Source organism: Pezoporus occidentalis, unplaced genomic scaffold, assembly GCF_034315485.1.
Source record: "Pezoporus occidentalis ecotype Australia unplaced genomic scaffold, CSIRO_AGI_Poc_V1 ctg624, whole genome shotgun sequence".
NCBI lineage: Eukaryota > Metazoa > Chordata > Aves > Psittaciformes > Psittacidae > Pezoporus > Pezoporus occidentalis.
The window spans coordinates 1-62,776 of record NW_026915971.1 but is presented as its reverse complement, the minus strand read 5'-3'; the positions used below and the strand labels follow the sequence as shown (position 1 = coordinate 62,776).

Here is a 62,776-nt window from a genome sequence, read left to right as displayed (position 1 = left end):
ATGACCCCCCATAGACCCCCCGACCCCCCCCCCCCATAACCCATAGACCCTCCATAGAGCCCCCATAGACACCCATAGACCCCCCATAGAGCCCCCATAGACACCCATACCCACCCCATAGAGCCCCATAGCCCCCATTACGCCCCATAACCGCCCCATAACCGCCCCATAACCCCCTGTTCCCCCCCCCCCAGCAACTCCTCGGTGCCTATGGGGCTGCTCAGGGACTGCCAGAGCCTGAACTGGAGCGAGAACCTGCGGTGAGGGGGGGCTATGGAGGGGCTATGGGGACCCATTGCCCCCATTGCCCCCCATTGCATCCATTGGCCCCCATTGCACCCCAATACCCCCATTGACCCCTATTGACACCCATTGCCCCCCATTGCACCCCATTGCCCCCATTACCCCACATTACCCCCATTGCCCCCATTACCCCCATTGCCCCCCATTACCCCCATTGACCCCATTACCCCATTACCCCCATTGCCCCCCATTACCCCCATAACCCCCATTACCCCCATTACCCCCATTGCCCCCCATTGCCCCCATTGCCCCCCATTGCCCCCATAACCCCCATTGCCCCCATTACCCTCATTACCCCATAGACCCCCATTGCCCCATTTATCCCCATTACCCCCATAGATCCCCATTACCCCCATTGTCCCCATTGCCCCCATTGTGCCCATGACCCCCATAGACCCCCATTACCACCATAGAGCGTCATTGCCCCCATTGTCCCCAATGCCCCCATGGCCCCCATTACGCCATAGACCCCCATTGCCCCCATTGGCCCCATAGAACCCCATTACCCCCATTGCCCCCATTAACCCATACAGCTTGATTTCTCCATCGCCCCATCACACCCATTACCTCATAGACCCCCATAGACCCTCATTACCCCCATTGCCCCATTGCCCCATTGCCCCATTGCCCCCATTGCCCTGATTACCCCATTGCCCCCATAGACCCCCATTGCCCCCCTTGCCCCATTACCCCCATTGCCCCCATTGCCCTGATTCCCCATTGTGGGGGGCAATGGGGGACAATGGGGTCATTGGGGGTCAATGGGGGGCAATGGGGTCAATGGGGGTAATGGGGGTAATGGGGGTCAATGGAGGGCAATGGGGGGCAATGGGGGGCAATGAGGGGCAATGGGGTCAATGGGGGTCAAGGGGGCAATGAGGCAATGGGGCCAATAGGGGTCAATGGGGGGTCAATGGGGGTCAATGGGGTCAATGTGGGGCAATGGGGGGTAATGGGGAGCAATGGGGTCAGTGGGGATAATGGGGGTAATGTGGGTCAATGGGGTGCAATGGGGGGTCAATGGGGGGTCAATGGGGGTAATGGGCGGTAATTGCTCTCCATGGGGTCCCAGTACCCATAGGGAGGGTCCCATTGCCATGGGGGGGGGGGGTTGGTTCACATTGGTTGGGGGTCCCCAATGCAGTCTGGGTATCACTATTGGGGTATCCCATTGCTGGGGGGGGTCCCCATTGCCATGGGGGGGGGTCTCCATCACCATTGGGTTATCCCATTGACAAAGGGGGGGGTCCCCATCACCGTTGGGGTATCCCATTGACAAAGGGGGGGGTCTCCATCATCACTGGGTTATCCCATTGAGAAAGGGGGGGTCCCCATTGCCATTGGGGGGGTCCCCATTGCCATTGGGTTATCCCATTGACAAAGGGGGGGGGTCCCCATCACCATTGGGTTATCCCATTGAGAAAGGGGGGGGTCCCCATTGCCATGGGGGGTGTCCCCATTGCCTTTGGGTTATCCCATTGACAAAGGGAGGGGTCAATGAATAGCGCCCCCTCCCGCGTGGGAACCACGTTCAAGCCCCGCCCCTTTTCGGTTATCAATGAATACCACCCCCCCCCCCGTGGGAACCGCGTTCAAGCCACGCCCCTTTCCCACCCGCAATAAATGGCGCCCCCCCCCGTTGGAACATCGTTCAAGCCCCGCCCCTTTTGGGTCATCAATGAATGGCGCCCCGCCGTGGGAACCGCGTTTAAGCCACGCCCCTTTTGGGTCATCAATGAATGGCGCCCCCCCCGTGGGAACCGCGTTCAAGCCACGCCCCTTTCCCACCCACAATGAATGGCGCCCCCCCGTGGGAACTGCGTTCAAGCCCCGCCCCTTCTGGGTCATCAATGAATGGCGCCCCCCCGTGGGAACCGCGTTCAAGCCCCGCCCCTTTTCGGTTATCAATGAATGGCGCCCCCCCGTGGGAACCGCGTTCAAGCCACGCCCCTTTCCCACCCACAATGAATGGCGCCCCCCCCGTGGGAACCGCTTTTAAGCCCCGCCCACTCGAGTTTAGCCACGCCCCTCTCCCATACAGACCAATTCTAACGGGCTGGGCCTAAGCCCCGCCCCTCCCTCCTAGGCCCCGCCCCCCCCCCCCCGACCAAGCCCTTCCCATTGGCCACATCGGGACCAAGCCCCTCCCACCGGCAGCACTTAGCCCCGCCCCCTCCTGCTCAGCCCCGCCCCCGGGGGCTCCGGTAACGGGGGGGGGGGGGGGGGGGTCCCGCCGCCATCTTCCGCCTCTGCCTCGCACCCTATTGGCTGAGAGCGGCCTCCCGGCGGCTCCCTATTGGTCATCTCCTCCATCAATCCATCCCCTCGGCTTCTGATTGGCCCTCCCCGGGCTCAAGGGGGCGGTTCCTCCGCGCCCAAAATGGCGGCCGGCGTTACCATGGCGACGCTCAGCGGGAGGGTGGTGGTTGTGGGGGGGGGAGGAAGCTTCCTATTGGCTGCCCGCCCGTCGCTATGGTAACGACGCACGGAGCGCTACGCCTGATTGGTTGCCGGGGGGGGGCGGGGCTGCGTCTGACGTCACTTCCGCCTGCGCGGCCGCAGCGCGGGGAAGGGGCCGCAGCCGCCGCCGCGGTACCGGAGGGAACGGGGGGGGAGGGGCGGGAACGGGGGGTGGGGGAGGGGAGGGGATGGAAGGGGGGGGGAGGGGAGCCCGTTTTGGGGTGATTTAAGCCGGATTTGGGTCTTCAAAGGCGTTTCTGGGGTGCTTTGGGGCGTTTCGGGGGGGGGCCGGGCCCGGTTCGGGTCGGTGGGAGCGGGGTTTGGGAGCGTTTAAACGGTTTGGGGCGTTTCTGGGGGGGGGGTTGGGGCGTTTTAACGCGTTTTTTTGGGGGGGGGAGGGCGGTTTGGGGGGGGAGGGTGGGTTGGGGCGTTTCAAGGCATTTTTTTGGGGTGATTTTAGCCCCGTTTGGGGACGTTTGAGGCCGTTTCTGAGGTGCCTGAACCCGGTTTTGGGGCGTTTAGGCCGTTTCTGGGGTGTCTGAACCCGGTTTGGGGGCGTTTAGGCCGTTTCTGGGGTGTCTGAACCCATTTTGGGGCATTTAGGCCGTTTCTGGGGTGTTTGAACCCATTTTGGGGCGGTTTACGCCGTTTCTGGTGTGTTTGAACCCGTTTTGGGCGTGTTTTGGGGCGTTTTAGCCCATTTCTGGGGTGTTTGAACTCGGTTTTGGGGTGTTTGGGGGCGTTTTAGCCCGTTTCTGAGGTGCCTGAACCCGTTTTCGGGGTGTTTTAGGCCGTTTCTGATGTATTTAGCCCGGTTTTGGGGTGTTTCAAAGCGTTTTTTGGGGTGATTTTAGCCCCTTTTGGGGACGTTTGAGGCCGTTTCTGAGGTGCCTGAACCCGTTTTGGGGCGTTTTAGGCCGTTTCTGATGTATTTAGCCCGGTTTTGGGGCGTTTCAAGGCATTTTTTGGGGTGATTTTAGCCCCGTTTGGGGACGTTTGAGGCCGTTTCTGAGGTGCCTCAACCCGTTTTGGGGCGTTTTAGGCCGTTTCTGATGTATTTAGCCCGGTTTTGGGGTGTTTTGGGGCGTTTTTTGGGGTGATTTTAGCCCCGTTTGGGGACGTTTGAGGCCGTTTCTGAGGTGCCTCAACCCGGTTTTGGGGCGTTTTAGGCCGTTTCTGGGGTGTTTGAACCCGTTTTAGGGGTGTTTTGGGGCGTTTTGGGTCGTTTCTGAGGTGCCTGAACCCGTTTTGGGGCGTTTTAGGCCGTTTCTGATGTATTTAGCCCGGTTTTGGGGTGTTTCAAAGCGTTTTTTGGGGTGATTTTAGCCCCTTTTGGGGACGTTTGAGGCCGTTTCTGAGGTGCCTGAACCCGATTTGGGGCTTTTTAGGCCGTTTCTGATGTATTTAGCCCGGTTTTGGGGCGTTTCAAGGCGTTTTTTGGGGTGATTTTAGCCCCGTTTGGGGACGTTTGAGGCCGTTTCTGAGGTGCCTCAACCCGGTTTTGGGGCGTTTAGGCCGTTTCTGGGGTGTCTGAACCCGTTTTGGGGCGTTTAGGCCGTTTCTAGGGTGTTTTGGGGGTGTTTTGGGGCGTTTTAGCCCGTTTCTGCGGTGATGAACCCGTTTTGGGGCATTTTAGGCCGTTTCTGATGTATTTTAGCCCCGTTTTTGGGCGTTTCAAGGCGTTTTTTGGGGTGATTTTAGCCCCGTTTGGGGACATTTGAGGCCGTTTCTGAGGTGCCTGAACCCGGTTTTGGGGCGTTTTAGGCCATTTCTGGGGTGTCTGAACCCGTTTCTGGGGTGTTTTGGGGGTGTTTTGGGGCGTTTTAGGTCGTTTCTGAGGTGCCTGAACCCGTTTTGGGGCGTTTCAGGCCGTTTCTGATGTAGTTTAGCCCGGTTTTGGGGCGTTTCAAGGCGTTTTTTGGGGTGATTTTAGCCCCGTTTGGGGACGTTTGAGGCCGTTTCTGAGGTGCCTGAACCCGGTTTGGGGGCGTTTTAGGCCGTTTCTGGGTTGCCTGAACCCGTTTTGGGGAGGTTTGAGCCCGTTTCTGGGGTGTTTGAACCCCTTTTTGAGGTGTTTTGGGGCGTTTTAGCCCGTTTCTGAGGTGCCTGAACCCGTTTTAGGGCGTTTTAGGCCGTTTCTGATGTACTTTAGCCCGGTTTTGGGGTGTTTCAAGGCGTTTTTGGGGGTGATTTTAGCCCCGTTTGGGGACGTTTGAGGCCGTTTCTGAGGTGCCTGAACCCGGTTTGGGGCGTTTTAGGCCGTTTCTGGGTTGCCTGAACCCGTTTTGGGGAAGTTTGAGCCCGTTTCTGGGGTGTTTGAACCCCTTTTTGAGGTGTTTTGGGGCGTTTTAGCCCGTTTCTGAGGTGCCTGAACCCGTTTTAGGGCGTTTTAGGCCGTTTCTGATGTACTTTAGCCCGGTTTTGGGGCGTTTCAAGGCGTTTTTTGGGGTGATTTTAGCCCCGTTTGGGGACGTTTGAGGCCGTTTCTGAGGTGTCTGAATCCGTTTTGGGGCATTTTAGGCCGTTTCTGGGGTGTTTGAACTCGTTTTTGGGGTGTTTTGGGGCGTTTTAGCCCATTTCTGAGGTGCCTGAATCCGTTTTGGGGGGTTTTAGGCCGTTTCTGATGTATTTTAGCCCGGTTTTGGGGTGTTTCAAGGCGTTTTTTGGGGTGATTTTAGCCCCGTTTGGGGACGTTTGAGGCCGTTTCTGAGGTGCCTGAACCCGTTTTGGGGCATTTTAGGCCGTTTCTGATGTAGTTTAGCCCGGTTTTGGGGCGTTTCAAGGCGTTTTTTGGGGTGATTTTAGCCCCGTTTGGGGACGTTTGAGGCCGTTTCTGAGGTGCCTGAACCCGGTTTTGGGGCGTTTTAGGCCGTTTCTGGGGTGTTTAAACCCGTTTTGGGGGTGTTTGGGGGCATTTTAGCCCCTTTCTGAGGTGCCTGAACCCGTTTTGGGGCGTTTTAGGCCGTTTCTGAGGTGCCTGAACCCGTTTTGGGGCATTTTAGGCCGTTTCTGATGTATTTTAGCCCGGTTTTGGGGCGTTTCAAGGCGGTTTTGGGGTGATTTTAGCCCCGTTTGGGGACGTTTGAGGCCGTTTCTGGGGTGCCTGAACCGGTTTTGGGGCGTTTTAGGCCGTTTCTGAGGTGTTTTGGGGGTGTTTTGGGGCGTTTGAGGCCGTTTCTGAGGTGCCTGAACCCGTTTTGGGGCGTTTTAGGCCGTTTCTGATGTATTTAGCCCGGTTTTGGGGCGTTTCAAGGCGTTTTTTGGGGTGATTTTAGCCCCGTTTGGGGACGTTTGAGGCCGTTTCTGGGGTGTTTGAACTCGGTTTTGGGGCGTTTTAGGCCGTTTCTGAGGTGCCTGAACCCGTTTTGGGGCGTTTGAGCCCGTTTCTGGGGCGTTTGAACTCGTTATGGAGGTGTTTTGGGGCGTTTTGGGTCATTTGTGAGGTGCCTGAACCCGTTTTGGGGCGTTTTAGGCCGTTTCTGATGTATTTAGCCCGGTTTTGGGGCGTTTCAAGGCGTTTTTTGGGGTGATTTTAGCCCCGTTTGGGGACGTTTGAGACCGTTTCTGAGGTGCCTGAACCCGTTTTGGGGCGTTTTAGGCCGTTTCTGGGGGGTTTGAACCCATTTTTGGGGTGTTTTTGGGCGTTTTAGCCCGTTTCTGAGGTGTCTGAACCCGTTTTGGGGCATTTTAGGCTGTTTCTGATGTATTTTAGCCCGGTTTTGGGGCGTTTCAAGGCGTTTTTGGGGTGATTTTAGCCCCGTTTGGGGACATTTGGGGCCGTTTCTGAGGTGCCTGAACCCGTTTTGGGGCGTTTTAGGCCGTTTCTGGGGTGTTTGAACCCGTTTTGGGGGTGTTTTGGGGCGTTTTAGCCCATTTCTGATGTGGTTTAGCCCGGTTTTGGGGTGTTTCAGCCCATTTCTGTCTTGTGTATGCTGGGTTTTGGGGTGTTTGAGCCCAGATTTGGGGGTATTTGGGAGCGTTTGAGCCATTTTGGGGGGTGTTTTAGCTCATTTTGGGGTGGTTTAGCCAGGTTTTGCTTCTGTTTTGGGGTGTTTCAGCTCGTTTTGGGGTGTTTCAGCCCGTTTTGGGGTGTCAGAGCCCGTTATTGGAGAGGTTTAGCCCATTTCTGGTGTGATTTAGCCCCGTTTTGGGGTATTTGAGTCCATTTTTTGGGTGTTTTGGGCCATCTGATCCCAGTTTTGGGCCGTTTCTGGGATGTTTGAGCCCGTTTCTGGGGTGTTTGATCCCGTTTTGGGGTGTCTGAGCGCGCTTTTGGTGTGTTTCGGGGTGTTTTAGCTCGTTTTGGGGGTGGTGTAGCCTGGTTTTGGGGTGTTTTGGGGTGTTTTCGGCGTTTTTCAGCCCATTTCTGGGGCGTTTGAGCCCGTTTCTGGGATGTTTGAGCCCGTTTCTGGGTGTTTCCTCCCGGTTTTGGTGTGTTTTAGCCCCTTTTTGGAGTGTTTCTGCTGCTTTTGCGCCTTTCTCTGGGCGTTTCAGCCCGTTTCTGAGGGGTTTCGGGGTGTTTCAGCCCGTTTCTGGCGTGTTCTTGTTGCGTTTGCCCCCGGTTTTGGGGTGTTTCTGGCCGTTTGAGCCAGTTTTTGGGGTGTTTCTGGGGTGTTTCAGCCCGTTTCTGGTGTGTTTGCGCCCGTTTCGGGGTGTTTCTGATGCGTTTCAGCCCGGTTTTGGTGTGTTTGAGCCCGTTTCTGGATGTTTCATCCCGTTTCTGGAGCGTTTGAGCCCGGTTTTGGAGGGTTTCTGCTGCGTTTGCGCCCGTTTCGGGGTGTCTGATCCCAAATTTGGTGGCTTTGAGCCCGTTTCTGGGGTGTTTCTGGGTGTCTGAGCCCGGTTTTGGTGGCTTTGAGCCCGTTTAGGAGTGGGTTTGGGGTGTTTCAGCCGGTTTCGGGTGCCTTTGAGCCCGGTTTTGGTGCGTTTCAACCCGTTTCGGGTGCATTTCAACCCGTTTCGGGTGCGTTTCGGCCCGTTTCTGGGGTGTTTCTAGGTGTCTGATCCCGTTTTTGGTGGGTTTGAGCCCGTTTTGGAGTGGTTTTGGGGTGTTACAGCCTGTTTCAGGTCCGTTCTCGTGCGTTTGAGCCCGTTTCTGGGGTGTTTCTGCCTGTTTCTGGGTGTCTGATCCCAGTTTTGGTGGGTTTGAGCCCGTTTTTGGAGTGGCTTTGGAGCGTTTGAGCCCGTTTCGGGTGCGTTTCGGCCCATTTCTGGAGTGTTTCTGGGTGTCTGATCCCGTTTCGGGTTCGTTGGGGGCCGTTTCTGTTGCGTTCTCGCCCGTTTCTGTTGCGTTCCCTCCCGTTTCGGGTCCGTTCGCGCCCGTTTTCGGTCCGTTCGCGCCCGTTTTGGGTCCGTTCGCGCCCGTTTTCTATGCGTTTCGGGTCCGTTGGCGGCCGTTTCGGGTCCGTTCGCTCCCATTTCTGTTGCGTTCTCGCCCGTTTCGGGTCCGTTGGCGCCCGTTTTTTATGCGTTTGAGCCCGTTTTTTGTGCGTTTCGGCCCGTTTCGGCTCCGTTCTCGCCCTTTTCGGCTCCGTTCTCGCCCGTTTCGAGTCCGTTGGCGGGCGTTTCGGGTCCATTTGCGCCCGTTTTTTATGCGTTTGAGCCCGTTTCGGGTCCGTTGGGGCCCGTTTCTGTTGCGTCCTCGCCCGTTTCGGGTCCGTTCTCTCCCGTTTCTGTTGCGTCCCCGCCCGTTGCGGGTCCGTTCTCTCCCGTTTCTGTTGCGTCCTCGCCCGTTTCTGTTGCGTCCTCGCCTGTTTCTGTTGTTTCCCCGTCCGTTTCGGGTCCGTTCTCTCCCGTTTCTGTTGCGTCCTCGCCCGTTTCTGTTGCTTTCTCGCCCGTTTCTGTTGCGTCCCCTCCCGTTTCGGGTCCGTTTTCGCCCATTTCTGTTGCTTTCTCGCCCGTTTTTGTTGCGTCCTCGCCCGTTTCTGTTGCGTCCCCTCCCGTTTCGGGTCCATTTTCGCCCGTTTCTGTTGCGTCCTCGCCCGTTTCTGTTGCGTCCCCTCCCGTTTTGGGTCCGTTTTCTACCATTTCTGTTGCGTCCTCGCCCGTTTCTGTTGCTTTCTCGCCCGTTTCTGTTGCTTTCTCGCCCATTTTGGACCCGTTCTCGCCCATTTTGGGCCCGTTTCGGGTCCGTCCTCGCCCGTTTCGGGTCCGTCCTCGCCCGTTTCGGGTCCGTCCTCGCCCGTTTCGGGCCCGTCCTCGCCCGTTTCTGTTGCGTCCTCGCCCGTTTCGGGCCCGTCCTCGCCCGTTTCTGTTGCGTCCTCGCCCGTTTCTATTGCGTCCCCGCCCGTTTCGGGTCCGTTCTCGCCCGTTTCGGGTCCGTTCTCGCCCATTTTGGGCCCGTTTCTGTTGCGTCCCCGCCCGTTTCTGTTGCGTTTTCGCCCGTTTCTGTTGCGTTTTCGCCCGTTTCTGTTGCGTTTTCGCCCGTTTCTGTTGCGTTTTCGCCCGTTTCTGTTGCGTTTTCGCCCGTTTCTGTTGCGTTTTCGTCCGTTTCTGTTGCGTTTTCGCCCGTTTCTGTTGCGTTTTCGCCCGTTTCTGTTGCGTTTTCGCCCGTTTCTGTTGCGTCCCCGCCCGTTTCTGTTGCGTTTTCGCCCATTTCTGTTGCGTTTTCGCCCGTTTCTGTTGCGTTTTCGTCCGTTTCTGTTGCTTTCTCGCCCGTTTCTGTTGCGTTTTCGTCCGTTTCTGTTGCGTTTTCGCCCGTTTCTGTTGCGTTTTCGCCCGTTTCTGTTGCGTTTTCGCCCGTTTCTGTTGCGTCCCCGCCCGTTTTCGCTCCGTCGCTGCCCGTTACCGGGTGCGAGCCCCCTCTCTCTCTCTTCCCCCCTCCCCAGGCCATGTCTCCGTGGCTGTGCGTGCTGCTGGCGCTGGGCGCGGTGCTGCTGCCGTTGCTGTACGGGCGCTGGGGCCGGTTCCGGTTCTGGTGTAAGATGGGTTTCTACAACGGTTGGATCCTCGTGCTGGCCCTCGCCGCCATCCCCCTCTGCGCCCCCCGCGGCCGCGACGTCGAGAACATGAAGTGAGGCCGTGGGGCGCTATGGGGCGGCCGTGGGGCTCTATGGGGGGGGGGGGGGGTATGGGGCTCTATGGGGGGGTTATGGGGGGCTATGGGGGTCTAAGTGGTGCTATGGGGGTCTAAGGGGTGCTATGGGGGTCTATGGGGGGGTTATGGGGGGCTTATGGGGGGTTATGGGGAGCTTATGGGGGGTTATGGGGGTCTATGGGGCTCTATGGAGGGGGCTATGGTGGGGGTTATGGGGGTCTATGGGGGGTTTATGGGGGTCTATGGGGCTCTATAGGGGGATTATGGGGGTCTATGGGGGGGTTATGGGGGGTTATGGGGGTCTATGGGGCTCTATGGAGGGGGCTATGGGGGGGGTTATGGGGGGGGCTATGGGGGTCTATGGAGGGGGCTATGGGGGGGGTTATGGGGGGGTTATGGGGGTCTATGGGGCTCTATGGAGGGGGCTATGGGGGGGTTATGGGGGGTTATGGGGGTCTATGGGGCTCTATGGGGAATGGGGGGGTTATGGGGGTCTATGGGGGGGTTATGGGGGTCTATGGGGGTCTATGGGGGTCTATGGGGGGCTATGGGGGTCTATGGGGGGGCTATGGGGGGGTTATGGGGGTCTATGGGGCTCTATGGAGGGGGCTATGGGGGGGTTATGGGGGGTTATGGGGGTCTATGGGGCTCTATGGAGGGGGCTATGGGGGGGTTATGGGGGGTTATGGGGGGCTATGGGGGGGTTATGGGGGGTTATGGGGGGTTTATGGTGGATATGGGGGGTTATGGGGGGGGCTATGGGGGTCTATGGAGGGGGCTATGGGGGGGTTATGGGGGTCTATGGGGGGGTTATGGGGGTCTATGGGGGGGTTATGGGGCTCTATGGAGGTGGCTATGGGGGGGGTTATGGGGGGTTATGGGGGTCTATGGGGCTCTATAGGGGGGGTTATGGGGGTCTATAGGGGGGGTTATGGGGGTCTATGGGGGTCCTGTAGGGGTCTATGGGGGTCTATGGGGAGGGCTATGGGGGTCTATGGGGGTCCTGTAGGGGTCTATGGGGAGGGCTATGGGGTCCTATAGGGGGCTATGGGGTGTCTATGGGGGTCCATGGGGGGGTTATGGGGGTCTATGTGGCTCTATAGGGGGGGTCTATGGGGGTCTATAGGGGGGATATGGGGGTCTATGGGGCTCTATGGGGGGGGCTATGGGGGTCTATGGGACTCTATAGGGGGGGCTGTGGGGTCCTATAGGAGTCTATGGGGGTCCATGGGGGGGTTATGGGGGTCTACGGGGATCTATGGGGGGGGGTCTATGGGACTCTATGGGGGGGTTATGGAGCTGTATAGGGGGGCTATGGGGTCCTATAGGGGTCTATGGGGTGTCTATGGGGGGGTTATGGGGGTCTATGGGGCTCTATGGGGGGGCTATGGGGTCCTATGGGGGTCTATGGGGTGTCTATGGGGGGGTTATGGGGGTCTATGGGGCTCTATAGGGGGGGTCTATGGGGGGCTATGGGGGGTCCATGGGGCTCTGTGGAGGGTTATGTGTATCTATGGGGCTCTATGGTAGGTTATGGGGTGTCTCTCAGGCTTTATGGGGGTCTGTGGGGGGTCTGTGGGACTCTATGGAGGTTATGGGGGGGTTATGGGGCTCTATGGGGTCTCTATGGGGGGGTTATGGGGGGCTATGGGGGGGTAATTGGGATCTATGGGGTATCTATGGGGCTCTATGGGGTATCTATGGGGCTCTATGGTGTATCTATGGGTATCTATGGGGCTCTATGGGGGGTTTATGGAGGGTCTATGGGGCTCTATGGGGGGGTTATGGGGCGTTATTGGGGGTCTATGGGGCTCTAAGGAGGGTTATGGGGGGGTTATGGGGCTCTATGGGGCTTTATGGGGGGCTATGGGGGGGATCTATGGGGCTCTATACAGGGGTTATGGGGCTCTGTGGGGGCTCTGTGGGGTATCTATGGGGGTGATATAGAGGGTCTATGGGGGTTATAGGGGCTCTATGGGGGGGTTATGGGGGTCTATGGGGCTCTATGGGGGGTCTGTGGGGGGGACTCCGGAGGTGTCCGAGGGGATGATTCTATAGGTTTCTATGGGTCTCTCTCTATGGGGTTTCTGTGGGTCTGTCTATGGGGTGTCTATGGGTCGCTGTGGGTCTCTATGGGTCTCTATAGATCTCTATAGGTCTCTATGGGTCTCTATGGGTCTCTGGGTCTCTATGGGTCTCTATGGGTCTCTATGGTCTCTATGGGTCTCTATGGGTCTCTATGGGTCTCTATGGGTCTCTAGGGGTCTCTAGGGGTCGCTATGGGTCTCTATGGGTCTCTATGTTCCTCTATTGGTCTCTATGGGTCTCTATGGTCTCTATGGTCTCTATGGGTCTCTATGGGTCTCTGTGGGTCTCTATGTGTCTCTATGGTCTCTATGGTCTCTATGGGTCTCTATGGGTCTCTATGGTCTCTATGGGTCTCTGTGGGTCTCTATGGGTCTCTATGGGTCTCTATGGGTCTCTATGGGTCTCTGTGGGTCTCTATGGGTCTCTGTGGGTCTCTATGGGGCAGGATCATCCGGGCGCTGCTGCAGCACGTCAAGCGCCTCTATGGGATCCGCATGGCCGTGAGGGGGGCCCAGCTCCTGCCCCCCCGCCAGCCCTATGTGGTGGTGAGCAACCACCAGAGCTCCCTGGACCTCATGGGTGCGTGCCCCACACCTGCCCCACACCTGCCCCGCACCTGCCCCACACCTGCCCCACACCTGCCCCACAGCGCCTCACCCACACCTCAACCACCTCAACCCCTGCTCCGTGTACAGCACCAAGTCCGCCCGCGAGCGCGCCGGTCAGCGCCCCACACCTGCCCCACACCTGCCCCACACCTGCCCCACACCTGCCCCACACCTGCCCCACATCCATCCCTGCCCCACAGCGCCTCACCCACACCTCAACCACCTCAACCCCTGCTCCGTGTACAGCACCACCGCCCGCGAGCGCGCCGGTCAGCGCCCCACACCTGCCCCACCTGCCCCACACCTGCCCCTCACCTGCCCCTCACCTGCCCCACACCTGCCCCACACCTGCCCCTCACCTGCCCCACACCTGCCCCACACCTGCCCCACACCTGCCCCACACCTGCCCCACAGCGCCTCACCCACACCTCAACCACCTCAACCCCTGCTCCGTGTACAGCACCAAGTCCGCCGCCGCGCCGGTCAGCGCCCCACACCTGCCCCACACCTGCCCCACACCTGCCCCACACCTGCCCCACACCTGCCCCACAGCGCCTCACCCACACCTCAACCACCTCAACCCCTGCTCCGTGTACAGCACCAAGTCCGCCCGCGAGCGCGCCGGTCAGCGCCCCACACCTGCCCCACACCTGCCCCACACCTGCCCCACACCTGCCCCACACCAGCCCCACACCAGCCCCACACGCCTCACCCACACCTCAACCACCTCAACCCCTGCTCCGTGTACAGCACCAAGTCCGCCCGCGAGCGCGCCGGTCAGCGCCCCACACCTGCCCCACACCTGCCCCACACCTGCCCCACACCTGCCCCACACCTGCCCCACAGCGCCTCACCCACACCTCAACCACCTCACCCCTGCTCCGTGTACAGCACCAAGTCCGCCCCACACCTGCCCCTCAGCGCCCCACACCTGCCCCACACCTGCCCCACACCTGCCCCACACCTGCCCCACATCCATCCCTGCCCCACAGCGCCTCACCCACACCTCAACCACCTCAACCCCTGCTCCGTGTACAGCACCAAGTCCGCCCGCGAGCGCGCCGGTCAGCGCCCCACACCTGCCCCACACCTGCCCCACACCTGCCCCACACCTGCCCCACACCTGCCCCACACCTGCCCCACACCTCAACCACCACCCCTGCCCCACAGCACCTCAACCCCTGCCCCACACCTGCCCCACGGCTGCCCCACACCTGCCCCACACCTGGACGTCACCTGCCCCACAGCATCCCGACAGCTGTCCCTCAGCTTGCCCTCACGTTCCCCACACCTGCCCCTCACCTGCCCCACACCTGCCCCACACCTGCCCCACACCTGCCCCACACCTCCCCACACCTGCCCCACACGCCTGCCCCACACCTGCAACCACACCTGCCCGTGTACACACCTGCCCCTCAGCGCCCCACACCTGCCCCATGGCTGCCCCACACCTGCCCCACATCCATCCCTGCCCCACAGCGCCTCACCCACACCTCAACCACCTCAACCCCTGCTCCGTGTACAGCACCAAGTCCGCCCGCGAGCGCGCCGGTCAGCGCCCCACACCTGCCCCACGGCTGCCCCACACCTGCCCCACACCTGCCCCACATCCATCCCTGCCCCACAGCGCCCCACCCACACCTCAACCACCTCAACCCCTGCTCCGTGTACAGCACCAAGTCCGCCCGCGAGCGCGCCGGTCAGCGCCCCACTCCTGCCCCACACCTGCCCCACACCTGCCCCACACCTGCCCCACATCCATCCCTGCCCCACAGCGCCTCACCCACACCTCAACCACCTCAACCCCTGCTCCGTGTACAGCACCAAGTCCGCCCGCGAGCGCGCCGGTCAGCGCCCCACACCTGCCCCACACCTGCCCCACACCTGCCCCACACCTGCCCCACATCCATCCCCATCCCTGCCCCACAGCGCCTCACCCACACCTCAACCACCTCAACCCCTGCTCCGTGTACAGCACCAAGTCCGCCCGCGAGCGCGCCGGTCAGCGCCCCACACCTGCCCCACGGCTGCCCCACCTGCCCCACACCTGCCCCACACACTGCCCCACATCCTGCCCCACACGCCTCACCCACACCTCAACCACCTGCCCCTGCACAGCACCAAGTGCCCCAGCGCGCCCGCCCCACACCTGCCCCACACCTGCCCCACACCTGCCCCACACCTGCCCCGCACCTGCCCCACACCTGCCCCTCACCTGCCCCTCACCTGCCCCACATCTGCCCCACACCTGCCCCTCACCTGCCCCACACCTGCCCCACACCTGCCCCACACCTGCCCCACACCTGCCCCACACCTGCCCCGCACCTGCCCCACACCTGCCCCACACCTGCCCCACACCTGCCCCACACCTGCCCCTCACCTGCCCCTCACCTTCCCCACACCTGCCCCACACCTGCCCCACACCTGCCCCGCACCTGCCCCACACCTGCCCCGCACCTGCCCCACACCTGCCCCGCACCTGCCCCACACCTGCCCTGGCCCACTCCTGCCCCACCGCTGCCCGACAGCTGCCCCTCACCTGCCCCACACCTGCCCCACACCTGCCCCACACCTGCCCCACACCTGCCTCAACCACCTCAACCCCTGCTCCGTGTACAGCACCAAGCCCCTCACCGCCGGTGCCCCCACACCTGCACCTGCCCCACACCTGCCCCACACCTGCCCCACACCTGCCCCATAGACACCCCATAGACACCCCATAGACACCCCATGGACACCCCATAGCCCACCCCATAGCCTGCCCCACACCTGCCCCACACCTGACACCCCACACCTGCCCCACACCTGCCCCATGGACACCCCATAGACACCCCATGGACACCCCATAGCCGCCCCATAGACACCCCATGGACACCCCATAGACACCTCATAGCTGCCCCATAGCCACCCCATAGCCACCCCACAGCTTGCACTATAACCACCCCATAGCCACCTCACACTCAGCACCATAGACACCCCGTAGCCTGCCCCATAGCCACTCCATAGCCTGCCCCATAGCCTACCCCATAGCCACCCCATAGCCTGCCCCATAGCCTACCCCATAGCCACCCCATAGCCACCCCATAGCCTGCCCCACAGCCACCCCACAGCCTGCCCCATAACCACCCCACAGCCACCCCACACTCAGCCCCACAGCCACCCCATAGCCACCCCATAGCCTGCCCCACAGCCACCCCACACTCAGCCCCATAACCACCCCACAGCCTGCCCCATAACCACCCCACAGCCTGCCCCATAACCACCCCATAACCACCCCATAACCACCCCATAGCCACCCCATAACCACCCCACAGCCTGCCCCATAACCACCCCATAACCACCCCATAACCACCCCATAGCCACCCCATAACCACCCCATAGCCGCCCCATAGCCACCCCATAACCCCATAACCACCCCATAACCACCCCATAACCACCCCACAGCCTGCCCCATAACCACCCCACAGCCTGCCCCATAACCACCCCATAACCACCCCATAACCACCCCATAGCCACCCCATAGCCACCCCATAACCACCCCATAACCACCCCATAACCACCCCATAACCACCCCACAGCCTGCCCCATAACCACCCCATAGCCTGCCCCATAACCACCCCACAGCCTGCCCCATAACCACCCCATAACCACCCCATAACCACCCCATAGCCACCCCATAACCACCCCACAGCCTGCCCCATAACCACCCCATAGCCACCCCATAACCACCCCATAGCCACCCCATAACCACCCCACAGCCTGCCCCATAACCACTCCATACCCACCCCATACCCACCCCATAACCACTCCATACCCACCCCATAACCACCCCATAGCCACCCCATAACCACCCCATAACCACCCCACACTCAGCACCATAGACACCCCATAGCCTGCCCCATAGCCTGGCCCACACTCAGCCCCACAGCCGCCCCACATCCACCCCACACTCAGCCCCAGAGCCACCCCATAACCACCCCATAGCCACCCCATAGCCTGCCCCACATCCACCCCACACTCAGCCCCACAGCTGCCCCACAGCCCCCCCCGCCTGCCCCACAGGGATGATGGAGGTGCTGCCCGACCGCTGCGTGCCCATCGCCAAGCGGGAGCTGCTCTTCATGGGCGCCGTGGGGCTCGTTTCCTGGTTGGGGGGCATCATCTTCATCGACCGGCGCCGGCCCCGCGACGCCATCAGCACCATGGCCCAGGCCGCGCACACCATGCTCAGCCAGGACGTGAGCTCGCTATGGGGCTGCCCCATAGCCGCTATGGGGCTGGGATCTATGGGGATCTATGGGGCAGCACCATGGCCCAGGCCGCGCACACCATGCTCAGCCAGGACGTGAGCGCGCTCTGGGGCTGCCCCATGGACGCTATGGGGCTGGGGGTCTATAGGGATCTATGGGGCAGAGGGGGTTCTGTGGGCAGCGCCATGGCCCAGGCCGCGCACACCATGCTCAGCCAGGACGTGAGCGCGCTGTGGGGCTGCCCCATGGATGCTATGGGGCTGGGATCTATGGGGATCTATGGGGCTGGGGGGTTCTATGGGGCTGAGGATCTATGGGGCAGCACCATGGCCCAGGCCGCGCACACCATGCTCAGCCAGGATGTGAGCGCGCTCTGGGGCTGCCCCATGGATGCTATGGGGCTGGGTGGTCTATAGGGATCTATGGGGCTCTATGGGGCAGAGGGGGTCTATGGGGCTGCTCAGCCAGGATCGCGCTATGGGGCCCCATGGACGGGGGCTGGGGGGGGATCTATGGGGCAGCACCATGGCCCAGGCCGCGCACACCATGCTCAGCCAGGACGTGAGCGCGCTATGGGGCTGCCCCATGGACGCTATGGGGCTGCCCCATGGATGCTATGGGGCAGCACCATGGCCCAGGCCGCGCACACCATGCTCAGCCAGGACGTGGCGGCTCTGGGGCTGCCCCATCTATGGGGCTGGGGGGGATCTATGGGGCTGGGGCCGCGCACACCATCTAGGATCTATGGGGCAGCACCATGGCCCAGGCCGCACACACCATGCTCAGCCAGGACGTGAGCGCGCTCTGGGGCTGCCCCATGGATGCTATGGGGCTGGGGGTTTCTATGGGGCTGGGGATCTATGGGGATCTATGGGGCAGAGGGGGTTCTATGGGGCAGCACCATGGCCCAGGCCGCGCACACCATGCTCAGCCAGGACGTGAGCGCGCTGTGGGGCTGCCCCATGGATGCTATGGGGCTGGGGGGGTTCTATGGGGCTGGGATCTATGGGGATCTATGGGGCAGAGGGGGGGTTCTATGGGGCAGCACCATGGCCCAGGCCGCGCACACCATGCTCAGCCAGGACGTGAGCGCGCTGTGGGGCTGCCCCATGGACGCTATGGGGCTGGGGGGGGTCTATGGGGCTGGGGATCTATGGGGATCTATGGGGCAGAGGGGGTTCTATGGGGCAGCACCATGGCCCAGGCCGCGCACACCATGCTTAGCCAGGACGTGAGCGTGCTGTGGGGCTGCCCCATGGATGCTATGGGGCTGGGGGGGGTCTATGGGGCTGGGGATCTATGGGGATCTATGGGGCAGAGGGGGTTCTATGGGGCAGCACCATGGCCCAGGCCGCGCACACCATGCTCAGCCAGGACGTGAGCGCGCTCTGGGGCTGCCCCATGGATGCTATGGGGCTGGGGGTCTATAGGGATCTATGGGGCTGGGGATCTATGGGGATCTATGGGGCAGCACCATGGCCCAGGCCGCGCACACCATGCTTAGCCAGGACGTGAGCGTGCTGTGGGGCTGCCCCATGGATGCTATGGGGCTGGGGGGGGTCTATGGGGCTGGGGATCTATGGGGATCTATGGGGCAGCACCATGGCCCAGGCCGCGCACACCATGCTCAGCCAGGACGTGAGCGCGCTATGGGGCTGCCCCATGGACGCTATGGGGCTGGGGGGGGTCTATGGGGCTGGGGGTCTATGGGGATCTATGGGGCAGAGGGGGTTCTATGGGGCAGCACCATGGCCCAGGCCGCGCACACCATGCTCAGCCAGGACGTGAGTGCGCTCTGGGGCTGCCCCATGGATGCTATGGGGCTGCCCCGTGGATGCTATGGGGCTGGGGGTCTATGGTGCTGGGGGTCTATGGGGATCTATGGGGCAGAGGTGGTTCTATGGGGCAGCACCATGGCCCAGGCCGCGCACACCATGCTCAGCCAGGACGTGAGCGCGCTGTGGGGCTGCCCCATGGATGCTATGGGGCTGGGGGGTCTATAGGGGTCTATGGGGCAGAGGGGGTTCTATGGGGCAGCCCCACACGTCTCTGCCCCCCAGGTGCGGGTCTGGGTCTTCCCGGAGGGGACGCGCAACCACAGCGGCTCCATGCTGCCCTTCAAGCGCGGGGCCTTCCACTTGGCCGTGCAGGCGCAGGTGGGGCGCTAGGGGGCAGCTATGGGGGGGGTTCTATGGGGCAGGGGTGGGGGTCTATGGGGCAGGGGTGGGGGTCTATGGGTCTCTATGGGGCAGGCTTGGGGTTGTATGGGGCTCTATGGGGCAGGGGTGCGGTTCTATGGGGCAGGGGTGGGGTTCTATGGGGCTCTATGGGGCAGGGGTGGGGGTCTGTGGGGCAGGGGTGGGGTTCTGTGGGGTCTCTATGGGCAGGGGTGGGATTCTCTGGGGTCTCTGTGGGGCAGTTGTGGAGTTCTATGGGGTCTGTGGGGCAGGGGTGGGGCTCTCTGGGGTCTCTATGGGGCAGGGTTGGGGCTCTATGGGGCAGGGGTGGGGTTCTATGGGTCTCTATGGGGCAGCTATGGGTCTCTGTGGGGCAGGGGTGGGGGTCTCTGGGTCTCTGTGGGGCAGCTATGGGGTGGGTGTGGGGCTCTATGGGTTTCTGTGGGTTTTCTATGGGGCCTCTGGAGCAGCTGTGAGGCTCCATGGGTGGGTGTCGGGCTCTATGGGGCAGCCGTGGGGCTCTATGGGGTGGCCATGGGGCTCTGTGGGCCTCTAGGGGGTCCCTATGGGGCAGGCGTGGGGCTCTATGGGGCAGCTGTGGGGCTCTATGGGGCAGGCGTGGGGCTCTATGGGGCAGGCGTGGGGCTCTATGGGGCAGCTGTGGGGCTCTATGGGGCAGGCGTGGGGCTCTATGGGGCAGGCGTGGGGCTCTATGGGGCAGCTGTGGGGCTCTATGGGGCAGGCGTGGGGCTCTATGGGGCAGGCGTGGGGCTCTATGGGGCTGCTGTGGGGCTCTATGGGGCAGGCGTGGGGCTCTATGGGGCTGCTGTGGGGCTCTATGGGGCAGGCATGGGGCTCTATGGGGCAGGCGTGGGGCTCTATGGGGCAGCTGTGGGGCTCTATGGGGCAGGCGTGGGGCTCTATGGGGCAGGCATGGGGCTCTATGGGGCAGGCGTGGGGCTCTATGGGGCAGCTGTGGGGCTCTATGGGGCAGCTGTGGGGCTCTATGGGGCAGGCGTGGGGCTCTATGGGGCAGGCGTGGGGCTCTATGGGGCAGCTGTGGGGCTCTATGGGGCAGGCGTGGGGCTCTATGGGGCAGGCGTGGGGCTCTATGGGGCAGCTGTGGGGCTCTATGGGGCAGGCTTGGGGCTCTATGGGGCAGGCGTGGGGTTCTATGGGGCAGCTGTGGGGCTCTATGGGGCAGGCGTGGGGCTCTATGGGGCAGCTGTGGGGCTCTCTGGGGCAGGCGTGGGGCTCTATGGGGCAGCTGTGGGGCTCTCTGGGGCAGGCGTGGGGCTCTATGGGGCAGCTGTGGGGCTCTATGGGGCAGCTGTGGGGCTCTATGGGGCAGGCGTGGGGCTCTATGGGGCAGCCCCACTGAGCCCTCCTGCCCCACAGGTCCCCGTGGTCCCCATTGTCATCTCCTCCTACCAGCACTTCTATAGCAAACGGGAGCGGAGATTCACCCCCGGTGAGGAGCTGTGGGGCAGGGGCTCTATGGGGCTCTATGGGGTCTATGGGGTCTATGGGGCTCTATGGGGCTCTATGGGGTTCTATGGGGTCTATGGGGTCTATGGGGCTCTGTGGGGTCTGTGGGGCTCTATGGGGTTCTATGGGGCTCTATGGGGCTCTATGGGGTCTATGGGGCTCTATGGGGCTCTATGGGGTTCTATGGGGTCTATGGGGCTCTGTGGGGTCTGTGGGGCTCTATGGGGTTCTATGGGGCTCTATGGGGCTCTATGGGATCTGTGGGGCTCTATGGGGCTCTATGGGGTCTGTGGGGCTCTATGGGATCTGTGGGGCTCTATGGGGTCTGTGGGGTCTATGGGGCTCTGTGGGGTCTGTGGGTTTCTGTGGGGCTCTATGGGGTCTGTGGGGCTCTGTGGGGCTCTATGGGGTCTGTGGGGCTCTATGGGGTCTGTGGGATCTGTGGGGCTCTATGGGGTCTATGGGGCTCTATGGGGTCTATGGGGCTCTATGGGGCTCTGTGGGGTCTGTGGTGCTCTATGGGTCTCTATGGGGTCTATGGGGTCTGTGGTGGTCTATGGGGTCTGTGGGGCTCTATGGGGCTCTGTGGGGCTCTATGCGGTCTGTGGGTCTCTATGGGTCTCTATGGGTCTCTATGGGTCTCTATGGTCTCTATGGGTCTCTATGGGCTCTATGGGTCTCTATGGGTCTCTATGGGTCTCTATGGTCTCTATGGGTCTCTATGGGTCTCTATGGGCTCTATGGGTCTCTATGGGTCTCTATGGGTCTCTATGGGTCTCTATGGTCTCTATGGGTCTCTATGGGCTCTATGGGTCTCTATGGGGGTCTCTATGGTCTCTATGGTATCTATGGGTCTCTATGGGTCTCTATGGTCTCTATGGGTCTCTATGGGTCTCTATGGGTCTCTATGGGTCTCTATGGGTCTCTATGGTCTCTATGGGTCCCTATGGGTCTCTATGGGTCTCTATGGGTCTCTATGGGTCTCTATGGGTCTCTATGGGTCTCTATGGGTCTCTATGTGTCCCTGTGTCCCTATGGGTCTCTATGGGTCTCTGTGGGTCTCTGTGGGTCTCTGTGGGTCTCTATGGGTCTCTATGGGTCTCTATGGGTCTCTATGGGCTCTATGGGTCTCTATGGGTCTCTATGGGTCTCTATGGGTCTCTATGGTCTCTATGGGTCTCTATGGTCTCTATGTGTCCCTATGTGTCTCTGTGTCTGTGCCCAGGCCGCTGTGTGATCCAGGTGCTTCCCCCTCTCCCCACTGCGGGTTTGGGCCCCGCCGACGTCCCCGCCCTCACCGAGCGCGTCCGGGCCGCGATGCTCGAGGCCTTCGAGGCCCTGGAGGCCGAGCTCTGCCCCACAGCGCCCCCCCCGTGCCCCACAGCGCCCCAGTGATCCCCACCCCCCCCCTCCCCATCCCCCACCGCCGCCACCCTGTGGGGCAGGGACTGAGCCGTGTGTGGGGCACGGAGAGGAGGTGGAGGCGATGTGGGGCGGGGGGGGGGGGGGTGATGGGACCCATAAGTGTGAGGTGGAGTGAGGGGTTTGGAAGAGGGGGACCCATGGCGGGGAGTGGAGCGACCCATAAGTGGGGTGTGGAGCGACCCATAAGTGAGGTGTGGAGTGACCCATAAGTCACGCGTGGACCCATGGCGGGGCGTGGAGCGACCCATAAGTGACGTGGAGCGACCCATAAGTAACGTGGAGCGACCCATAAGTAACACATGGACCCATGGTGGGGCGTGGAGCGACCCATAAGTGGGGTGTGGAGCGACCCATAAGTGAGGTGTGGAGTGACCCATAAGTCACACGTGGACCCATGGTGGGGCGTGGAGCGACCCATAAGTGGGGTGTGGAGTGACCCATAAGTCACGTGTGGAGTGACCCATAAGTGAGGTGTGGAGTGACCCATAAGTCACGCGTGGACCCATGGCGGGGCGTGGAGCGACCCATAAGTGACGTGGAGCGACCCATAAGTAACGTGGAGCGACCCATAAGTAACGCATGGACCCATGGCGGAGAGTGGAGCGACCCATAAGTGAGGTGTGGAGCGACCCATAAGTCACGCGTGGACCCACGGCGGGGCATGGAGCGACCCATAAGTAACGTGGAGCAACCCATAAGTAACACATGGACCCATGGTGGGGCGTGGAGCGACCCATAAGTCACACATGGACCCATGGTGGGGCGTGGAGCGACCCATAAGTGAGGTGTGGAGCGACCCATAAGTAACACATGGACCCATGGCGGGGCATGGAGCGACCCATAAGTGAGGTGTGGACCCATGGCAAGGGCGTGGAGCGACCCATAAGTGAGGTGTGGAGCGACCCATAAGTAACACATGGACCCATGGCGGGGCATGGAGCGACCCATAAGTGAGGTGTGGACCCATGGCAAGGGCGTGGAGCGACCCATAAGTGAGGTGTGGAGCGACCCATAAGTAACACATGGACCCATGGCGGGGCATGGAGCGACCCATAAGTGAGGTGTGGACCCATGGCAAGGGCGTGGAGCGACCCATAAGTGAGGTGTGGACCCATGGCAAGGGCGTGGAGCGACCCATAAGTCACGTGTGGACCCACGGCGGGGCGTGGAGCGACCCATAAGTCACGTGTGGACCCATGGTGGGGCATGGAGTGACCCATAAGTGGGGTGTGGAGCGACCCATAAGTAACGCGTGGACCCATGGTGGGGCGTGGAGTGACCCATAAGTAACGCGTGGACCCATGGTGGGGCGTGGAGCGACCCATAAGTAACGCATGGACCCATGGCAAGGCGTGGAGTGACCCATAAGTAACGCATGGACCGATAGCGTGGCATGGAGTGACCTATAAGTAAGATATGGAGTGACCCATAAGTCACACATGGACCCATGGCGGGGCATGGAGCGACCCATAAGTAACACATGGACCCATAGCGGGGCGTGGAGCGACCCATAAGTGAGGTGTGGAGCGACCCATAAGTAACGCATGGACCCATAGCGGGACACGGAGCGACCCATAAGTAACAACATGGACCTATAGCACGGTATGGAGTGACCCATAAGTACTACATGGACCCATAACATTGTATGGAGCAACCCACAAGTAAGATATGGACCCATAGCAGGGCATGGAGTGACCCATAAGTAACATGTGGAGCGACCCATAAGTAACACATGGACCCATAGTGGGGCGTGGAGTGACCCATAAGTAACACATGGACCCATAGCGGGGCCTGGAGCGACCCATAAGTAAGATGTGGAGTGATCCATAAGTAACACATGGACCCATAGCAGGGCATGGAGCGACCCATAAGTAACGTGGAGCGACCCATAAGTAACGCATGGACCCATAGCGGGGCGTGGAGTGACCCATAAGTAACAACATGGACCTATAGCACGGTATGGAGTGACCCATAAGTACTACATGGACCCATAACATTGTATGGAGCAACCCACAAGTAAGATATGGACCCATAGCGGGGCGTGGAGCGACCCATAAGTAACACATGGACCCATGGCGGGACCCATAAGTAAGATACGGACCAATAGTGGGGCACGGAGCGACCCATAAGTAACACACGGACCCACGGAGCGACCCATAAGTGAGATGTGGACCCATAGCAGGGCCTGGAGCGACCCATAAGTAACACATGGACCCATAGCGGGGCATGGAGTGACCCATAAGTGAGATGTGGACCCATAGCAGGGCCTGGAGCGACCCATAAGTAAGATATGGAGTGACCCATAAGTAACACATGGACCCATAGCGAGGCGTGGAGCAACCCATAGGTAACACATGGACCCACGGAGCGACCCACAAGTAACACATGGACCCATAGCGGGGCATGGAGCGACCCATAAGTAAGATATGGAGTGACCCACAAGTAACGCGTGGACCCATAGCGGGGCATGGAGCGACCCCCAAGTAAGCCGAGGAGCGACCCCATGGAGCGGCGCAGCCCCATAGAGGGGCTTGCAGTGACCCCCAAGCAGGACGTGGACCCACAGCAGGGATGGAGCGGCCCATAAGTAGGACTCGGACCCACACGTCCAACGTGGAGTGCCCCATAAGTGGCATGCGGACCCATAGAGGGCCTTGGAGAGCCCCATAAGTAACCCACGGAGTGCCCCCACAGTGGGCTCGGACCCATAGGAAGGGGCCTGCGCTGCCCCACAAGTGGGCCTCAGCCCCACAGCGGGGCCTGGGCCTGCCCCCCAAGTACGACGCGTGGGGCCCAGCCCCATAGGAGCAGCAGCTCTGCCCCACAGCCTTGGCTGCCCCATAGCGTTTACCCCCCCCCCCTTCCGTGCCCCACAGCGCAACCCCCAAGTGTGGGTCTATGGGAGGGGGAAAGGGGCGGGGGGGGGAGGCGGGTTCTGATTGGCTGCTGCTGCCTCAAGCCCCGCCCCCATTGAATAAATGGACCTTCCCACCCCCCCCAGGGGCGCGGGGCGTGGTGACGTCACCAGGGGGCGGGGCCGACGCGACCCGGGGGGGGGGAGGGGAGGGGAAGCACCAAAAGGCATTGAAATAGCCCCAAAATAGCCCCAAATTCACCCAATTCCCACCCAAATTCACCCAAATTCCTCCAATTCCCACCCAAATTCTTGAATTCCCACCCAAATCCCACCAAATTCCTCCAATTCCCACCCAAATTCTTGAATTCCCACCCAAATCCCACCAAATTCCTCCAATTCCCACCCAAATTCCCCAATCCCATCCCAAATCCCACCAAATTCTCTAATTCCTACCCAATTCCCACCCAAATGCTCCAATTCCTTCCCAAATTCCAATTCCCACCAAAATTTCCAATTCCCACCCAAATTCTTGAATTCCTACCTAAATCCCAACAAATTCCTCCAATTCCCACCCAAATTCTCCAATTCCCACCCAAATTCCCCAATTCCCACCAAATTTTCCAATTCCCAACCAAATTCTCCAGTTTCTATATAAATCCCACAAAATTCCTCCAATTCCCACCCAAATTCCTGCAATTCCCACCAAATTTTCGAATTCCCACCCAAATTCTCCAATTCCTATATGAATCCCACCAAATTCCTCCAATTCCTTCCTAAATTCCCCAATTCCCACCAAATTCTCCAATTCCTATCTGAATTCTCTAATTCCTACCCAATTCCACCCCAAATTCTCCAATTCCATCTCAAATCCCACCAAATTCCCCCACTTCCCACCCAAATTCTCTAATTCCTACATAATTCCTACCTAAATTCTCCAATTCCTACGCAAATCCCAACAAATTCCTGCAATTCCCACCCAAATCCCACCAAATTTTCCAATTCCCACCCGAATTCTCTAATTCCTACCCAAATTCCCTCAATTCCTATCCAAATCCTAATTCCCCCACATCCCACCCAAATTCTTGAATTCCTACCCAAATCCCACCAAATTCCCCCAATTCTCACCTGAATTCTCCAATTCCTATATAAATCCCACCAAATTCCTCAAATTTCCTTCCAAATTCCCCAATTCCCACCAAATTTTACAATTCCCACCCAAATTCTCCAATTCCTACCTAAATCCCACCCAAATTCCCCCCAATCCCACCAAATTCTCCAATTCCTATACAAATTCCCCCAAATTCTCTAATTCCTACATAATTTTCACCTAAATTCTCCAATTCCCACCCACATCCCACCCAAATTCTCCAATTCCCACCCAAATTCTCCAATTCCCACCCAAATTCTCCAATTCCTACCCAAATCCTACCTAATTCCCCCATTTCCCACCCAAATTCTTGAATTCCTACCTAAATGCCACAAAATTCCTCGGAATCCCACCCAAATTCTCCAATTGCTTCCCAAATTCCTCCAATTCCCAACCAAATTCCCCAATTCCCACCAAATTTTCCAATTCCCACCCAAATTCTCGAATTCCTACATAAATCCCACCAAATTCCCCCAATTCCCATCCAAATCCTCTAATTCTTACCCAATTCCCACCCAAATTCTCTAATTCCTAAATCCCCCCAAATTACCTCCTCCAATTCCCACCCGAATCCCACCAAATTTTCCAATTCCCACCCAAATTCTCCATTCCCTACCCAAATCCCACGAAATTCTCCAATTCCTGCCCAAATCCCACCCAAATTATCCAAATCCAACTCAAATCCCACACATTTCCCCCAATACCCACCCAAGTTCCCCAATTCCCACCAAATTTTCCAATTCCCACCCAAATTCCTCCAATTCCTACCCAAATTCCTTCAATTCCAACTCAAATTATTGAATTTCTACCTAAATCCCACCAAATTTCCGCATTTCTCACCCAAATTCTTCTATTCCTATATAAATCCCACCAATCCCTCCAATTCCCTCCGAAATTCCCCAATTCCCACCAAATTTTACAATTCCCACCCAAATTCTCCAATTCCTACCTAAATACTACCAAATTCCTCCAATTCCCCCCAAATTCTCTAATTCCTACATAATTCCCACCTAAATTCTCCAATTCCCACCCACATCCCACCAAATTCCCCAATTCCCAACTAAATTCCCCAATTCCCACCCAAATTCTCTAATTCCTACCCAAATCCTACCTAATTCCCCCACATCCCACCCAAATTACCCAGTTCCCACGCAAATTCTTGAATTCCTACCTAAATGCCACAGAATTCACAGGATTCCCACCCAAATTCTCCAATTCCTTCCCAAATTCCTCCAATTCCCACCCAAATTCTCTAACTCCTACATAATTTCCACCTAAATTCTCCAAGTCCTACATAAATCCCAACAAATTCCTCCAATTCCCACCCAGATCCTCTTATTCCCACCCAAATCCCAGCAATTCCCCCCCAAATTCTCCAATTCCTACCCAAATTCCACACAAATTCTCCAATTCCAACTCAAATCCCACCAAATTCCTCCACTTCCCACCCAAATTCTCGAATTCCTACATAATTCCCACGTAAATGCTCCAATTCCCACTTGAATCACACCAAATTTTCCAATTCCCTCCCAAATTCTCTAATTCCTACCCAAATTCCCCCAATTCCCATCCAAATCCCACACAATTTCCCCAATTCCCACCCAAATTCCCCCAATTCCTACCCAAATCCCACCCAAATTCCCCCAATTCCCATCCAAATACCACACAATTTCCCCAATTCCCACCCAAATTCTCCAATTCCTACCCAAATCCCATCCAAATTCTCTAATTCCTAAATCCCCCCAAATTCCCACCCAAATTCTTGAATTCCCACCTAAATGCTACAAAATTCCTTCAATTCCCACCCAAATTCTCCAATTCCTTCTGAAATCCCACCAAATTTCAATTCCCACCCAAATTCTCCAATTCCTATATAAATCTCACCAAATTCCTCCAATTCCCACCAAATTTTCCAATTCCCACACAAATTATCAATTTCCTACATAAATCCCACCAAATTCCTCCAATTCCCACCAAATTCCTCCACTTCCCACCCAAATTCTCCAATCCCTACTCAAATCCCACCTGAATTCTCTAATTCCTACGCAAATCCCACCAAATTTCCCCAATTCCCACCCAAATTCTAGAATTCCTAACGAAATTCTCCAATTCCGTCTCAAATCCCACCAAATTCCCCCAACTCCCACCCAAATTCTCCAATTCCTTATAAATCCCACCAAATTCCTCCAATTCCCACCCAAATTCCCCAATTCCCACCAAATTCCCACCCAAATTCTCCAATCCCATCCCAAATGCCACCAAATTCCTACCCAAATTCTCTAATTCCTACACAATTCCCCCCCAAATTCTCCAATTCCAACTCGAATCCCACCAAATTCCCCCACTTCCCACCCAAATTCTCTAATTCCTACACAGTTCTCCCCCAAATTATCCAATTCCAACTCGAATCCCACCAAATTCCCAGAATTCCAACCCAAATTCTTTAATTCCTACATAATTCCCACCTAAATTCTCCAAATCCTACATAAATCCCAACAAATTCCTCCAATTCCCACCCAAATCCCCTCAATTCCCACCCGAATTCTTGAATTCCTAAATGCCACAAAATTCCTTCAATTCCCACCCAAATTCTTTAATTCCTTCTCAAATCCCACCAAATCTCTCCGATTCCTACCCAAATTCTCCAAATCCCACCAAATTCCCCCAATTCCCACCCAAATTCTTGAATTCCTACCGAAATTCTCCAATTCCTTCTCAAATACCACACAATTTCCCCAATTCCTACCCAAATTCTCCAATCCCATCCCAAATCCCACCCGAATTCCCCCAATTCCTACCCAAATCCCACCCAAATTCCCCCAATTCCCATCCAAATCCCACAATTTCCCCAATTCCCACCCAAATTCTCCAATTCCTACCCAAATCCCATTCAGGTTCTCTAATTCCTAAATTCCCCCAAATTCCCACCCAAATTCTTGAATTCCCACCTAAATGCTACAAAATTCCTCGGATTCCCACCCAAATTCTCCAATTCCTGCTCAAATCCTACCAAATTCCCCCACTTCCCACCCAAATTCTCTAATTCCTACCTAAATTCCACCAAATTCCCGAATTCCCACCCAAATTCTCCAATCCCTACCCAAATTCCCCAACTCCCACCAAATTTTCCAATTCCCACCGGGACTCTCAAATTCCTACATAAATCCCACGAAATTCCTCCAATTCCCACCCAAATTCTCAAATTCCTACCTAAATCCCACCGAAATTCTCCAATTCCTACCCAAATTCCACCAAATTCCCCCAATTCCCAGCCAAATTCTCCAATTCCTACCCAAATCCCACCAAATTTTCCAATTCCCACCCAAATTCTCGAATTCCTACATTAATCCCACCAAATTCCCCCACTTCCCACCCAAATTCTCTAATTCCTACCTAAATCCCACCAAATTGGCACCGAAATTCTCCAATTCCTACCGGAATCCCACCAAATTCCCCCAATTCCCACCCAAATTCTCCAATTTCTACCCAATTCCCACCAAATTTTACAATTCCCACCCAAATTCTCGAATTCCTACGTTAATCCCACCAAATTCCTCCAATTCCCACCCAAATTCCCCAATTCCTCCCCAAATTCCCCCCATTCCCATTGCAGGAACCACAGGAAGCACCTTTGTTATTCCCACACTGTTCCTGGATCCATTGACAGCCTTCGGCCGAGCCTCCCCATTCCCACTGGGAAGCGGGATCACCCCTCCTGCCCCACAGCATTCCCAATGGAGCCAATCCCAATGGTCCCAATCCCAATGGTTCCAATCCCAATGGAGCCAATCCCAATGGTCCCAATCCCAATGGAGCCAATCCCAATGGTTCCAATCCCAGTGGAGCAATCCCAATGGAGTCATCCCAATGGAGCCATCCCAATGGATCCATCCCAATGGTCCCAATCCCAATGGATCCATCCCGATGGACCCATCCCAATGGAGCCAATCCCAATGGAGCCAATCCCAATGGACCCAATCCCAATGGATCCATCCCAATGGAGCCAATCCCAATGGAGCCATCCCAATGCTCCCAATCCGAATGGTCCCAATCCCAATGGACCCAATCCCAATGGATCCATCCCAATGGACCCATCCCAATGGAGCCAATCCCAATGGAGCCAATCCCAATGGACCCAATCCCAATGGATCCATCCCAATGGAGCCAATCCCAATGGAGCCATCCCAATGCTCCCAATCCGAATGGTCCCAATCCCAATGGAGCCAATCCCAATGGATCCATCCCAATGGACCCAATCCCAATGGACCCATCCCAATGGAGCCAATACCAATGTATCCATCCCAATGGAGCCTTCCCAATGGAGCCATCCCAATGGATCCATCCCAATGGAGCCAATCCCAATGGTCCCAATCCCAATGGTTCCAATCTCAATGGTCCCAATCCCAATGGATCCATCCCAATGGAGCCAATCCCAATGGAGCCATCCCAATGGATCCATCCCAATGGACCCAATCCCAATGGTCCCAATCCCAATGGTTCCAATCTCAATGGTCCCAATCCCAATGGATCCATCCCAATGGAGCCAATCCCAATGGAGCCATCCCAATGGAGCCAATCCCAATGGAGCCAATCCCAATGGTCCCAATCCCAATGGTTCCAATCCCAGTGGTCCCAATCCCAATGGTCCCATCCCAATGGAGCCAATCCCAATGGAGCCAATCCCAATGGAGCCATCCCAATGGTCCCAGTCCCAATGGACCCATCCCAATGGGTCCATCCCAATGGAGCCAATCCCAATGGACCAATCCCAATTGACCCAATCCCAATGGAGCCAATCTCAATGGAGCCAATCCCAATGGTTCCAATCCCAATGGAGCCATCCCAATGGTCCCAATCCCAATGGAGCCATCCCAATGGAGCCAATCCCAATGGACCAATCCCAATTGACCCAATCCCAATGGTTCCAATCCCAATGGATCCATCCCAATGGACCCAATCCCAATGGTCCCAATCCCAACTGACCCAATCCCAATGGAGCCAATCCCAATGGACCCATCCCAATGGTCCCAATCCCAATGGAGCCATCCCATTGGAGCCATTCCAATGGTCCCAATCCCAATGGTTCCAATTCCAGTGGAGCCATCCCAATGGACCCAATCCCAATGGTCCCAATCCCAATGGTCCCAATCCCAATGGAGCCATCCCAATGGAGCCAATCCCAAATGACCCATCCCAATGGACCCAATCCCAATGGATCCATCCCAATGGAGCCAATCCCAATGGATCCATCCCAATGGACCCAATCCCAATTGACCCAATCCCAATGGATCCATCCCAATGGTCCCAATCCCAATGGATCCATCCCAATGGACCCAATCCCAATGGACCCATCCCAATGGAGCCAATCCCAATGGTCCCAATCTCAATGGAGGCAATCCCAATTGACCCATCCCAATGGACCCAATCCCAATGGACCCATCCCAATGGACCCAATCCCAATGGACCCAATCCCAATGGACCCATCCCAATGGAGCCAATCCCAATGGTCCCAATCTCAATGGAGCCAATCCCAATGGACTCATCCCAATGGAGCCAAACCCAATGGACCCATCCCAATGGAGCCAATCCCAAGCCCAGCACAGCCCTCCCCATGGATCCCGTCCCATTGATCCCATACGATGGATCCGACCCCGTCATTCCCATTGCTTAACGGGAATAGCTGGAATGGCCAATGCCTTTGAGGCAGGAAGAGTTGGAACACCCAATCCCTAATGGGAATGGTTGGGATCCCCATTCCTTAATGGGAATGGTTGGGATCGCCAATCCCTAATGGGAATGGTTGGGATTCCCAATCCCTAATGGGAATGGTTGGGATTCCCACTGCTTAACAGGAAAGACTGGGATCCCTTAGGAATGATTGGGATCCCTTTGGAATGACTGGGATCCCTTAGGAATGATTGGGATCCCTTTGGAATGACTGGGATCCCTTTGGAATGACTGGGATCCCTTTGGAATGACTGGGATCCCGTTGGAACGATTGGAATCCCTTAGGAACAATGGGGATCCCTTTGGAGTGATTGGGATCCCTTCGGAATGATTGGGATGCCTTAGGAACGATTGGAATCCCTTAGGAACGATTGGGATCCCTTTGGAACGATTGGGATCCCCATCCCTTAATGGGAATGGTTGGGATTCCCACTGCTTAACAGGAAGGACTGGGATCCCTTAGGAATGACTGGGATCTTTTAGGAACGATTGGGATCCCTTTGGAACCATTGGATCCCTTCGGAACGATCGGCATCCCCATCCCTTAATGGCAACGGTTGCGATTCCCATTCTTTAATAGAAATGACTGGGATCCCTTAGGAATGATTGGATCCCTTCGGAACCACTGGATCCCTTTGGAACCATCGGGATCCCTTCGGAACCATCAGGTTCCCTTTGGAATGATTGGAATTGTTTGGAACCACTGAGATCTCTTTAGAACCATTGAATCCCTTCAGAACCATCGGGATCCCTTCGGAACGACTGGATCCCTTCGGAACGATTGGATCCCTTCGGAACCATTGGGATCCCTTTGGAACCATTGGATCCCTTCGGAACAATTGGCATCCCCATCCCTTAATGGCAATGGTTGCGATTCCCATTCCTTAATAGAAACAACTGGGATCCCTTAGGAACGAGTGGATCCCTTCGGAACCACTGGATACCTTCGGAACCATCGGGATCCCTTCGGAACCATCGGGATCCCTTCAGAACCACTGGATCCCTTTGGAACCATCGAATCCCTTCGGAACCATTGAGATCCCTTTCGAATGACTGGAATCCCTTTGGAACTACTGTGATCCCTTAGGAACGACTGAAATCCCTTCAGAACCATCGAATCTCTTCAGAACCATCAGGATCCCTTCGGAACCATTGGATCCCTTCAGAACCATTGAGATCCCTTAGGAATGACTGGAATCCCTTCAGAACCATCGAATCTCTTCAGAACCATCAGATCCCTTCAGAACCATCAGATCCCTTCGGAACCATCAGATCCCTTCAGAACCATTGAGATTCCTTAGGAATGACTGGAATCCCCTCAGAACCATCAAATCCCTTCAGAATCATCGAATCCCTTCAGAACCATCGAATCTCTTCAGAACCATCGGATCCCTTTGGAACCATCAAATCCCTTCAGAACCATTGAGATCCCTTCAGAACCACTGAGATCCCTTAGGAATGACTGGAATCCCTTCAGAACCATTGGATCCCTTCAGAACCATTGGATCTGTTTGGAACCATTGAGATCTCTTCAGAACCACTGGATCCCTTCGGAACCCTTGGATCCCTTTGGAATGATGGGATCCCTTCGGAACCATTGGATCCCTTCAGAACCCTTGGATCCCTTTGGAACGATTGGATCCCTTGGGAACCATTGGGATCCCTTTGGAACCATCAGATCCCTTCAGAACCATTGAGATCCCTTAGGAATGACTGGAATCCCTTCAGAACCATCGAATCTCTTCAGAACCATCAAATCCCTTCGGAACCATTGAGATCCCTTAGGAATGACTGGAATCCCTTCAGAACCATCGAATCTCTTCAGAACCATTGGATCCCTTCAGAACCATTGGATCCCTTCAGAACCATTGGATCTGTTTGGAACCATTGAGATCTCTTCAGAACCACTGGATCCCTTCGGAACCCTTGGATCCCTTTCGAATGATGGGATCCCTTCGGAACCATTGGGGTGCCTTCGGAACCATTGGATCCCTTCAGAACCCTTGGATCCCTTTGGAACGATTGGATCCCTTGGGAACCATTGGGATCCCTTTGGAACCATCAGATCCCTTCAGAACCATTGAGATCCCTTAGGAATGACTGGAATCCCTTCAGAACCATCAAATCCCTTCAGAACCATTGAGATCCCTTAGGAATGACTGGAATCCCTTCAGAACCATCGAATCTCTTCAGAACCATTGAATCCCTTCAGAACCATTGGGATCCCTTCGGAATCATTGAATCCCTTCGGAACCATTGAATCCCTTCAGAACCATTGAGATCCCTTAGGAATGACTGGAATCCCTTTGGAACTACTGTGATCCCTTAGGAATGACTGGAATCCCTTCAGAACCATCGGATCTCTTCAGAACCATCAAATCCCTTCAGAACCATTGAGATCCCTTAGGAATGACTGGAATCCCTTCAGAACCATCGGGATCCCTTCAGAGCCATTGAATCCCTTCAGAACCATTGGGATCCCTTCAGAACCATTGAGATCCCTTAGGAATGACTGGAATCCCTTCAGAACCATCGAATCTCTTCAGAACCATCGGGATCTCTTCGGAATCATTGAATCCCTTCAGAACCATTGAGATCCCTTAGGAATGACTGGAATCCCTTCAGAACCATTGGGATCCCTTCAGAACCATTGAGATCCCTTAGGAATGACTGGAATCCCTTCAGAACCATCGAATCTCTTCCGAACCATCTCCACCCCCCCCCCCCCCATCATCCCCCCATCCTCAAGAATTCCCCGGATACCCCCCCCACCCCCCCCCCATTCCCCCTCTTTCTCCCCCCCTCTTCCCATCGCCGTGCGTCCGCTGGTGCCTCTTGTGATGGGAGCTGCGGCTGAAGCGCTTGCCGCACTCGCCGCAGCCGTAGGGCCGCTCGCCCGTGTGGATGCGCCGGTGCTGAGTGAGCGTGGACTTGTCGGTGAAGCGCTTGCCGCAGTCGCCGCAGCCGTAGGGCCGCTCGCCCGTGTGGATGCGCTGGTGCCGCAGGAGGTTGGAGCTCACGTTGAAGCGCTTGCCGCACTGCCCGCAGCCATACGGCCGCTCGCCCGTGTGGATGCGAACGTGCTTGGCCAGGTCCGAGCTCTGGCTGAAGCTCTGCCAGCACTCCACGCACGTGTTGGCGACGCCGTCGGCGCTCCCCATCGTTGGCTTCATCTTCCTCTTCTTGACGATGCCAACTGGATCCCCTTCGACGCTCCCCATCGTCTTCCTCTTCTTGACGATGCCAACTGGATCCTCTTCGACGCTCCCCATCGTCTTCATCTTCTTGGCGATGCCAACTGGATCTCCTTCAACACTTCCCATCGTCTTCATCTTCTTGGCGATGCCAACTGGATCCCCTTCAACGCTCCCCATCATCTTCCTCTTCTTGATGATGCCAACTGGATCCCCTTCAACGCTCCCCATCGTTGTCTTCCTCATCTTGACGATGCCAACTGGATCCTCTTCAACGCTCCCCATCGTCTTCATCTTCTTGACGATGGCGCTTGGATCCTCTTCAACGCTCCCCATTGTCTTCATCTTCTTGACGATGCCAACTGGATCCTCTTCGACGCCCCCCATTGTCTTCCTCTTCCCGACGATGCCGCCTGGATCCTGGTGCTTCCGCATGGATGCCGAAGGCGCCGCGCGCTCCCCGCGGGGCCGGAACGGGCGCCCGCAGTCGATGCAGGTGAAGGCAACGGGGACGGCGCCGGCGCCTTCAATGGCGACAATGGGAACGCGCTTCAGGCAGCGAGCCCGGAGACGACGATCCCCAACACGTTCCCAACCCATTCCCAGCACTCCCAACACGTTCCCGACCCATTCCCATCATTCCCAACCCATTCCCATCATTGCCATCCCATTCCCGTCATTCCCGACCCATTCCCATCCCATTCCCGTCATTCCCAACCCATTCCCATCCCATTCCCAACCCATTCCCATCATTCCCGACCCATTCCTGACCCATTCCCATCCCATTCCTGACCCATTCCCGTCATTCCCCACCTACTCCCGTCATTCCCAACCCATTCCCATCCCCTTCCCACCACTCCCAACCCATTCCTGGCCCATTCCCATCATTCCCGACCCATTCCTGTCATTCCCAACCCATTCCCACCATTCCCAACTCATTCCCAACCCATTCCCACCATTCCCATCCCACTCCCGTCATTCCCAATCCATTCCCATCCCATTCCCAACTCATTCCCAACCCATTCCCATCCCATTCTCATCATTCACATCCCATTCCCACCCCTTTCCCACCCCATCCCCCCCATTCCCATTCCATCCCCACTTCCAATCCCACTTATCCCCATGCCATCCCCACCCCACTCCCCCCCCTTCCCCCCTCCAATCCCACCATTCCCCCCATCCCCATCCCATTCCCCCCCCATCCCCACCTCCAATTCCACCCCATCCCCCCCCATTCCCCCATCCCCATCCCATTCCCACCTCCAGTTCCATCATTCCCACCTCATTCCCCCCCAACCCCACCCCATTTCCCCCCATCCCCACCCCATTCCCTCCATTCCCCCCCATCCCCACCCCATTCCCCCCCATCCCCACCCCATTTCCCCCCATCCCCATCCCATTTCCACCTCCAGTCCCATCATTCCCACCTCATTCCCCCCCATCCCCACCCCATTCCCCCCATTCTCCCCCCATTCCCCCCATCCCCATCCCATTCCCCCCCATCCCCACCCCATTCCCCCCATTCTCCCCCCATTCCCACCCCATTCCCCCCATCCCCATCCCATTCCCACCTCCAATCCCACTATTCCCCCCCATCCCCAACCCATCCCCCCCTATTCCCATCCCCCCCCATCCCCAACCCATCCCCCCCCGTCCCATTCCCCCCATCCCATCCCCCCCATCCCCACCCCATTTCCCCCCCATCCCCATCCCATTCCCCCCATCCCCACACCATTCCCTCCATTCCCCCCCATCCCCACCTCATTCCCCCCATTCCCACCCCATTCCCACCTCCAATCCCATCATCCCCATCCCATTCCCATCCTATTCCTCCATTCCCACCCCATCCCCATCCCATCCCACCCCCCATCCCCATCCCCATCCCCCCCATCCCCACCCCATTCCACCCCCATCCCCACCCCATTCCCACCCCATTCCCCCATTTCCACCCCATCCCCCCATTCCCTCATCCCCACCCCATTCCCCCCCATCCCCACCCCATCCCCATCTCATTCCCCCCCCATTCCCACCTCCAATCCCACTATTCCCCCCCCATCCCCACCCCATCCCTCCCTATTCCCATCCCATCCCCACCCCATTTCCCCCCCACCCCATTCCCACCCCATCCCTATCCCATCCCACCTCCAATCCCCCCATTCCCACCCCATCCCCACCCCATTCCCCCCTATCCCCACCCCATCCCCATCTCATTCCGCCCCTATTCCCATCCCATCCCCACCCCATTCCCCCCCATCCCCACCCCATCCCCATCTCATTCCCCCCCCATCCCCACCTCCAACCCACCCCATCCCCCCCATCCCCATCCCATTCCCACCCCATTCCCACCTCCAATCCCATCATCCCCATCCCATCCCCACCCCCCCCACCCCATTCCCCCCCCATCCCCACCTCCAATCCCCCCATCCCCCCCCATCCCCACCCCATCCCCACCCCATTCCCCCCATTCCCACCCCATTCCCACCTCCAATCCCATCATCCCCATCCCATTCCCATCCTATTCCTCCATTCCCACCCCATCCCCATCCCATCCCACCCCCCATCCCATCCCCCCCCATCCCCACCCCATTCCCCCCCATCCCCACCCCATTCCACCCCCATCCCCACCCCATTCCCACCTCCATTCCCCCATTTCCACCCCATTCCCCCCCATTCCCTCATCCCCACCCCATTTCCCCCCATCCCCATCTCATTCCCCCCCCATCCCCACCTCCAATCCCACTATTCCCCCCCCATCCCCATCCCATCCCTCCCTATTCCCATCCCATCCCCACCCCATTTCCCCCCCACCCCATCCCCATCCCCATCCCCACCCCCCCCATTCCCATCCCATCCCCACCCCATCCCCCCCCATCCCATTCCCCCCCATCCCCATCCCATCCCACCTCCAGACCCATCATTCCCACCTCATTCCCCCCCATCCCCCCCCATCCCCACCCCATTCCCCCCTATCCCCACCCCATCCCCATCTCATTCCCCCCCCATCCCCACCTCCAATCCCACTATTCCCCCCCCATCCCCAACCCATCCCACCCTATTCCCATTCCCCCCCATCCCATTCCCCCCATCCCCACCCCATTCCCCCCATCCCCATCCCATCCCCCCCCATCCCCACCCCATTTCCCCCCCATCCCCATCCCATTCCCCCCATCCCCACACCATTCCCTCCATTCCCCCCCATCCCCACCTCATTTCCCCCATTCCCACCCCATTCCCACCTCCAATCCCATCATCCCCATCCCATTCCCATCCTATTCCTCCATTCCCACCCCATCCCCATCCCATCCCACCCCCCATCCCCATCCCATCCCCCCCCATCCCCACCCCATTCCACCCCCATCCCCACCCCATTCCCACCTCCATTCCCCCATTTCCACCCCATTCCCCCCCATTCCCTCATCCCCACCCCATTTCCCCCCCATCCCCACCCCATTCCCCCCATTCCCCCCCCATCCCCACCTCCAATCCCACTATTCCCCCCCCATCCCCACCCCATCCCTCCCTATTCCCATCCCATCCCCACCCCATTTCCCCCCCACCCCATCCCCATCCCCCACTATTCCCATCCCATCCCCACCCCATTCACCCCCATCCCATTCCCCCCCATCCCCATCCCATTCCCACCTCCAGACCCATCATTCCCACCTCATTCCCCCCCATCCCCCCCCATCCCCACCCCATTCCCCCCCATCCCCACCCCATCCCCATCTCATTCCCCCCCCATCCCCACCTCCAATCCCACTACTCCCCCCCCATCCCCATCTCATTCCCACCCCATTCCCACCTCCAATCCCATCATCCCCATCCCATTCCCATCCTATTCCTCCATTCCCCCCCATTCCCCCCCATCACCCCCCCCATTTCCCCCCCCCATCCCCCCCCATTCCCCCACCTCCTCCCCCGCTCTCCCTCCTCTTCCCGTTCCTCTCCTCCGCTCCTTTCCCGCACTCCCGGCAGCTCCAGCTCTTCCCTGCCCCATTCCCGATGGATCCGGACCCTCCTCCTCCTCCCCCGCCAGCCCCACGGCTCCTGCGATGCTCCACGCAGATGTTGGGGGGCTCCCGAGCGCACCCCCCCCGCTGCCGGACCCCGGCCGCCTCCTTCCGACGCCCACCGGAGGAGGAGGTGGGGATGGGGGGGGGGGAAAACGCTTCCGAACGGGAATGGGGATGGGAAGGAGGAGGAGGGGGGGAGGAGGAGGAGGGGGGGGGAGCAGCGAGGGAGCGCTTGGGGGACATTGAGGTTGGGGGGGCTGTGGAGGGGGAAAGAGACCCAAAATCACCCCAAAATCACGGTGAAAGAGGCCAGAAATAGCCAAAAGCACCTCAAAAGCACTGCAAAACAGCCAAAAAACACCCCAAAACACCCAAGAGACCCAAAATCACCCCAAAACCACTGCAAAACAGCGAAAAAACACCCAAAAGAGACCCAAAATCACCCCAAAATCACGGCGAAACAGCCCAGAAACACCCCAAAAACAGCCGAGACCCAAAATCACCCCAAAACCACTGCAAAACAGCCAAAAAACACCCAAAAGAGACCCAAAATCACCCCAAAACCACTGCAAAACAGCCCAGAAACACCCCAAAAACAGCCGAGAGACCAAAAATCATCTCAAATTAAGGGCAAAACAGCCAAGAAACAGCCAAAAACACCCAAAAGAGACCCAAAATCACCCCAAAATCACGGTGAAAGAGGCCAGAAATAGCCAAAAGCACCCCAAAACCACTGCAAAACAGCCCAGAAACAGCCAAAACCACCCAAGAGACCCAAAATCACCCCAAAATCACGGTGAAAGAGGCCAGAAATAGCCAAAAGCACCCCAAAACCACTGCAAAACAGCACAGAAACAGCCCAAAAACAGCCGAGACCCAAAATCACCCCAAAACCACTACAAAAGCAAAAAAAACAGCCAAAAAACACCCGAAAGAGACCCAAAATCACGGTGAAACAGCCCAGAAACACCCCAAAAACAGCCGAGACCCAAAATCACCCCAAAACCACTGCAAAACAGCCCAGAAACACCCCAAAAACAGCCGAAACCCAAAATCACCCCAAAACCACTGCAAAACAGCCCAGAAACAGCCCCAAAACACCCAAAAGAGACCCAAAATCACCCCAAAATCACGGTGAAAGAGGCCACAAATAGCCAAAAGCACCCCAAAACCACTGCAAAACAGCACAGAAACAGCCAAAAACACCCAAGAGACCCAAAATCACCCCAAAACCACTGCAAAACAGCACAGAAACAGCCAAAAACACCCAAGAGACCCAAAATCACAGTGAAAGAGCCCAGAAACAGCCAAAAGCACCCCAAAACCACTGCAAAACAGCACAGAAACAGCCAAAAACACCCAAGAGACCCAAAATCACCCCAAAACCACTGCAAAACAGCCAAGAAACAGCCAAAAACACCCAAGAGACCCAAAATCACCCCAAAACCACTGCAAAACAGCCAAAAAACAGCCAAAAGAGACCCAAAATCACCCCAAAATCATGGCGAAACAGCCCAGAAACAGCCAAAAATACCCAAAAGAGACCAAAAATCACCCCAAAATCATGGTGAAACAGCCCAGAAATAGCCAAAACCACCCAAAAGCGACCCAAAATCATGGCAAAAGAGACCCAAAAGAGACCCAAAATCACCCCAAAATCACGGTGAAACAGCCCAGAAACAGCCAAAAGCACCCAAGAGAGACCCAAAATCACGGTGAAACAGCCCAGAAACAGCCAAAATCACCCCAAAACCACTGCAAAACAGCCCAGAAACACCCCAAAAACAGCCGAGAGACCCAAAATCACAAGGAAACACCCCAGAAACACGCCAAAACACCCGAAAAAGAACCAAAATCACAGTGAAAGAGCCCAGAAACAGCCAAAAACACCCAAAAGAGACCCAAAATCATGACGAAAGATCCCAGAAACAGCCCAAATCAACCCAAAACCACTGCAAAACAGCCCAGAAACAGCCAAAAACACCCAAAAGAGACCCAAAATCACAGTGAAAGAGCCCAGAAACAGCCAAAAACACCCAAAAGAGACCCAAAATCACGCTGAAACAGCCCAGAAACACCAAAAAACACACGGAAGAGACCCAAAATCACCCCAAAATCACGGCGAAACAGCCCGGAAACAGCCAAAAACACCCGAAAGAGACCCCAAAATCATAGCGAAACAGCCCAGAAACACCCCAAAACACCCGAAAGAGACCCAAAAACACGGCAAAAGAGCACAGAAACACCCAAAAACACCCCAAAGAGACCTAAAATCATGGCGAAATAGCCCAAAAACACCCAAAACCACCCGAAAGAGACCCAAAATCACGGCAAAACAGCCCAGAAACAGCCAAAAACGCCCGAAAGAGGCCCAAAACCACTGCAAAACAGCCAAGAAACGCCCAAAACCACCCCAAAACCACTGAAAAACAGCCCAGAAACAACCAAAACCACCCAAGAGACCCAAAATCACCCCAAAATCATGGCCAAACAGCCCAGAAACACTCCAAAATACCCGAAAGAGACCCAAAATCACTGCAAAACATCCCAGAAACACCCAAAACCACCCAAAACCACTGCAAAACAACCCAGGAACACTCAAAAGAGACCCAAAATCACTACAAAACAGCCCAGAAACACCCAAACCCACCCAAAATAGACCCCAAACCACCCCAAAATCACTACAAAACAGCCCAGAAACACCCAAAACCACCCAAAACCACTGCAAAACAACCCAGGAACACCCAAAAGAGACCCAAAATCACTGCAAAACAGCCCAGAAACACCCAAAATAGACCCCAAACCACCCCAAAATCACTGCAAAACACCCCAGAAACACCCAAACCAGACCCCAAACCACCCCAAAATCACTACAAAACAGCCCAGAAACACCCAAAACCACCCAAAACACCATAAAACCACCCTAGAAATGCCCCAAACCACACCAAAACTACTCAAATCACCCCAAAACAGCCCCCAAACACCCCCAAACTGGCTGAAACACCCAAAACACCCCAAAACACCCTAAAACCAGCCAAAAACAGCCCAGAAAAGCACCAAAACCACACCAAAACCACTCAAAAAACCTGAAACCAGATGCACAACACCCCAAAACCAGCTGAAATGCCCCAAACAGACCCAAAACACCCCAAAACCACCCCAAAACACCATCAAACCACCCAAAACCACCCCAGAAACACTGAAAACCACACAAAAACACCCCAAAACCACCCTAAAAATGCCCTGTAACACCCCAGAAATGCCCCAAACCACCCCAAAACCACTCAAAACACCCTGAAAACACCCCAAAACCACCCTAAAAACAGCCCAAAACACCCCAGAAAAGCCCCAAAACCACTCAAATCACCCCCAAAACACCCTAAAAACACCCCAAAGAACCCATAAAACACCCCAGAAAAGCCCACAAACCACCCCAAAACCACTCAAAACACCCCAAAACAGCCCCCAAACACCACAAAACAACCCCAAAACCACACTAAATACACCCGAAAACACCTCAGAAGAGCCCCAAAACCACCCCAAAACCACTCCAAACACCCCCAAAACACCCCAAAACCACCCCAAAAACCACCCTAAAACCACTCCAAAACACCCCAGAAAAGCCCCAAAACCACTCAAAACACCCCAAAACTGCCCCCAAACACCCCAAAACAACCCCAAAACCACCCTAAATACACCTGAAAACACCTCAGAAGAGCCCCAAAACCACCCCCAAACCGCTCGAAACACCCCCAAAACCACCCTAAAACCACCCCAAAACACCCCAGAAAATCCCCAAAACCACTCAAAACACCCAACAGCCCCCAAAACACCCCAAAACAACCCCAAAAACACCCTAAAGACACCCAAAAACACCTCAGAAGAGCCCCAAAACCCCCCCAAAACAGCTCGAAACACCCCCAAAACACCCCCAAAACCACCCTAAAAACACCAGAAAACACCCCCCAAGCCCCAAAACCACTCAAAATGCCCCAAAACAGCCCCGAAACACCCCAAAACCACCCTAAAAACACCCCAAAACACCTCAGAAGAGCCCCAAAACCGCTCGAAACACCCCAAAACACCCCCAAAACCACCCTAAAACCACCCCAAAACACCCCAGAAGAGCGCCGAAACCACCCCAAAACCACTCGAAACACCCCAAAACCACCCAAAAACCACCCTAAAAACACCCCAAAACACCCCAGAAAAGCCCCAAAACCACTGAAAACACCCAACAGCCCCCAAAACACCCCAAAACCACCCTAAAACCACCCCAAAACACCCCAAAACTGGCTGAAAACCCCCCAAGCACCCTAAACCAGCCCAGAAACGCCCCCAAAACCCCTCAAAACACCCCAAAACCACCCCAAAACACCCCCCAAGCCCCCTCTATGGGGACCATGGGGGGGGCTCCCAATCCCATTCCTGGGATTCCAGAGGAACGGAGCAATGGTTTGGGGTGGTTTGGGCTATTTTGGGGTGGTTTGGGCTATTTTGGGGTGTTTCGGGCTATTTTGGGGTGTTTTGGGGTGTTTGGGGCTATTTTGGGTGGTTTGGGCTATTTTGGGGTGGTTTAGGCTATTTTGGGGTGGTTTGGGCTATTCTGGGGTGTTTTGGCCTATTTTGGGGTGTTTGGGGCTATTTTGGGCTATTTTGGGTGGTTTGGGCTATTTCGGGGTGTTTGGGGCTATTCTGGGGTGTTTGGGGCTACTTTGGGTGTTTTGGCCTATTTTGGGGTGGTTTGGGCTATTTTGGGGTATTTTGGGGTGGTTTGGGCTATTTTGGGGTGTTTGGGTCGGTTTTGGGGCTATTTTGTGCCGTTTTGGGGCTCTTTTGTGCTGCTTTGGGGCCGTTTTGGTCGCTGCCGATGCTCCCCTGCAGCCCCCTTTGTCCCCGCGAGTCACAGCCAAGAGACAGCCCCCATCCAGCCACATTCCCATTCCCATTCCCATCCCCGTTCCCACTCCCCCCCCCATCCCATTCCCGTTGCCATCCCACTCCCCCGTTCCCGTTCCCATCCCGTTCCCGTTCCCATCCCGCTCCCGTTCCCATCCCCGGTCCCGTTCCCATTTCCATCCCCATTCCCAGTCCCCCCCCCGTTCCCACTCGCCCCCCCCATCCCATCCCCGTTCCCATCCCTTTCCCGTTCCCATTCCCCCCCCATTCCATCTCCGTTCCCATCCCGTTCCCGTTCCCATCCCACTCCCCCCCCCAACCCGTTCCCGTTTCCATCCCCATCCCGTTCCCGTTCCCATCCCACTCCCCCGTTCCCGTTCCCATCCCACTCCTCCCCCATCCCCGTTCCCGTTCCCATCCCTTTCCCGTTCCCATTCCCATCCCCGTTCCCGGTCCCCCCCCCCGTTCCCATTCCCCCCCATTCCATCTCCGTTCCCATCCCGTTCCCGTTTCCATCCCCATCCCCGTTCCCACTCCCCCCCCCATCCCATTCCCGTTCCCATCCCACTCCCCCCCCATCCCATTCCCATCCCCATCTCCGTTCCCGTTCCCGTCCCCGTTCCCGTTCCCTCTCCGCTACCTCCGCCCGCAGCCGCCGGACAATGGAGGAGGAGGCGGCGGCGCCGCTGCTGACCCCGGAAGCGCAACCCCGGCGCCGCTGCGGGAGCGGAACCGGCCCCGGAACGGCCCCAAATCAGCCCAAAAACGACCCCAAACGGCCCCAAAACGGCCCCAGATAAGCCAAAAACGGGCCAAAACGGCCCCGAAACGACCCAAAACGACCCAAAACGGCCCCGAAATGGCCCAAAACGGCCCCAAATGGCTCCGAAACAGCCCCGAAATGCCCCAAAACAGCCCCAAAACGACCCAAAACGGCCCCAAAACGACCCAAAACGGCCACAAACGGCCACAAACGGCCCCGAAACGACCCAAAACGGCCCCGAAATGGCCCAAACCGCCCCAAACGGCCCAAAACGGCCCCAAATCAGCCCAAAACGGCCCCAAACGGCCCCAAAACGGCCCCGAAACGGCCCAAAACGGCCCCGAAACGACACAAAACGGCCCCGAAATGGCCCCAAACGGCCCAAACGGCCCCGAAACGACCAAAACGACCCAAAACGGCCCCGAAACGACCCAAAACGGCCCCGAAAGGACCCAAAACGGCCCCAAAATGGCCCAAAAGGCTCCGAAACGGCCCCGAAATGGCCCAAAACAGCCCCAAATCAGCCCAAAACGGCCCCAAAACGGCCCCGAAACGGCCCCAAATCAGCCCCAAACGGCCCCAAAACGACCCAAAATGGCCCCAAAATGGCCCAAAACGGCCCCAAACGGCACCCAAACAGCCCAAAAACGGCCCCAAAAGACCCCCAAGTAGCCCCAAACGGCCCCAAAATGGCCCCGAAGTGGCCCCGAAACGACCCCAAAATGGCCATGAAACCACCCAAACCGGGCACAAATGGCCCCAAAACGACCCCAAACAGCCCCAAAAGACCCCCAAATAGCCCAAAACGGCCCCAAAATGGCCCCAAAACGGCCCAAATGGCCCCCAAAAGGCCCCAAAATGGCCCCAAAAGACCCCCAAAAGGCCCCGAAACGGCCCAAACCGGCCCCAAACGACCCCAAAATGGCCCCAAACCGACCCCAAAATAGCCCAAAACAGTACCAAAAAAGCCCCAAAAGACCCCAAAATAGCCCAAAATGCCCCCAAAATAGCCCAAACCGACCCCAAAATAGCTCAAAACGGCCCTAAATGGCCCAAAATGACCCCGAAGTAGCCCAGACCGGCCCCAAACGACCCCAAAATGGCCCCAAACCGACCCCAAAATAGCCCAAACTGGCCCCAAACAGCCCCAAACTGGCCCCAAACGAACCCCAAATAGCCCAAAACGGTACCCAAACAGCCCCAAATGACCCCAAAGTAGCCCAAAACGCCCCCAAAATAGCCCAAACCGACCCCAAAATAGCTCAAACCGACCCCAAAATGGCCTCAAAATGACCCCAAAGTAGCCCAAACCGGCCCCAAACGACCCAAAAATGGCCCCAAACCGACCCGAAAAAAAATAGCCCAAAACGACCCCAAAATCACCCCAAAATAGCCCCAAACGACCCCAAAATCGCCCCAAAATAGCCCAAAACGACCCCTAAATCGCCTCAAAATAGCCCAAAACGACCCCAAAATCGCCCAAAACGACCCCAAAATCACCCCAAAACGGCCCCAAATAACCCCAAATGCCCCCAAAACAGCCCCAAGATGCCCCCAAAAGAGCCTAAATCAGCCCAAAATGCCCCAAAACCGCCCAAAGTAGCCTGAAACAGCCCTGAAATAGCCCAAAACCCCAAAAGCACCCCAAAAAACACGCCGAAAACAGCCAGAAAACACCAAAACCATGGGGAATTTGGGGGGAATTTGGGTGGGAATTGGGGAATTTGGGTGCGAATTGGGGGAATTTGTTGGGAATTGGGAAAATTTGGGTGGAATTGGGGAATTTGGGTGGGAATTGGGGAATTTGGGTGGAATTGGAGGGATTTGGGTGGGAATTGGGGAAATTTGGGTGGGAATCGGGGAATTTGGGTGGGAATTGGGGAATTTGGGTGGGAATCGGGGAATTTGGGTGGGAATTGGGGAAATTTGGGGGGAATTGCAGAATTTGGGTGGGAATTGGGGAAATTTGGGGTGAATTGGGGGAATTTGGGTCGGAATTGGGAAATTTGGGGGTAATTGGGGGAATTTGGGTGGGAATTGGGGAAATTAGGGGGGAATTGGGGAATTTGGGTGGGAATTGGGAAATTTGGGGGGAATTGTGGAATTTGGGGGCGAATTGGGGAATTTGGGTGGGAATTGTTGGGGTTTGGGTGGGAATTGGGGAATTTGGGTGAGAATTGTTGGGATTTGGGTGGAATTGTTGGGATTTGTGTGGGAATTGTTGGGATTTGGGTGGAATTGTTGGGATTTCGATGGGAATTGTTGGGATTTGGGGGGGGGAATTGAAGGAATTTGGGTGGAATTGTTGGGATTTGTGTGGGAATTGTTGGGATTTGGGTGGAATTGTTGGGATTTCGATGGGAATTGTTGGGATTTGGGGGGGGGAATTGAAGGAATTTGGGTGGAATTGTTGGGATTTGGGTGGGAATTGAAGGAATTTGGGTGGAATTGTTGGGATTTGGGTGGGAATTGAAGGAATTTGGGTGGAATTGTTGGGATTTCGATGGGAATTGGGGGGATTTGGGCGGAATTGTTGGGATTTCGATGGGAATTGTTGGGATTTGGGGGGGGGAATTGAAGGAATTTGGGTGGAATTGTTGGGATTTGGGTGGGAATTGAAGGAATTTGGGTGGAATTGTTGGGATTTCGATGGGAATTGGGGGGATTTGGGCGGAATTGTTGGGATTTCGATGGGAATTGTTGGGATTTGGGGGGGGGAATTGAAGGAATTTGGGTGGAATTGTTGGGATTTGGGTGGGAATTGAAGGAATTTGGGTGGAATTGTTGGGATTTCGATGGGAATTGGGGGGATTTGGGCGGAATTGTTGGGATTTCGATGGGAATTGTTGGGATTTGGGGGGGGGAATTGAAGGAATTTGGGTGGAATTGTTGGGATTTGGGTGGGAATTGAAGGAATTTGGGTGGAATTGTTGGGATTTCGATGGGAATTGGGGGGATTTGGGCGGAATTGTTGGGATTTCGATGGGAATTGTTGGGATTTGGGGGGGGGAATTGAAGGAATTTGGGTGGAATTGTTGGGATTTGGGTGGGAATTGAAGGAATTTGGGTGGAATTGTTGGGATTTCGATGGGAATTGGGGGGATTTGGGACCACCAGGACCCTTTTCGGGGGGGGGGGGGGGCAAAGCATTCCCGAGACGCGGCTGCAGGCTGGAAAAGCCTTTACTGAGCAATGGGGATGCTCTGTATGGACCCCTCAATCCCATTGGCTATGGGGCCCATGGACCACGTGTCCATGTGCTGTCCATGGGGCTGATGGACCCCTCAATCCCAGTGTCCATGGGGATGAGGGACCCCTTGATCCCATTGTCTATGGGGCCAATGGACCACGTGTCCATGTGCTGTCCATGGTGCTGATGGACCCCTTGATCCCAGTGTCCATGGGGATGATGGAGCCCTGATTCCAGTGTCCATGGGGCTGATGGACCGATCCCAGTATCCATGGTTGCCAATGGACCAATCCCATTATCCATGGTGCCAATGGACCAATCCCACTACCCACCATGCTGATGGACCGATCCCAGTATCCATGGTGCCGATGGACCAATCCCAGTATCCATGGTTGCCAATGGACCAATCCCATTATCCATGGTGCCATGGACCAATCCCAGTATCCATGGTGCCGATGGACCAATCCCAGTATCCATGGTTGCCAATGGACCAATCCCATTATCCATGGTGCCAATGGAGCACTCAATCCCAGTATCCATGGTGCCGATGGACCGATCCCAGTATCCATGGTTGCCAATGGACCAATCCCAGTACCCATGGTTGCCAATGGAGCACTCAATCCCAGTATCCATGGTGCCGATGGACCGATCCCAGTATCCATGGTGCCGATGGAGCACTCAATCCCAGTATCCATGGTGCCGATGGACCGATCCCAGTATCCATGGTGCCAATGGACCAACACCAGTATCCATGGTTGCCAATGGACCAATCCCAGTATCCATGGTGCCAATGGACTGATCCCAGTATCCATGGTGCCAATGGACCAACACCAGTATCCATGGTGCCAATGGACCAACTCCAGTATCCATGGTTGCCAATGGACCGATCCCAGTATCCATGGTGCCGATGGACCGATCCCAGTATCCATGGTTGCCAATGGACCAACACCAGTATCCATGGTGCCGATGGACCGATCCCAGTATCCATGGTGCCAATGGATTGATCCCAGTATCCATGGTTGCCAATGGACCGATCCCAGTCTCCATGGTGCCGATGGAGCACCCAATCCCAGTATCCATGGTGCCAATGGACCAACACCAGTATCCATGGTGCCGATGGACCGATCCCATTATCCATGGTTGCTGATGGACCAACACCAGTATCCATGGTGCCGATGGACCGATCCCAGTATCCATGGTGCCGATGGACCAACACCAGTATCCATGGTGCCGATGGACCGATCCCAGTCTCCATGGTGCCGATGGAGCACCCAATCCCAGTATCCATGGTGCCAATGGACCAACACCAGTATCCATGGTGCCGATGGACCGATCCCATTATCCATGGTTGCTGATGGACCAACACCAGTATCCATGGTGCCGATGGACCGATCCCAGTATCCATGGTGCCGATGGACCAACACCAGTATCCATGGTGCCAATGGACCAACACCAGTATCCATGGTGCCAATGGACCAACACCAGTATCCATGGTTGCCAATGGACCAATCCCAGTACCCACGGTGCCGATGGACCCCTAACCCCTGTGGGGCGCCCCACGGTCTGTCCCTGGTGCCCACTCCCCCCCCACATCTCCCATTCCCCACCGCCGCCATCCCCATCACCACCCTCCTCCGGCCCTTGCAGCCATCACCCTACACCTCAGCACCCCCAAGGCCCTCTCCAACGCCCCACAACCGTTCCCTCCCCCCGTCAGCACGCCCCACACTTCCCTCATGTCATCGGGGCGCAGGCGGTGCGCGCTGAACATCACCTCCCCGTAACAGCACCCATCCAACGGCACCCTCATGGCGCCCGCCAGCCGCGCCGTGTGCCGCGGCGCCAGCCCGGCACGCCGGGCGCACAACCCGACCCACACGTCCTCGGGACCCACGAAAGGAACGTGTGGGGCGGCCGCCAGCACCGCCAACGCCGCCGCGCGCGACAGCACGTAGGCCGTGCCGCTGCAGTAAGGGGGGAACCGCGACGCCGGGTACAACGCGGCGGGGACGTGGTGACGGCTCGATGGGTCGCGGTTGGGGGGCACCCACCAATGCACCCGACCCAAGTAAAGGCGCCGGGGCAACGTTGGCGCCCGGAGGTGCCGCGCCAAGGCGGGGACGTTGACGAAGACGTCGTCGTCGGCCTTGAGAAGGAAACGGGCGCCGGGGCAGCGCCGGGACGCCCAACGCAGCAGCAGCAGCGTTTTCAGCGTCAGCGTGCCGTAGGCGTCGGGGAACGCGCCCTGCAGCACGTCGCCGTGACGCAACCACTCCTCACGCAGCGCCCGCCACGCCGCCCGCGACCCGGGCAGGCCCACCACGAAGATGGTGCGCATGGAGGGCGTTTCGGGGGCGGTTTCGGGCTCTTCGGGGGCGTTTTGAGGCGTTTCGGGGGCGTTTTCAGGCGTTTTGAGGGCGTTTTTAGGCGTTTCAGGCATTTGGGGGGTGTTTTGAAGCGTTTCGGGGGCATTTTGAAGCGTTTCGGGGGCGTTTTTAGGTGTTTCGCGAGCGTTTCTAAGCGTTTCGGGGGCGTTTCTAGGCGTTTTGGGGGCGTTTTTAGGCGTTTCAGGGGCGTTTTCGGGCGTTTCGGGGGCGTTTCTAGGCGTTTCAGGCATTTGGGGGGCGTTTTGAAGTGTTTTGGGGGAGTTTTGAGGCGTTTCAGGGGTGTTTCTAGGAGTTTTGGGGGCGTTTTTAGGCGTTTCGGGGGCGATTCGAAGCGTTTCGGGGGCGTTTGTAGGCGTTTTGAGGGCGTTTTTAGGCGTTTCAGGCATCTGGGGGGCGTTTTGAAGCGTTTCGGGGCCGTCTCTAGGCGTTTCGGGGGCGTTTCTAGGCGTTTTGGGGGCGTTCCTGAGCGTTTCAGGGCCATTTTGAAGCGTTTCAGGAGCGTTTCTAGGTGTTTGAGGGGCGTTTCTAGCTGTTTCAGGGGCGTTTCCGGGCGTTTTGGGGGCGTTTCTAGGCGTTTCGGGGGCGTTTCTAAGCGTTTGAGGGGCGTTTCTAGCTGTTTCGGGGGCGTTTCCGGGCGTTTCAGGGGCGTTTTCAGGCGTTTCGGGGGCGTTTCCAGGCGTTTTAGGGGCGTTTCTAGGCGTTTCAGGTATTTTGGGGCCGTTTTGAAGCATTTCAGGGGCGTTTCTAGCCGTTTCGAGGGCGTTTTCAGGCGTTTCATGGGTGTTTCCACCCATTTTGAGGCCGTTGCTAACCATTTCAGGGGCGTTTTCAGGCGTTTGGGGGGCGTTTTTAAGCGTTTCGCGGGCGTTTCTAGCTTTTTTGGGGGCGTTTTCAGGCGTTCCGGGGCCGTTTCGTGGCGCCGGGGTCCGTTTCGGGGGTGTCCCCCGGCCCCAGGTGTCGCGCACGGCTTGGCGCTGCTCCGCGTGCTCCGCGGCGCTGGGCACCAGCACCAAGAGGAAGGGCCCGCTGGGGCCGCAGGGCTCCGGGGACAGGAGGATGGGGATGGAGGCGGGGTAGGTGGAAACGTTGCCGAGGGGCAGGGGATCGGCACCGTTGGGACCCACCGGAACGCCTGCGTCAAGCGCCAAAGCCCCGTCACCGTTTCCCGTTCCCAATCCCGCTCCCATTCCCATTCCCAATCCCGTTCCCGTTCCCAATACCGTTCCCAATCCCGTTCCCATTCCCAATTGCGTTCCCGATCCCGTTCCCATTCCCAATCCCGTTCCCGTTCCCAATCTCGTTCCTGATCCCGTTCCCGTTCCCAATCCCGCTCCCGTTCCCAATCCCGTTCCCGTTCCCGTTCCCAATCCCGCTCCCGTTCCCAATCCCGTTCCCGTTCCCAATCCCGCTCCCGTTCCCAATCCCGCTCCCAATCCCGTTCCCGTTCCCATTCCCAATCCCGTTCCCGTTCCCGCTCCCAATCCCGTTCCCGCTCCCATTCCCAATCCCGTTCCCGTTCCCAATCCCGTTCCCGTTCCCATTCCCAATCCCGTTCCCAATCCCGTTCCCGTTCCCATTCCCAATCCCGTTCCCGTTCCCGTTCCCATTCCCATTCCCGCTCCCGTTCCCGTTCCCGCTCCCGTTCCCGTTCCATCCCCGTTCCAAGCCGCCAGCGCCGCCGCCAGCAGCTCCTCTCCGCCGCCCCCCCCCGCCAGCCCCAGCCCCAGCAGCGCCAGCGCCAGCGCCGCCGCCCGAGCCGCGCAGCGCCGGGCACGGGAGCAACGGCGCCGCATCGCGAACGGGAACGGGGGGGCTCGAACGGGACCCGAACGGGAACGGGGGGACCCGAACGGGAACGGGGGGACCCGAACGGGAACGGGAGCGCCCGAAAGGGGGGGGGGGAGGCCCGAACGGGAACAGGAGCGCCCGAACGGAAAGGGGAGCGCCTAAACGGGAACAGGAGCGCCCGAACGGGAACGGGGGGACCCGAACGGGAACGGGAGCGCCCGAACGGGAACGGGAGCGCCCGAACGGGAGGGGGTGTGGGGGGAGGCCCGAACGGGAACGGGAGCGCCCGAACGGAAAGGGGAGCGCCTAAACGGGAACAGGAGCGCCCGAACGGGAGCGGGGGGACCCGAAAGGGGGCGCCCCAACAGGAACGGGAACACCGGAAAGGCACCGCCCGAACGGGAACGGGGGGACCCGAACGGGAACGGGGGGACCCGAAGGGGAACGGGAGCGCCCGAACGGGGGGGGGGGGGGGGAGGCCCGAACGGGAACGGGAGCGCCCGAACGGAAAGGGGAGCGCCTAAACGGGAACGGGAGCGCCCGAACGGGAGGGGGTGGGGGGGGAGGCCAGAACGGGAACGGGAGCGCCCGAACGGGAACGGGGGAGCCCGAAAGGGAATGGGAGCACCCGCACGGAACCACCCGAACGCGGACGAATGCGGACGGGGGTGCCCGAAGGGGAACGGGGGGGAGGGGGGGGAGGCGAACGGGAACGGGGGACCCCGAACGGGAACGGGAGCGCCTGAACGGGAAAGGGAGCGCCCGAACGGGAACGGGGGGACCCGAACGGGAACGGAACTGCCCGAACGAGAACGGGACCACCCGAAAGGGAACGGGGGTGCCCGAAGGGGAACGGGGGGGGCCGAACGGGAACGGGAGGACCCGAACGGGAGCGCCCGAACGGGAACGGGGGGACCCGAACGGGAACGGAGCCTCCCGAACGCTTCCGCCTCCCCCCCCCCCCCCAGCCCCGCCCGTTCCCGTCACGCGGTACCGGGAAGCCGCGGCCGGGGCGCGCCCGCGCGAGCCGCAGGGGGCGGGGCCAGTGCCGGGGAGGGCGGCGTGTGATTGGTGGAGAAAGGGCGCGGTGGGCGTGGCTAGAGGGGATGGGGGCGTGGCTTTGGTGGCTGCGGGCGCCGAGAGCCAATAGGAAGGCGGCGTGGCCCGATGGGGGCGTGGCTTGACGCTGGGGGCGTGGCTTGGGTGGCTGCGGGCGCTGCGGGCCAATAGGAAGGCGGCGTGGGCCGATGGGGGCGTGGTTTGACGCTAGGGGCGTGGCTTGGGTGGCTGCGGGAGCCGAGGGCCAATAGGAAGGCGGCGTGGCCCGATGGGGGCGTGGCTTGACGCTGGGGGCGTCGCTTGGGTGGCTGCGGGCGCTGCGGGCCAATAGGAAGGCGGCGTGGCCCGACGGGGGCGTGGCTTGAGTGGCTGCGGGAGCTTAGGGCCAATAGGAAGGCGGCGTGGCCCGATGGGGGCGTGGCTTGACGCTGGGGGCGTCGCTTGGGTGGCTGCTGGCGCCGAGAGCCAATAGGAAGGCGGCGTGGCCCGATGGGGGCGTGGCTTGGTGGGGGCGTGGCTTGGTGGGGGCGTGGATTCACGGGGGGATTTGCGCATGCGCGGAGGGTGGGGGGGGCGCGCGTTGTTGCCGCGTCACGTGATCGGCGGAGGGGGCGTGGTCTGGGCCTGCAGCGGCGTGAGGAGCGGTGAGGGGGCCTGTGGGGTCTATGGGGCCTCTATGGGGTCTGTGGGGCCCCTATGGGGTCTCTATGGGGTCTCTATGGTGTCTGTGGGGCCCCTATGGGGTCACTATGGGGTCTATGAGGCCTGTATGGGATCTCTATGGGGTCTCTGGGGTCTCTATGGGGTCTATGGGGTCTATGGGGTCACTGTGGGGTCTGTGGGGCTCCTATGGGGCCACTATAGGGTCTATGGGGCCTGTATGGGGTCTATGGGGTCTCTATGGGGTCTGTGGAGCTCCTATGGGGTCACTATGGGGTCTATGGGGCCTGTATGGGGTCTATGGGGTCTGTGGAGCTCCTATGGGGTCACTATGGGGTCTATGGGGCCTGTATGGGGTCTGTGGAGCTCCTATGGGGTCACTATGGGGTCTATGGGGCCTGTATGGGGTCTATGGGGTCTGTGGGGCCCCTATGGGGTCACTATGGGGTCTATGGGGCCTGTATGGGGTCTATGGGGTCTCTATGGGGTCTGTGGGGCCCCTATGGGGTCACTGTGGTGTCTAAGGGCCTGTATGGGATCTCTATGGGGTCTCTATGGGGTCTGTGGGGCCTCTATGGGGCCTGTATGGGGTCTCTATGGGGCCTCTATGGGGTCTCTTTGGGGCCTGTATGGGGTCTCTATGGGGTCTGTGGGGCCCCTATGGGGTCACTATGGGGTCTAAGGGCCTGTATGGGGTCTCTATGGGGTCTATGGGGTCTCTATGGGGCCTGTATAGGGTCTCTATGGGGCCTGTATGGGGTCTCTATGGGGTCTATGGGGCCCCTATGGGGTCACTATGGGGTCTAAGGGCCTGTATGGGGTCTCTATGGGGTCTATAGGGCCTGTATGGGGTCTCTATGGGATCTCTATGGGGCCTGTATGGGGTCTCTATGGGGTCTCTGTGGGGCCCCTATGGGGTCACTATGGGGTCTAAGGGCCTGTATGGGGCCTGTATGGGGCCTGTATTGGGTCTGTGGGGCCACTGTGGGGTCTATGGGGCCTGTATGGGCTCCTTATGGGGTCTATTGGGCCTCTATGGGTCTGTGGGGCCTTTATGGGGCCTGTATGGGGTCTATGGGGCCTCTATGGGGTCTCTATAGGGCCTGTATGGGGTCTTTATGGGGTCTCTGTGGGGTCTATGGGGTCTGTATCGGGTCTGTAGGGCCTATATGGGGTCTCTATGGGGTTTGGGGGGGTCCCTATGGGTTTTTCGGTGTCTCTATGGGGTTTTTGGGGTCTCTATGGGGTTTGGGGGGGGTCTCTATGGGGTTTTTGGGGCCTCTATGGGGTTTTTGGGGTCTCTGTGGGGTTTGGGGGGGGTTGGGGCTCCCATGGCTCCCCCCCCCAGCCCCCGCCATGGCTGAGCAGATCCAGAAGAAGCTTCAGGGAGAGTTGGAGAAATACCAACAACTGCAGAAAGGTGCCAAAAACCCCTCATTTCACCCCAAAAAACCCTCATTTCACCCCAAAAAACCCTCATTTCACCCCAAAAACCCCTCATTTCACCCCAAAACCCCTCATTTCACCCCCAAAACCCCCTCATTTCACCCCAAACCCCCTCATTTCCCCCCCAAAACCCCTCATTTTACCCAAAATCCCCTCATTTCACCCCAAAACCCCCTCATTTCACCCCAAAAAACCCTCATTTCCCCCCAAAAAACCCTCATTTCCCCCCAAAAAACCCTCATTTCCCCCCAAAACCCCCTCATTTCCCCCCAAAACCCCTCATTTCCCCCCAAAACCCCTCATTTTACCCAAAATCCCCTCATTTCCCCCCAAAACCCCCTCATTTCACCCCAAACCCCCTCATTTTACCCAAAATCCCCTCATTTCCCCCCAAAACCCCCTCATTTCACCCCAAAACCCCCTCATTTCACCCCAAAAACCCCTCATTTCACCCCAAAACCCCTCATTTTACCCAAAATCCCCTCATTTCACCCCAAAACCCCCTCATTTCACCCCAAAACCCCTCATTTCCCCCAAAACCCCCTCATTTCACCCCAAAATCCCCTCATTTCCCCCCAAAACCCCCTCATTTCACCCCAAAACCCCCTCATTTCCCCCCAAAACCCCCTCATTTCCCCCCAAAACCCCTCATTTCCCCCAAAACCCCCTCATTTCCCCCCAAAACCCCCTCATTTCACCCCAAAACCCCCTCATTTCACCCCAAAACCCCTCATTTCCCCCAAAATCCCCTCATTTCCCCCCAAAACCCCCTCATTTCCCCCCAAAACCCCCTCATTTCCCCCCAAAACCCCCTCATTTCACCCCAAATCCCCTCATTTCACCCCAAAACCCCCTCATTTCACCCCAAAACCCCCTCATTTCACCCCAAAACCCCCTCATTTCCCCCCAAAACCCCCTCATTTCCCCCCAAAACCCCCTCATTTCCCCCAAAACCCCCTCATTTCCCCCCAAAACCCCCTCATTTCCCCCAAAACCCCTCATTTCCCCCCAAAACCCCCTCATTTCCCCCCCAAAACCCCCTCATTTCCCCCCCAAAACCCCCTCATTTCCCCCCAAAACCCCCTCATTTCAGCCCAAAACCCCCTCATTTCAACCCAAAACCCCCTCATTTCCCCCCAAAACCCCCTCATTTCACCCCAAAACACCCTCATTTCACCCCAAAACCCCTCATTTTACCCAAAATCCCCTCATTTCACCCCAAAACCCCCTCATTTCACCCCAAAATCCCCTCATTTCACCCCAAACCCCTCATTTCCCCCCAAAACCCCTCATTTTACCCAAAATCCCCTCATTTCACCCCAAAACCCCTCATTTCACCCCAAAATCCCCTCATTTCACCCCAAACCCCTCATTTTACCCAAAATCCCCTCATTTCACCCCAAAACCCCCTCATTTCACCCCAAAACCCCCTGACCCCCCCATTCTCCGCCCAGACCTGAGCCGCGCCGTGGCCGCACGGCAGAAGCTGGAGGCGCAGCTGACCGAGAACAACATCGTCAAGGAGGTCAGAAAGCCCCCAAAACGGGCAAAAACAGCCCAAAATACCCCCTAAACACCCAAAAATACCCCCCAAACACCCCAAAATACCCCCTAAACACCCCCTAAACACCCCAAAATACCCCAAAACACCCCAAAATACCCCCAAAACACCCCAAAATACCCCCAAAACACCCCAAAATACCCCAAAATACCCCCAAACCACCTCAAAATACTCCAAAATACCCCCTAAACACCCCAAAATAGCCCAAAATACCCCAAAACACCCCCTAAACAACCCCAAAACACCCCATAAACACCCCCTAAACACCCCAAAATACTCCAAAAACACCCCAAAATACCCCCAAAACACCCCCTAAACACCCCAAAATACCCCCAAAACACCCCCTAAACACCCCAAAATACCCCCAAACACCCCAAAATACTCCGAAATACCCCCAAACCACCCCAAAATACTCCAAAAACAAAAACACCCCAAAACACCCCAAAACACCCCCTGAACACCCCAAAATACCCCCTGAACACCCCAAAATACCCCCTGAACACCCCAAAATGACCCAAAAACACCCCAAAATACCCAGAAACACACCAAAATACCCCCCAAACACTCCAAAAGACTCAAAAACCACCCCAAAATACCCAGAAACACCCCCAAAATACTCAAAAAACCCCCCAAAGTACCCCAAAATCCACCCTAAACCACCCCAAAATACCCCAAACCCTCTAAACTACCCCAAATCCACCCTAAACCACCCCAAAATACCCCCAAACAAGTCTAAAACACCCCCAAACCCTCTAAACCACCCAAAATCAGCCCAAAATGACCCAAAAACCCCCAAATTCACCCCAAAACCGCTCCCTTTAGGAGCTGGAGCTGCTGGATGCCTCCAACCCCAGCTCCAAACCCCCCTAAAACCCATCTAAAGCCCCCCTAAAACACCCCCAAAAAAACCTAAAACTCCCCCAAAACCACAAAATCAGCCCAAAATGACCCCAAAAAACCCAAAAATCATCCCAAACCATCCCAAAATACCCCTAAACACCCCCAAAACACCCCCAAAACCCCCTAAAACACCCCCAAAACCCCCAAATCAGCCCAAAACACCCCAAAAACACCCCCAAAACCCCCTAAAACACCCCCAAAACCCCAAAATCAGCCCAAAATGACCCAAAACCCCCCAAATTCACCCCAAAACCGCTCCCTTTAGGAGCTGGAGCTCCTGGATGCCTTCAACCCCAGCTCCAAACCCCCCTAAAACCCCCCCAAAACCCCCCAAAAACACCCCAAAACCCCCCAAAAACACCCCAACCCCCCTAAAAACACCCCAAAAACACCCCAAAAACCCCATAATCAGCCCAAAATGACCCCAAAACGCCCAAATTCACCCCAAAACCACTGCCCTTTAGGAGCTGGAGCTCCTTGATGCCTCCAACCCCAGCTCCAAACCCCCCTAAAACCCATCTAAAGCCCCCCCAAAACACCCCCAAAACACCCCAAAAACACCCCAAAAACCCCCTAAAACACCCCCAAAACCCCAAAATCAGCCCAAAATGACCCAAAACCCCCCAAATTCACCCCAAAACCGCTGCCCTTTAGGAGCTGGAGCTCCTGGATGCCTCCAACCCCAGCTCCAACCCCCCCTAAAACCCATCTAAAACCCCCCTAAAACACCCCAAAAAAAACCCAAAAACACCCAAAACCACCCCCAAAACCCCATAAAACCCCCAAATCAGCCCAAAATGACCCAAAAACGCCCAAATTCACCTCAAAACCGCTGCCTTCAGGAGCTGGAGCTCCTGGATGCCTCCAACCCCAGCTCCAAACCCCCCTAAAACCCATCTAAAGCCCCCTAAAACCCCCCCAAAACCCCCCAAAAACACCTCAAAAACCCCCAAATCAGCCCAAAATGACCCAAAAACGCCCAAATTCACCCCAAAACCGCTCCCCTTTAGGAGCTGGAGCTCCTTGATGCCTCCAACCCCAGCTCCAAACCCCTCTAAAACCCATCTAAAGCCCCCCCAAAACCCCCTAAAACCCCCCAAAAACCCCAAAATCAGCCCAAAATGACCCAAAAACGCCCAAATTCACCCCAAAACCGCTGCCTTCAGGAGCTGGAGCTCCTGGATGCCTCCAACCCCATCTTCAAGCTGCTGGGGCCGGTGCTGGTGAAGCAGGAGCTGGAGGAGGCCAAGGGCACGGTGGGGAAGCGCCTGGAGTACATCAATGGGGAGATGTGAGTGCGGGGATCTGTGGGGCGGGGTCTATGGGGAGGGGATCTATGGGGGGAACTATGGGGCGGGGATTTATGGGGGGGGTCTATGGGGTGGGGATCTATGGGGTGGGGATCTATGGGGGATCTATGGGGCAGGGATCTATGGGACGGGGATCTATGGGGCGGGGATCTATGGGGTGGGGATCTATGGGGGATCCATGGGGCGGGGATCTATGGGGCGGGGATCTATGGGGCGAGGATCCATGGGGGATCCATGGGGCGAGGATCCCGTTATCTGTGGGGTGACGACCCCGTTATCTATAGGGCGATGCCCCCGTTATCCATGGGTCTGACCCCGTTATCTATGGGTCTGCCCCCTATATCCATGGTTCTGCCCCCTTTATCCATGGTTCTGCCCCCTTTATCCATGGTTCTGCCCCCAATATCCATGGGGCTGCCCCCGATATCCATTGGTCTGCCCCCGATATCCATGGGGCTGCCCCCGATATCCATGGGTCTGCCCCCTGTATCCATGGTTCTGCCCCCGTTATCCATGGGTCTGACCCCGATATCCATGGGTCTGCCCCCTATATCCATGGTTCTGCCCCCGATATCCATTGGTCTGCCCCCGATATCCATGGGTCTGCCCCCGATATCCATGGGGCTGCCCCCGATATCCATGGGGCTGCCCCCGATATCCATGGGGCGATGACCCCGTTACCTATGGGTCTGCCCCCGATATCCATGGTTCTGCCCCCGATATCCATGGGGCTGCCCCCGATATCCATGGGTCTGCCCCCTGTATCCATGGTTCTGCCCCCTGTATCCATGGGTCTGCCCCCGATATCCATGGGTCTGCCCCCGATATCCATTGGTCTGCCCCCGATATCCATGGTTCTGCCCCCTGTATCCATGGGTCTGCCCCCGATATCCATGGGTCTGACCCCGTTATCCATGGGTGTGCCCCCGTTATCCATGGGTCTGCCCCCTGTATCCATGGGTCTGCCCCCGATATCCATTGGTCTGCCCCCTGTATCCATGGGTCTGCCCCCGATATCCATTGGTCTGCCCCCTGTATCCATGGGTCTGCCCCCGATATCCATGGGTCTGCCCCCGATATCCATGGGTCTGACCCCGTTATCCATGGGTGTGCCCCCGTTATCCATTGGTCTGCCCCCTGTATCCATGGGTCTGCCCCCGATATCCATGGGTCTGCCCCCGATATCCATGGGTCTGACCCCGTTATCCATGGGTGTGCCCCCGTTATCCATTGGTCTGCCCCCTGTATCCATGGGGCTGCCCCCGATATCCATGGGTCTGCCCCCTGTATCCATGGGTCTGCCCCGTGTCCCCCGCAGCCGCCGCTACGAGCAGCAGATGCAGGACCTGGAGCGCCGCTCGGAGCAGCACCGGGACGCGCTGGGGCGGCTGCAGCAGGAGCTGCAGCGGGGACAGGGCAAGGCCTGAAAGGGGGGGGGGGGGGCCCCATGGGGCTGCCCCTATAGGGCCCAGCCCCCCCCACCCCCCCCATGGGGATTGGATCCCATCCCCCCCCTCCCCCCCCCCGCTGCTCCTTTAATAAAGGGTTCAAGGTGATCCATGGGGGGTGAGGAGTTGGGGTGTGCGTGGTATCCCATAATAACCCCATACCCCATAATAACCCCATATCCCATAATAACCCCATGTCGTGATATCCCATAATAACCCCATATCGTGATACCCCATAATAACCCCATATCGTGATATCCCATAATAACCCCATATCCCATAATAACCCCATGTCCCATAATAACCCCATATCTTGATACCCCATAATAACCCCATATCCTGATACCCCATAATAACCCCATATCCCATAATAACCCCATACTCCATAATATCCCCATGTCGTGATATCCCATAATAACCCCATATCCCATAATAACCCCATATCCTGATACCCCATAATAACCCCATATCGTGATATCCCATAATAACCCCATACCCTGATACCCCATAATAACCCCATATCCCATAATAACCCCATACTCCATAATATCCCCATGTCGTGATATCCCATAATAACCCCATATCCCATAATAACCCCATATCCCATAATAACCCCATGTCCTGATACCCCATAATAACCCCATACCCCATAACCCCATATCCTGATACCCCATAATAACCCCATATCCCATACCCTATATCCCCATATCCCGTATCCAAACCCTATATCCCATATCCCATACCCCATATCCCGATATCCCATAACTTATATCCTGATATCCCATGCCCTATATCCCCATACCCCGTATCACAATATCCCACACCCCATATCCTATATCCCATACCCCGTATCACAATATCCCACACCCCATATCCTATATCCCATACCCCATATCGCAATATCCCACACCCTATATCCCCATATCCCATACCCCATGTGCTATACCCCATATTCCATACCCCATATCGCGATATCCCATATCCCGATACCCCATACCCTGATATCCCATAACCTATATCTCATACCCCATATCCCAATATCCCATACCCCATATCCCATACCCCGCACCCCCTATCCCGATACCCCACACCCTATATCCCATACCCCATATCCCGATATCCCATACCCCGCACCCCCTATCGCGATATCCCACACCCTTTATCCCATACCCCATATCCCAATATCCCATACCCCATATCCCGATATCCCATACCTCATATCCCATACCCCACACCCCCTATCACAGTATCCCACACCCTATATCCCGATACCCTATATCCTGATATCCCATACCCCATATCGCGATATCCCACACCCCATATCCCATACCCTATATCCCCATACCCCACACCCCATATCCCCATACCCCCTATCCCCATATTCCATACTCCACATCCCCTATCGCGATATCCCACACCCTATATCCCCATACCCCACACCCCCTATCTCCATACCCCACACCCCATATCCCACACTCTATACCCCATATCGCGATATCCCACACCCTATATCCCATATCCCATACCCCACACCCCCTATCCCCATGTCCCACACCCCATATCCCATACCCCACATCCCCTATCGCGATATCCCACACCCTATATCCCCATATCCCATACCCCACATCCCTTATCGTGATACCCCATACCCCACATCCCCTATTGTGATATCCCACACCCTATATCCCCATACCCCACACCCCCTATCCCCATATCCTGTACCCCATATCCTGACATCCCACACCCCATATCCCGATACCCCACACCCCCTATTGCAATATCCCACACTCTATATTCCATACCCCATATCACGATATTTGACACCCTATATCCCGATATCCCATACCCCATATCCCGATACCCCACATCCCCTATCGTGATATCCCATACCCCATATCCCATACCCCACACCCCCTATCGCGATATCCCACACTCTATATCCCATACCCCATATCGTGATATCCGACGCCCTATATCCCGATGTCCCATACCCCATATCCCGATATCCCATATCCCCTATTGCGATATCCCACACCCTATATCCTGCACCCCCATATCCCATATCCTGTATCCCATATCCCATATCCCATATCCCATATTGCGATACCCCATACCCCATATCGCGATATCCCACACCCCATATCCCATACCCCATACTGCAATACCCCATATCGCGATATCCCATACTGTGATATCCCATACCCCATATCGCGATATCCCATACCCCATATACCATGCCCCCTATCGCGATATCCCGTACCCCATATCCCATACCCCCTATCGTGATATCCCGTACCCCATACCCCCGTATCCCGATACCCCGCACACCCTATATCCCATATCCCACACCCCCTATCGCGATATCCCACACCCCATATCCCATAACCCCATACCCCACACCCCCTATCGCGATATCCCACACCCTATATCCCATACCCCACACCCCCTATCCCCATATCCCACACCCCCTATTGCGGTATCGTGATACCCCACACCCCCTATCGCGATATCCCACACCCCATATCCCATACCCCATATCGCGATACCCCACACCCCCTATCGCAATATCCCACACCCCCTATCGCGATATCC

The 62,776-nt window shown here is 57.2% G+C and overlaps 4 protein-coding genes across 5 annotated transcripts; 3 read left to right on the top strand and 1 right to left on the bottom strand.

Moving 5' to 3' along the window:
• The first annotated feature begins 9,579 nt into the window (after positions 1–9,579).
• Positions 9,580–21,826, top strand: AGPAT1 (1-acylglycerol-3-phosphate O-acyltransferase 1). The gene is made up of 6 exons (XM_062639930.1): positions 9,580–9,775; positions 12,333–12,466; positions 16,558–16,733; positions 18,806–18,901; positions 20,321–20,393; positions 21,636–21,826. Exons 1-6 carry the CDS (start codon positions 9,594–9,596, stop codon positions 21,803–21,805), a joined length of 831 nt encoding a protein of 276 aa, XP_062495914.1. The 5' UTR covers positions 9,580–9,593; the 3' UTR covers positions 21,806–21,826.
• Positions 21,827–38,762: 16,936 nt separating this feature from the next.
• Positions 38,763–45,107, top strand: LOC134174720 (proline-rich protein 2-like). The gene is made up of 2 exons (XM_062639932.1): positions 38,763–38,903; positions 44,325–45,107. The coding sequence occupies exons 1-2, from the start codon at positions 38,763–38,765 to the stop codon at positions 45,105–45,107; spliced, it is 924 nt and encodes a 307-aa protein (XP_062495916.1).
• A 4,139-nt stretch (positions 45,108–49,246) lies between these two features.
• B3GALT4 (beta-1,3-galactosyltransferase 4) lies at positions 49,247–51,205 on the bottom strand. Its single transcript, XM_062639931.1, has 3 exons — positions 50,941–51,205; positions 50,152–50,271; positions 49,247–50,037 (listed from the first exon to the last, which is right to left on the bottom strand). Exons 1-3 carry the CDS (start codon positions 51,203–51,205, stop codon positions 49,247–49,249), a joined length of 1,176 nt encoding a protein of 391 aa, XP_062495915.1.
• Positions 51,206–53,412: 2,207 nt separating this feature from the next.
• PFDN6 (prefoldin subunit 6) lies at positions 53,413–60,190 on the top strand. 2 transcript variants are annotated; one of them, XM_062639933.1, is made up of 5 exons: positions 53,413–53,503; positions 54,868–54,939; positions 56,420–56,490; positions 58,593–58,717; positions 60,055–60,190. In XM_062639933.1, the coding sequence occupies exons 1-5, from the start codon at positions 53,413–53,415 to the stop codon at positions 60,161–60,163; spliced, it is 468 nt and encodes a 155-aa protein (XP_062495917.1). In that variant the 3' UTR covers positions 60,164–60,190. The 2 variants fall into 2 exon arrangements, with proteins under 2 accessions (XP_062495917.1, XP_062495918.1); XM_062639934.1 differs by having other exon boundaries at positions 53,420–53,493.
• Positions 60,191–62,776: the final 2,586 nt, after the last annotated feature.

Bases quoted from the DNA above. Each gene is read 5' to 3' on its own strand.
- AGPAT1 (XM_062639930.1), top strand. From the start codon at position 9,594: ATGTCTCCGTGGCTGTGCGTGCTGCTGGCGCTGGGCGCGGTGCTGCTG. The intron at 18,902-20,320 runs GTGGGGCGCTAG...CCTGCCCCACAG, and splicing joins ACTTGGCCGTGCAGGCGCAG to GTCCCCGTGGTCCCCATTGT. The intron at 20,394-21,635 runs GTGAGGAGCTGT...GTCTGTGCCCAG, and splicing joins GGAGCGGAGATTCACCCCCG to GCCGCTGTGTGATCCAGGTG.
- LOC134174720 (XM_062639932.1), top strand. From the start codon at position 38,763: ATGGATCCGGACCCTCCTCCTCCTCCCCCGCCAGCCCCACGGCTCCTG. The intron at 38,904-44,324 runs GTGGGGATGGGG...CTCCGCCCGCAG, and splicing joins GACGCCCACCGGAGGAGGAG to CCGCCGGACAATGGAGGAGG.
- B3GALT4 (XM_062639931.1), bottom strand. From the start codon at position 51,205: ATGGGAATGGGAGCGGGATTGGGAACGGGAAACGGTGACGGGGCTTTG. The intron at 50,272-50,940 runs GGACCCCGGCGC...CGCCTCAAAACT, and splicing joins CCGGGGGACACCCCCGAAAC to CCCCCAAAACACTTCAAAAC. The intron at 50,038-50,151 runs AAACGCTTAGAA...AAAACGCCCTCA, and splicing joins AACGCCTAGAAACGCCCCCG to AAACGCCTGAAAACGCCCCC.
- PFDN6 (XM_062639933.1), top strand. From the start codon at position 53,413: ATGCGCGGAGGGTGGGGGGGGCGCGCGTTGTTGCCGCGTCACGTGATC. The intron at 53,504-54,867 runs GTGAGGGGGCCT...TCCCCCCCCCAG, and splicing joins CTGCAGCGGCGTGAGGAGCG to CCCCCGCCATGGCTGAGCAG. The intron at 54,940-56,419 runs GTGCCAAAAACC...TTCTCCGCCCAG, and splicing joins ATACCAACAACTGCAGAAAG to ACCTGAGCCGCGCCGTGGCC.